The 71,525-nt window shown below is 37.0% G+C and overlaps 1 protein-coding gene and 2 non-coding genes across 3 annotated transcripts; all 3 read right to left on the bottom strand.

Moving 5' to 3' along the window:
- Positions 1–10,678: 10,678 nt before the first annotated feature.
- LOC145637617 (small nucleolar RNA R71) lies at positions 10,679–10,785 on the bottom strand. Its single transcript, XR_014114381.1, has one exon. It is a non-coding gene; the product is annotated as a small nucleolar RNA R71 (small nucleolar RNA).
- Positions 10,786–19,052: 8,267 nt separating this feature from the next.
- On the bottom strand, positions 19,053–19,159 carry LOC145637616 (small nucleolar RNA R71). The gene has a single exon (XR_014114380.1). It is a non-coding gene; the product is annotated as a small nucleolar RNA R71 (small nucleolar RNA).
- A 19,632-nt stretch (positions 19,160–38,791) lies between these two features.
- Positions 38,792–62,305, bottom strand: LOC145634879 (mitochondrial import inner membrane translocase subunit TIM50-like). Its single transcript, XM_081686214.1, has 10 exons — positions 61,956–62,305; positions 60,886–60,974; positions 60,298–60,334; positions 58,919–58,980; positions 58,704–58,817; positions 56,225–56,329; positions 56,031–56,129; positions 47,589–47,748; positions 47,388–47,490; positions 38,792–39,236 (listed from the first exon to the last, which is right to left on the bottom strand). Exons 1-10 carry the CDS (start codon positions 62,218–62,220, stop codon positions 39,191–39,193), a joined length of 1,080 nt encoding a protein of 359 aa, XP_081542340.1. The 5' UTR covers positions 62,221–62,305; the 3' UTR covers positions 38,792–39,190.
- Positions 62,306–71,525: the final 9,220 nt, after the last annotated feature.

The following is a 71,525-nucleotide window of genomic DNA, read 5'->3' as shown; positions in this document are numbered from 1 at the left end:
CCCCTCCTTTCTTTTTCTTTTTGTTTTCTTTCTTTATTCTCTTTTAATGTTTTCTTTTGTGTCTTGTCTTTACTTATAGGTTGCTTTTTGGAAGTTTGGAGCGGAATGACATTTGGTGAACTCTATTTTATGCTCCTTTATTCTTTTAAGCCAACCTCCCGATGAGACCTTTCTTATTTTTTATCTTTTACTCTTTCTTTGAGTGCTTAGTTTAGAACTAGTTTAGGAAGAAGTTGAATGGTTCGAGGATGTTTGTTTTTGGTTCTATGAATCCTGGGATCGTTGATGTTGTTATTGAATGATCACTTGTATGACGATTGGGACTTTTTTGGATTTTATGCCTCGTTTGTGAACCTTTTTTATTTCTTCCTCTTTCTTTTGTTTGGTTTTCCATTTTTTTGTGGCAAACATGACTATGGAAAGATGAAATGAATTTGTTTTGGAATTTTCTCATGCATTTGGTTTTGATTGCTTTGATAATGTGCCAAAGAATGTTTTTCTTCCTAATTGATGATAGCCTACACGGTTTAAGAGTGCTTGTGGTTGAGATAGACAAATTTTAAGCTAAGGTAGCAAGGTTAAGAACTATTGAGGACGTTTGAACCCTTAGTTCACGGGAAAGTGGTAAGATGGTGTTGCTCTCAATAGTGGATATGAAGTTCTTTAGTTAGTATTTGCTTACTTCCCATCCCTTGTGAGGTTTAAATTGTTCAAGCCTTCATCAATTTTGTTGAGCGGCGTTTAGGATCCTTGACTATGAATATCTTCATCCTTGTGTTGTCCTCTAACTCCCAAGGTCATGACCAAGCAACTCTAGGGGAGGAAAAGGGCACCCTTTTCTCATTTTTCTTTATCTTCTTTTTGTTTTGTTACTTATTTTGTTTTTATTTCGCATTTTCTCCTCTTGCTAACCCTTTGAGCCAATTCCCTTTCTTTATTATGATCCGCATTACTAGCCTTATGACCTTTTGTTTCCCTAACCCTTAGTTTGTGAAGCATTTCAATTTGAGAATTTGTTTTGTGTTGTAATGAAAATGAGAAAGTATTATGCTCTTTTTACCAAGAAAGAAAGTAAATTGTATATATTGTGTGTAATAAAGCAAATGCATCCCAGAAAAAGTTGTCCTTAGTTAAAAAAAGGCAAGGAAATCAAATAAGATTTTCAAAAAAAAAAAAAAAAGGTAGGTTTCGTTTTCTTCCCTAAGTTAAGCATTGAGGACAATGCTTCGTTCCAGCTATTAGGGGGAGCGTTACTTCGTTTTTGTTTTTATGGAGTGTTGGTGTTGAGTAAGCTTGGGGGAGATGGCATTATTGGTATTTTTGTTTGATGTTTGGTGATTTATTGAGTTTGTTTTTGAGTTTTGATCACCCTTTTGTTTTACTTAGGAAATATTACCAAAATTTTCAAATTTTTACCCCGCCTTAACCCTTCTCCTTATGTTACAACCCTAGTTAAGACCCTTAGACTTTAGAGGGGTGAGGTCAAATTCCGATGGAGGGAGATAGATTTCAACCCTATGGAGAGAGTATGCATAGTTGAGATGTCGGGATGACCCACTAATTCCACAAATTGAATCTTTTTTCCGGTTCCTTCGTGGAATCATGAGAAGCTAACTAGGGGGTTATTTGAAGCTAGTCGAGAGAACGTGGACTGTCTTGGATGGGGCTAGGGCAGAGAATGAATTCTCTAGTTCTATATGCTTAGCTTAGGTTTTTCTCTTTCAACTATGAGCATCTTGGAACGTGTTTTCCCTCTTTGAATTGAAAAAGGTGAGTATTCTTTGGTGCATGTCTCTTCTTTTTTAGTCCAAATGGAGTATTTTCCGCCTTAGAGCTTGATTGGTTTTCTTAAACCTTGTCATGTTATGTTGGTCGTGGTTGTGTTTGCTTTTTGTGTTTTCTTTTCTTTTCTTTTTGTGTTTGCCTTGGTTTTTGTCTAGAGTTGTGGGTTAAGCTCTTAGGAAACCCTCACGAGAGCACACTCATCCTCTAGGGCGATCTAGGGGTTTAAAGGGCTTGTCTTTAGTTGCTAAAATTGACCGTGATTCCTACGAAAGTGAGTTAGTGTACATTCTTATCTCCTTTAGTGTCTTAGCTTTGCTTAAATAATTCACTCCCTTTCTCTCATGTTTTGTGTTAATTTGCTCGAGGACGAGCAAAAGTTTAGCTTGGGGGAGTTTGATAAGTGACTTTTATGTCACTTTTAGGGTATTTTTATGCTTATTTTTCGGTTTAGTTTCTAATAATTTTCCTAGTTTTAGGCTTTATTTATCTCATTTTCTTATTTTACTTATTTGATCTTTATTTTGAGTATTTTTTAGTTTTTAATAGTTTTTAGTTTATTTTCGTATTTTTAGCTAATAATTTCTAGCTTCTCTCTTTTTCTTATTTATTTTAGTTTGGCATTTTATTTTATTTTGTTTTATTTTATTTTATTTCCGATTCTACCCTCGTGTTTGGTTTTGTTTGTAGGAACGTTTGGGTCGAGGGCTTGATTATATTGAAAGTCATATTCGAAAGTCCAAGGTCAAATGTTCTAATAAGCAAAGTCCAACTCCCTCACATGCTCACACACCAACACTGCTGCCCACCTCTTATCCTTCACCACACAACCACCTATCCTACACCTCACTTCCCCTTCTCCCTTACTTGCTGTCACCAGCCAACAACAATCTGCAACACAACACAACTAAACCAATCTCCCCTGCTCCCCTCAACAACACCAACAACACCAGCAGCTTCTCCCCTGCTCCTAGCTCCCCACGTAACTTCTTTCTCACCCATTACCACCAGCCAATTCCCCTGCTCCAATTCACCAAGATGCCGCCTTAATTACCACCACACACCACCAGCCACAACAACCCAACAATGACAGGAAACCACGCAAACTAGCCCTCACAAATCCCCTGTTTCAACCAGCCACCACCAATCTCCGCACCTACAGCCGCAACATCAACCACCGTGCAATCCTAGTCGTATGTCACCTCTATCCCACCGCAACCAACATAGCAACCCCTGCTTCCCTTAATCATCACTGGCCACACATTCCCACCAACTCGAAACTCACAGCCATCACAAAGCCCGAGCAGCTGCGGCATCAACAACACCAAAACCGCACCACCTCTGCTTCTGTTCTAATCCCAACAATGACAACCAAATTCACCATCAATAACAGCAGCTAACCACCACCAAAAACCGCCAGCAACACCATTTCAACCACCAATTGAATTTCGCATACCAAGAATTGCAGCCACAAAGCTTTAATTGAGCCTTAAATCGAAGACCCTTCAGAGCGGGCGCTCTTCAATACAAAGCAGCCGCTCCATTTCGTTCAATTTCTCCAATTCGAGGCAGAAGGTATGAGCGGCCGCTCCAATGGGTTGCACGGCCGCTCCTCATTTCTTAATTACCACGTGATTTTCTCGTGAGTACTTTGTGGCCTGGAGATCCAACGGCTGCGATGTGGTGATGCTTGATGATGATAATGCTAATTGCAATTGATGAACGGTGGTGATGATGGTTGATGATGCTTTGAATAGGAAGATCAGAGAATTAGAGCAGCCAAATTTCGAAGAGGAGGAAGAGGGGGTCTGATTTGTTTGTGGGTTTAGTTTTATTTTTGGTTTTTATTTTCTTTTTCTTTTAACTTCCTATTTTATTTTCATTTCATTTGCCTTTTTATTTTATTTCTTTCTTTCCTCCTTTATTTACTTCCTCCTTTTTTTTTTTTTTTTTTTTTTTTTTTTGAAGGGGATTTACTTCCTCCTTTTATTTACTTTATTTTCTTCTTTTATTTTTCTTATTTTTATTAGTTTAGTATAAATACCCATTTTCTTGGGGGGGTATTTAACAATCATCTATTATGCTATTTTCTTAATTAGTAACAAGAAGATTATTGTTCAAGTTTCTTCATTGGATTCAACTTTTGGTCTAATTCATTTCAATCAAGCAATATTTCCAAGTTTTTATCTTTAATCAAGTTCATCTTTAGTAATCTCTAATCCCTTCTTTTAGCTTTATTTATTTGCTTTATTGTTGATTATTTTCATTCATCTTTTTAGTTGAACTAGTGGGTATTGTTTTCATTGTTCTTAATCATTCTTAGTTTTGTGCTTCTTGAATTCATGTTTAGTATTGTTATTGAGCTTAATCTCCCTTCCCTAGGCTAATTTCTTAGCTAGGGGAAGGGGGTGGAAAATATGTGTTGATATTGGATGAATGATGATGATTGGATTGAACTCATGCCATAAATTGATGAAAGACATGATTTTTGATCGCTTGAGATTATTGTGGCACTTTATTTGATGTTTTCTAGTTTAAATGCATGAAAGTGATTTGAACTAGATTAAGATCATCTCTATTTTAATAATTGCATGAGAATGAGTTATTAAAGTGGAGTTTTATGGATTGTGCTTCTTTATTCTCTTGATTTGATTGTAACTAATACGATGCATGAGAATGATCCTTATAAGTATAGACCTTTGTCATTGATTTGCCTAGAATATTGCATGAGAATGAATTGTTTAGGTAGAATCTTGTGTTCTTTGGCATGTTCTTCATGATAACCATTATTGTTCCCCTCTTTCTAATCATGTTTGACACCCCCGTATCCCTAGCGTCGTTCTCTCTTGATTTTAATCAGCATTTTCTTTATTTATTTGTAGTTTTAGTGCTCTTTATTCAAAAACCAACAAAAACATTCCCCTTTTTAACTCTTGCATTAGTTAAAATTGATGTTGAATGAGTGAGCTTCCTTAGTGGTTCGACCCTTTACATACCCCTATACTTATATTAGGGTAGTTTAGGAATATAAATGATTAATTTGATTAGGGTAGTAGTTTAACGACCTATCTAACCCTCGATCAAGGGTATGTACGATCAAGATTTTGTGGCCCTCTACATTTGAGGGGAATTTTGGAGATGCCACAAGGTATGTTTCTCTTACAACAACAATTGTATGATACGGGTGTTAACTTGGGAGATATCACTCCCCCGGTTAACTACCCTTACTTTCCACCCCAACATGGTCCTATACCATCTTTTGGGGGTGATGGGGTACCTACGTACCATATTGGCAAGGACCCCCGGGGTCCAACATCGACACTCGCTCATTCCCTGATGAGCACGGTAACTATGATTATTGTGTTCCCGATGGGAACGACTATAGGGGTGATCCAAACTACCCCTATGTGCACCCCGAGCACCCATTACCGCTCGCTTTGCCCGAGCAATTTACTCCCCTTGCCCCTTGGCAGCAAGATAACTTTAGGGGGCACTATGGTTAGCTACCCGGTTATACCGGAGAATGGGATCCTTATGGTCCCCATTCGGGTTTTCCTATGATAGGGATAACCAAGATGGCTCGGGTCGAGTGGTAGTGGTAGCTAGTTCTCTTATTTTTGTGATGTTTACCTCCATCCCTTATCCTATGTGTGCTTACTTTGTATTGATGGGATGTTGAGATGTATTTATGTTAAGCTTGGGGGAACTTTACTTTTCTTAGGGGTTTGTCTCAGTGGCCAATTTGTTGTTGAGCTTACCTTATTTTCTTTTGTCTCTTTGTACGATGGTCTTTATCTTGATCTTTCTTTGATGGTGTTTGTTTTTCATGCCTATTTCTTTCATTCTTGATCTTGTTGTTGTGAGGATTTATCCTTGATGATGATGCATGTGTTGCTCCCTCAAATCCAACCCCCCTAATATCCAAATCCCATTAATCCAAACCCTTGAATCCAAATTTTGTAGTTTAGTGCTTTGTAGTTAGTTAGGTGTTTAGTTAGTTATTTAGCTCTTATTTTCTTATCTTTGCTTTTTGATAGTTTAGTTTAGTTTTGCTTCGTAGTTTCTTTTTATTTTATTTTGTTTTGAAGTTACTAACCGTTTTCTTTTGTATGTAGTTCCCTTTTCTACTTTTCTTCTCACATGGCCTTGATAATGATGCTATTGTATTTGGAGCTCAAAAAAGGTGGTTGATTTTATCGCCTAATACTCTTTATTAGCATTGCTCAGAAGCCGGTGAGATCTTTCTTATTTTTCTCTATCTCTTTTCTTTTCTTGGATGCATAGTTTAGGATTAGTTTTAGAAGAAGTTGAATGGTTTGAGGATGGAAGCTTGTAACACCTAGAGTGTTTGGGATCATTGGCGTTGTCAATTGATCATTTGTTTGTTGATTGGGAATTAGGTGTTATACTTGCATTTTCGTTCCTTTCTTTCTTTTCCTACTCTTCCTTTATCTATGTTTATCTTTTTCTCTTTTCTTTCCTTTTATTTTTCTTTCTTCTTTATTTTGGTTTGTGGTATGTTTTGAGGCTTTATTTGTCACTTTTTGTCTTTCTTTTGAATTGGAATATATACAACCAATTTTTGCTTTTGAATGAATATATTCTTAAGTGGTAATGGTATGCCTGGTTTGAGAATATGCTTGGTTGACTCTAGGATAGTTGTATGCCAAGGTAGCATGTCTAAGAACTAGGGGGATCATGAAACCGGATTCTACTTCTTTGTGGCATGTTGGTAGTTGCTCCCTATAGTCGATTTGACACCTGTAGTGAGTTTTTGCTACATCCATGTGAGGTTCATCGTTTTTCAAGCCTTCAACATTGTTTTGCATGAGCGACATGGATCCTTGTCTATTGCGGACCTAATCTTGAATCTTGACTCATAATTCTGAAACACAAGATCGAACCATCTAGGGAGGACAAAGGTATCTTTTCGGAGTGGTAATTTTTAATTTCTAGGTTAATTTTCTTTATTTTTAGTTCTTTGGGTTTACATTTTCCTTTGCTAACCATTTGAGCCTTCTCCCTTCTTTTCAAGCCACATCTTTAGAATTTTGAGCATTTTGTTTCTTTTTGTTCCATTTTTGGTTTTTGTGAAGCAAATGGTCATGTTTTTGGAGTTTGTGGTATATAAGGTTGGATATTGGTTCTATTTGTAAGCAAGCTTGTCTTTTGTATATAGTATGAATAATGGCAAATAAATGATGGAAAAGCCGTCCAAAGTTAAAAAAAAAAAAAAAGGCATAATAAATGCAAAATAAAAAAAGTCGTCCAAAGTTAAAAGAGGTGAGGACAATTGCTTTGAATATATGAATAAAAACAGGTGAAAATGAGAAAATTCAAATAATTTTGATGTGATTCTTTTCCCCTTTTCAAGCATTGAGGACAATGCTTCCTTTAAGCTTGAGGGATAAGCGTTTATGCTTTTTGTATATATGCTTGTGGCTACATCTTTAAATAAGCTTGGGGGTGTTATTTTGTTTTTGTTTGGCAATTACTTGGTTATGAGGAGAAGGTTTGATCACCCTTTGCTTCACTAATTAGGAAGAATGCCGCCAAATTTTAAAATTTTAAGCCTACCCTCACCCTTTTTTCCCTTACGTTACAACCAATGGGAAAGACCGTTCGACCTAGAGGTTGAGTCATATATCGAGGGAGGGCATTATGAGTTAAAGCCTAAAAGGAGGGGATGCAAATGTCTAGGGTAAATTTAATATCAACTATGATTAAAAGTATGATGCCTTCTATTTTCTTTCCTAATATTTATGATTGTTAGTATCATGTTAGGGCTAAATATTTTATTTTTATTGTTTAGTGACATGCTAGGGTTTGTTATTAATCTTGTTAGTATCATGCCTAGGATCTTGCTATTATTATTATGCTTTAACATGATTATTTTCATTATGATTATAATTGCTATAATTATTGTTATGATGATTATAATTATTATCATGATTATTATTATGTTGCTTGATATTTATTGTTATTGCTTGATCACACCTTTTATGCATGTTTAAAGGGAATTTGTACTTGTAATCACGCTTAATAAGATAATTAATAATCTTATTTAGGGTTAATTTGATTATAATTCAAGTGATCGCCAATAATAGTTTTGTTTGTGCATTAATATTCAACCAACATAGATAAACAAGTTTAGGGTTAATCCTATTGATTGCATGTTAGTCAGAAAGCGCACATATCAGAATAAAGTAGAGGCCTATTATTAGGGCAGGTTCAATATCTTTTAGGTTGGATTTGTACCTTCACCCCCGAACCCTATTTGGTTCAAGACCTTATGAAGTTGACGATCTCTTGGATCGTTAAGGGGTGTAACCTTCACCCTGTGAACGGTTTACAAGTTCCTAAAACTTGTTAGCGACTCTTTTGCTCTATATTCTTTCCCTTTGGAGGCCACCGTAGTTTAGTGTATTATTACAGTGGGGTTCAAGCTAGGGGATTAACGCTTGAAATATTCCCTACAATTAGTGTAGTTGATGATGATTCTATAGTAATAATTTGGCTAGGAATTGGGTGAAACTTGTATGATTGATTGATTGTGATTAATTTGGGAGTGTGTTGATTTATTGTTGAGATTAAAGTGATTAATGGAAATTGTGCATGTGTGTAATTCGATTAGGCCTTGAGAATTATGCTAGATTGCATTGTAATTGCTAATAACACGAACAATTGATTTAAGGAATTGCAATTATCGATTGGTTTAGATTGTGATTCTCTTAGCTTGTTATTTGTAGAGACATCTAGCTTAACGATTAGAGATGTGTCTATTTTATATAGTATTTTACCCCCGTCCCTTGGTCATAATTAGTAGTGTTTTTGGCTCTTTAGAGCCACTTTTATTACTAATTGGTGTTTTCTAGTGTTTTCGTAGATTTAGTTGACTTTTGCAGGGATTTATGCTTTTGGAGTATTTTCCCGAGATATTTTGGAGCAATCACGAACATTGGAGAAGCACGACCAGATTCTGTAGCCCAGGGCCGGTTAGAGCCATCGAACCGGTGATTAAGGGCTCGGTATAGGTGATACCGGGGCATTTGGACCAAGTATTCAAGACCGGAAGAGAAAACCCAGATTGGCCCGAAGTATTGGAGCCCAATCGTAGTCCAAACAGTGGCCCAAGTGAGCCGCCCGGCCAAAGAGGCTGGCGCCCGGAGGCGCGCCCGGCCGGGCGGGAGAAGCTAAGGCTGGCGCCCGGTGAAGCGCCCGGCCGGGCGCGAGATTAGTATTAGGGAGCAAAAAGGCGCGCCCGATCGGGCGGTGCCTCGCCCGATCGGGCGCGTGTATTTATTAGTTGACGATTAGCATCGTTTTAATTTGTTTTAGTTTAGGATTTTGTACGGAGTATAAATACTCCTCCGTAATACGATTTTAGTATCTCTTTTTCCTCTCTCTTTTGGCTCTTTCTTTACTCTCTTAATTGTTCTCTTAGATTTCTTTCTCTTAAACCTTTGTTCTTAATTCTACTCTTAATTCCAGATTTATTTTGGTAACGATTTCTCTTCTCTTAATCTTAGTTATTTACTTTATTCCTTTTATCATGTCTTGCTTTATTGCTTTGATTAGTTTAATTTCTACTATGTGTGAGTAGTTTTATTTCTAGGGTTTATGGGGATCCATAAATAATATGAAGGGGTAATTTGTTGTTGTTAATTATCAATGCTAGATTAATTTCCTATTGATTGAATTAATGCTCTGTGAGTAGATTAGGCCTGGTCTTTTATGCATGAGTTTGGCAATATTAATTCGAGATTCGACAGATGAGAATTAATGTTTAGGTCTAGTTTTAATAGGCAGGTCAATTTATAAATGGTTAAGTCGAGATTCGAAAGATGAGATTTAATACCGGTAAATTAATTGTGTGATTATAATACGTAGCGAAAGCCCTTTACAATCTGATTGATGTATGCATTGATGAATGATTATTATATTCTACCCTGGAATATTATTTATTGGTGAACCTATGCCCTAGATCCTTTTATATATTGTTTTCTCCTTATTCTAAATCTTAGTAGTTTAGTTTCATATTTAAATATAAATATTGGTTACTTCATAATCTAGATTATTTTAGTTAATTAGGAATAGAAAGACTTGTTTCCCTGTGGAGATCGACCCTACTTCCCTATCTGCTTTAGTTAGAGGACTTAGGAATTATTTTTTATTAGGGGATACGACTTTACCCTGTCAAAATTTGGCGCCGTTGCCAGGGAAACGGTTTTATTTTTATTTTTGATTGTTTTTATAGTCTAGATTATTTCCCTTTTTGTCTCAGAGAGCGTTTGTTCTCTGAGACAAATCTCACATTTGCTTCTAGTTTTTGTTTATTCCCAGGTGTTCCAGATCAGGTTACATCCCATTCGATCCTGAGATCGAACGTTCCTTCAATAGACAGAAAAATCTCTACAAGCAAATCCTGGCGGATTCTGGTGATAATAACAATAATCACCGCGATCCTCCGACTGGTTCTAGCGATTCAGAGGCATCATCAGACGCAGAATCAGAGATGACGGCTCCAAAGAAGCTTAGTGATTATTCACAACCAAAGCTTACGGATTTTCCACATCTCACCCCTACTCCGGCTCTTGATGGGGTTCGATTTGAAATTAAACCTCAATTTATAACGATGATAGAGAGGAAGCAATTCAGTGGAGCCAAGGGTGAAGACCCGAATCTTCACATTGCTGACTATTGTCAATATTGCAACACCATCATGCAAGCCGGGGTCACTCAAGACCAAATCAGGGAGATTCTCTTTCCCTTCTCTTTAACTGGAAAAGCTAAATTGTGGTTTAATGGTTTAAATAGAACTATACTTTGTATAACTGACTGGGAAACTCTTGTTTTGAATTTCTATAACAAGTATTATCCTGCAGAGAGAACAGTCGTACTACGGAGTGCGATCCAGAACTTTGCCAAAGAAGCCAATGAATCTTTATATGAGGCTTGGGAGAGGTTCAAGGATTTACAAAGAGATTGCCCCCACCATAATTTAGCACAATGGCAGTTAATCCAAGCCTTTTATAATGGCCTTGGAAATTCTTCTCGAATAATTTTAGACTCTGCAGCTAGTGGGAGGTTTATGAATCTTGATGTTGAAGATGCAGTTCAGGTTATTGAAGACATGGCGATACACAATTCCCAATATGGGAACCCTAGAGGATTTGCTAACAAGGGGAAGCATAGTGTCGACTCTGTATCCTTTTTGCAAGCTCAACTAACCTTTATTTGCCAAAAATTAGATAATCTGAGCACTGCTATTGTAGCTAATGTTTCTGCGATTAATAATAATTCTAATGAGGCTTTCTGTGAAAATTGTGGTATTGTAGGTCATTGGGAGCAAGGTTGTAGGAGTTCCGTGGAGCAAGTTAATGCCTTCCAAGCTTATAGGCAGAATAACCCATACTCCAACACTTACAATCCTGGGTATCGGAATCATCCGTACCTTTCCTACCAGAGCACTAATGTTCAAAATCCACCACCACAAGAACCATAGGCACCACAGCAACAGCAGCAGAAATATTATCATCCTCATCCCAATGCTAGCCAGAAGAACCAACCACAACAACCCTCCTCATCTTCTGACCCTTCTTTGGTGGAAATTAGAGCAATGTTGGTTAATATGAAAAAGCACATGGAGAGCAGAGATGCGACAATTTATCAAATTCTAGCGCATAATAAAATTGTAGATAATCAAATTGCGCAATTCTCCGCTACCCTACAAGCCCGCCAATAGGGAGCTCTGCCGGCACAGCCGACTAGGCCTACGGATCAAGCATTTGCAATTACTCTAAGGAGTGGTTCAAACTATGAAGGGCCCTCTATGCCCGGAGATGATGAACCTGTTTTATTAAATAATGCTAATCTTGATTCCGTTAAACCAAACAATGTAGTTGATAGCCCTGCAGGGCTAAAGGATAATACTAACATATCTAATTCTACATTGCAGGGTACAACTCCAGAGAAGGTGGCTACTCCAGACAAGAGTAATAATGCTCCAAAGCCAATTATCAACTTCTATTCCCCAATCGTCAATTGAAGACAAACTTGGATAAGCAGTTTGGTAAGTTCCTGGAGGTGGTAAAAGATTTGAAGGTAACAGTTCCCTTTACCGAATTGATCACACAAATCCCCTCGTATGCAAAATTTATGAAAGAAATATTGATGAGAAAAAGGTCTATTAGTGAGGTAGAGACGGTAGCTTTCACTGCAGAGTGTAGTGTCGTACTTCAAAATAAGTCTCCACCTAAATTAAAAGATCCGGGTAGTTTTTCTATCCCTTGTCATATTGGCAATCTCTTGATTGATAATGCATTACGTGATTTGGGTGCTAGTGTTAGCGTCATGCCATTATCTGTGTTCTAAGTTGAATATGGGTAAATTAAAAACTACCAATATAACTCTACAAATGGCCGACCGTTCTTTCAAATACCCCTTAGGTGTTTTAGAGGATGTCCCCGTTAGAGTAGGTAAATTTTATATACCTGTAGATTTTGTTGTTCTTGATATGGCTGAGGATATGCAAACCCCAATTATTTTGGGTAGACCATTCCTTAACACTGCAGGAGCAGTCATAGATGTAAGAAGTGGTAAGTTAACATTATCAGTAGGGGATGATAAAGTTGTTTTTAATTTGAATAATGCCCCTAAAAGCTCCATGACTGAGGAGAAATGTTTCAATGTTAATGTGGTTGAAAATTATTCTAACAAGCCCCAAGCTCTTGAAAAAGATCCCTTGGAGGCGGTATCTTGTGTTGCATCCTTTTCATATGAGATAGACAAATGGCAGAAGGAAGTCGATGCAATAGAAAGAGCACTCTACAATGTTGGTCTTGGTTTCGAGGATGAACAGGTGGAACCGATCGAGTAAGTTTTGCGAATCGAGCCTACGGTAAGTGTTCCGCCAGATCGAGTTGCAAGTGTTGAACGCAATGACAATTTGAAGCAACCTTCGATCGAAGAAATATTTCTAGTGCGTAGCATTCAAGATCCCCCAATCCAAGTCAAGGAGGATCCACCAGATAAGGTGATTTGGCGTCCCACAGGGTATGTCAGGAGGCCGCATCACAGCCTGAACACCGCTAGACCGGGTGAGAAACCACCCGATCAAGCGTTAGGCCAAGGGTCCTAGATATTGTACTTGGTAAGAAGGTCGTGCGGGACCTAGATAAACCAGCGCTTTGCGGGAGACAACCCGTACTTTTAATGCTTTTTAGACTAGTTTTTCTTTCCTTTTTCTTATGAGAGGAGAGATGAGGGAATTTAATGAGTTTTATGAGTGTTTGTACAGGTTTGAAGGAAAAGAGTTAGCCAAATTTTGGAGAAAAGAAGAAAAATAATTTTTCGCCGAATTAGTCTCGGGCCCGATCGGGCGCGAGAGCAAGGGTCCAAAAATACGTTTTTTCGCCCGACCGGGCGCAAAATATGTCGTTTACGGACTAAATTGTCCGCCCGATTGGGCAAGCCTCGCCCGACCGGGCGCGAGAAGGGCGAAATTTTAGAGCTACAGATCACCCGACCGGGCGCGAGACCATGAGAAAATCTGAACATTAGATCGCCCGACCGGGCGATGGGCGCCCGACCGGGCGCGAGAGTTGGGCAAATTTTGCAATTTAGATCGTCCGACCGGGCGATGGGCGCCCGACCGGGCGCGAGAGTTGGGCAAATTTTGCAATTTAGATCGCCCGACCGGGCGACCCACCGCCCGACCGGGCGCGAGTGGCGTCCGCGTCATTTTCTTCTTCCCTTCCTTCTTTCTTCCTTCATTTCTTCTTACCTTCATAACTTTCTCTCTCTAAAACTCAAATTCTCTCTACCTTTTCTCTAAGATTTCTCCTTCATTCCTTAACCAAATTCAAATCTTTTTACATATTTGGGATCCTCTCTTCATCCTCTACACTTTCATATAAATTTTTTTTAAATTTAATTCAATAATTTTTCAAACCCATTTCCTAACATGGCTTCAAAGAGGGCTAGGTCCATTTTCGGTAGGAGCTCCAGTTCGAGGGAGGAATACGACCCAGACTTGCAACTTCCGTACTGGCCGACGATCCGGATTGCGAGCCGAGAGCAAAAGGAGCGGCTAGAGCACTTAATCGGCCGCGAGGTAATTCCTTCTCGGAGGCTACACCGCCCTACCCTAGAATCATTTGGTTTGTATGATTTTGTAAAACGATTTTTGAATGACATTGGCATGAGAAAATTTGTTGATATGCACTATCCTACTTTCCGAGAACTTACTTATGAATTCCTGTCCACTTTCCATGTTGTTAGCAGTAGAAATGGGCCAAATTTATTTTTCAGGTTAAACAATAGAAATATTAGTTTAACTTTTGTAGAATTTTGTAAAATATTTGAATTAAATTCTGAATTATCACCAATGGCATGCGGACTATAAAATGGGTGACATATATTATGCTTTGACTGGTTTGCCTACCCCCGACCCCCAACATGCTAGTACCAAACCTATTCACCACCTTGTCCCAAAAATCTGGCAAAGATTTTGCGGGTTTGTGTTTTTTAGGTAGGGCCGAGCCCCATAATGCCCAATCTAATGAACTAGCTGTCATAGGACACTATGTGTACGGGTACGGGAAATTGAACATAGGTAGGTTTATAGTTCACCATTTGAGTAGGCATGCCACGGCCAGCACCACTTCCAAGACCCCTATCCGTTTAGGTGGCCTTATCACTCGAATAGCAGTGAAAAAGGCCGGTTTTGTAGTGGACGGACCCCACCAGCTGACCAACTGTGGATCAGATACCTATATGACTGCTAGGTATTTTGAGGAGTTGGGGTGGGTTAGACCGGATAGCGAGCAGACACCCTTTTGGTGTATTCGGACTGGGAGCGAGCAACCTTTGCCCATTTTTCCCCTACCCAGTCCTGACTTGACCGCTTTTCCCCCAGGGCAACCTTCTTACACTTATGATGTTTTAGTTGCCAACGCTAGGGGGCAGGCACCACCACCACCAGTTCCACCACCCCAGCCTCAGCCCGAGGTGGCTTTCTCTCCACCTCGTATGTCCCGCTCCGTCCCTCATGTTGACTCTGACCCAGTTTGGGATCTTTAGAGTATAGGTCAGGCCTTAGGACGTATCAAGCATTCCCATACTGACCTTAGGAGGATGGTAGGCTCCTTAGACCAGAGGTTAGGGTACCTAGAAAGGAACCAGGGTAGAGCTCTCTACCCTATGTACGATGATTATGCTCGTCGGGGCAACATTCCCGACGACGTTATTCACCCTGACTGGTTTCAGCCTCCACCCCAGGGATACGATAGGGATCCCACTGCCCGTGGTATTTACACTGACTATTCTTCTTTCTTCGGGTACGGCCAGGAAATTCCTTTCGGGGGATCGGCGGGGGGGAGTTTTCACGCTGATTATTTTGGTGGTAGCTCTTCTGGTGCAGGTGGTGCAGGTGGCAGTGGAGGTGCGGGTTTCGGCTCGATGGATGAGGATGATCAGGACTAGCTATGTTGGGCTAGTTCCCGAGCCAATGAGGACATTGTCTGATTCTGGCTTGGGGGAGATTTTGATTTGGTATATTTCTTTTTCTCTTTTCTTTTATTTTTGGTGTGTTTTCTTAGGTTAGATTTCTTGCTTTCTAGGTTAGTTTTATTGCTTTCTTATATATATAAAAATATAAAAAAAATTCAAAAATAAAAAATTCAAAAGTACGTTCCAATGAATTGTAAATTATGCTTCCCTGTGCCCTTTATTTGAGAAAATTGTTTTGATTCCTGGTATTTGATGATAAGCATTGTGGATTAGTTGATCATGATTTGGTGTTTGATTGCCTTGAAACCTTAGCATGCGTCAATTTGTCCAACTACTTGTGAATATAGTGCTTGACTAGTTGATTTGTTAAGGAATGTGTGATAGTTCCATAGTTCCTGGTATGTCAATGAATTTGAGTATTGGTTTGAAACTATTAGTAATATTTATATGATTCATTATTATGCACATTGTGGAGGACGAAGGCATTTGTTCTTTTAGGTAGCCTCCAGATATTGTAGATACATTTGTTCCCTTCTTGCTACCCATGTTGTTGTCTTGACTTTTTGTTGTTTATTAGCCATATTAAAAGCTTATTTTGCCCCATTGGTTACTAGTCCCAAGCTTGGCTTGGGGGAGCCATTACTGAGTGAGGTGAGGGAGTTTGTGGTGTGCTTATTATTTGCACAACTTGGGTGGGTTTTTGAGAAGTTGTTTTGTTGTTATTCATGTTTATTTTTGATTAGTTTGAGAGTTATATTTTCTTGAAAAAATAAAGCATGATATTATGAAGAAAAAAAAAGAGAAGTTCAAGAAAAAAAAAAGTGTAAAAAAAAAAAGTGAACTTCAAAAGAAAAAAAAATGTTCAAATGTTCTAGTTGGAGGTTGATCAAAGGAAAATAATTTTGAGCCTCAATGAAAAATTCAAGTTTGGAAAATAAAGTTTGTTTATTCACTCTACTTTTTCATTATTATATCTTATGAGTGAATTTGTAAGAGTTGGGTTTATTTATTATGGTTGGAGTATATTTGGTTGATGTTAGAATTGGTTATGTAGGAGATGTATGATCATTATTTATTTTGATCATGGGTTTTATTAGGATATGGCTCCTTTAAGCATAGCTTTTCTCTCACTTATTCCCAAATTTATCCTACCCTTTACCCTAGCCTTACATTACAAGCTTTAAAGACCTTCCGACCTTTGTGCATAGAACTGTATGAATGTGAAGATTTGTTTATCAATGCAAGTTATGATTTGGCGTATTTCGAGTCGACTAGTAGGATTGAGCGTTCATTGTTTTATACACACGAGAGTGTGAGTTGGGAGGGCATTGTTCACATAAAGGGGGTTGGATGGAGAGCGATCGAGTACATCTTTTACTCGCCACATAAATGAGAGTTGAGTGTGTGAGCACTAGTCTTGAATTCTATATGCTCTTGTGGTTTGCTCTATTTGACAATTGTTAGGGAAGAAAGGTAATTGGATGGATTTGATTGGTTGACTTTGAAGCATGTTTATTTGATTTACCCTGGATCGTTTGTGCTTGATTTTTTACGTTTTGGGGTGAAGTATATTTATTAATTCATTGATGAGATCTTTGCTTATGGACAAGCAAAGGTTTGGCTTGGGGGAGTTTGATGTGTCTATTTTATATAGTATTTTACCCCCGTCCCTTGGTCATAATTAGTAGTGTTTTTGGCTCTTTAGAGCCACTTTTATTACTAATTGGTGTTTTCTAGTGTTTTCGTAGAATTGGTTGACTTTTGCAGGGATTTATGCTTTTGAAGTATTTTCCCGAGATATTTTGGAGCAATCACGAACATTGGAGAAGCACGACCAGATTCTGTAGCCCAGGGCCGGTTAGAGCCATCGAACCGGTGATTAAGGGCTCGGTATAGGTGATACCGGGGCATTTGGACCAAGTATTCAAGACCGGAAGAGAAAACCCAGATTGGCCCGAAGTATTGGAGCCCAATCGTAGTCCAAACAGTGGCCCAAGTGAGCCGCCCGGCCAAAGAGGCTGGCGCCCGAAGGCGCGCCCGGCCGGGCGGGAGAAGCTAAGGCTGGCGCCCGGTGAAGCGCCCGGCCGGGCGCGAGATTAGTATTAGGGAGCAAAAAGGCGCGCCCGATCGGGCGGTGCCTCGCCCGATCGGGCGCGTGTATTTATTAGTTGACGATTAGCGTCGTTTTAATTTGTTTTAGTTTAGGATTTTGTACGGAGTATAAATACTCCTCCGTAATACGATTTTAGTATCTCTTTTTCCTCTCTCTTTTGGCTCTTTCTTTACTCTCTTAATTGTTCTCTTAGATTTCTTTCTCTTAAACCTTTGTTCTTAATTCTACTCTTAATTCCATATTTATTTTGGTAACGATTTCTCTTCTCTTAATCTTAGTTATTTACTTTATTCCTTTTATCATGTCTTGCTTTATTGCTTTGATTAGTTTAATTTCTACTATGTGTGAGTAGTTTTATTTCTAGGGTTTATGGGGATCCATAAATAATATGAAGGGGTAATTTGTTGTTGTTAATTATCAATGCTAGATTAATTTCCTATTGATTGAATTAATGCTCTGTGAGTAGATTAGGCCTGGTCTTTTATGCATGAGTTTGGCAATATTAATTCGAGATTCGACATATGAGAATTAATGTTTAGGTCTAGTTTTAATAGGCAGGTTGATTTATAAATGGTTAAGTCGAGATTCGAAAGATGAGATTTAATACCGGTAAATTAATTGTGTGATTATAATACGTAGCGAAAGCCCTTTATAATCTGATTGATGTATGCATTGATGAATGATTATTATATTCTACCCTGGAATATTATTTATTGGTGAACCTATGCCCTAGATCCTTTTATATATTGTTTTCTCCCTATTCTAAATCTTAGTAGTTTAGTTTCATATTTAAATATAAATATTGGTTACTTCATAATCTAGATTATTTTAGTTAATTAGGAATAGAAAGACTTGTTTCCCTGTGGAGATCGACCCTACTTCCCTATCTGCTTTAGTTAGAGGACTTAGGAATTATTTTTTATTAGGGGATACGACTTTACCCTGTCAAAATTTGGCGCCGTTGCCAGGGAAACGGTTTTATTTTTATTTTTGATTGTTTTTATAGTCTAGATTATTTCCCTTTTTGTCTCAGAGAGCGTTTGTTCTCTGAGACAAATCTCACATTTGCTTCTAGTTTTTGTTTATGCCCAGGTGTTCCAGATCAGGTTACATCCCATTCGATCCTGAGATCGAACGTTCCTTCAATAGACAGAAAAATCTCTACAAGCAAATCCTGGCGGATTCTGGTGATAATAACAATAATCACCGCGATCCTCCGACTGGTTCTAGCGATTCAGAGGCATCATCAGACGCAGAATCAGAGATGACGGCTCCAAAGAAGCTTAGTGATTATTCACAACCAAAGCTTACGGATTTTCCACATCTCACCCCTACTCCGGCTCTTGATGGGGTTCGATTTGAAATTAAACCTCAATTTATAACGATGATAGAGAGGAAGCAATTCAGTGGAGCCAAGGGTGAAGACCCGAATCTTCACATTGCTGACTATTGTCAATATTGCAACACCATCATGCAAGCCGGGGTCACTCAAGACCAAATCAGGGAGATTCTCTTTCCCTTCTCTTTAACTGGAAAAGCTAAATTGTGGTTTAATGGTTTAAATAGAACTATACTTTGTATAACTGACTGGGAAACTCTTGTTTTGAATTTCTATAACAAGTATTATCCTGCAGAGAGAACAGTCGTACTACGGAGTGCGATCCAGAACTTTGCCAAAGAAGCCAATGAATCTTTATATGAGGCTTGGGAGAGGTTCAAGGATTTACAAAGAGATTGCCCCCACCATAATTTAGCACAATGGCAGTTAATCCAAGCCTTTTATAATGGCCTTGGAAATTCTTCTCGAATAATTTTAGACTCTGCAGCTAGTGGGAGGTTTATGAATCTTGATGTTGAAGATGCAGTTCAGGTTATTGAAGACATGGCGATACACAATTCCCAATATGGGAACCCTAGAGGATTTGCTAACAAGGGGAAGCATAGTGTCGACTCTGTATCCTTTTTGCAAGCTCAACTAACCTCTATTTGCCAAAAATTAGATAATCTGAGCACTGCTATTGTAGCTAATGTTTCTGCGATTAATAATAATTCTAATGAGGCTTTCTGTGAAAATTGTGGTATTGTAGGTCATTGGGAGCAAGATTGTAGGAGTTCCGTGGAGCAAGTTAATGCCTTCCAAGCTTATAGGCAGAATAACCCATACTCCAACACTTACAATCCTGGGTATCGGAATCATCCGTACCTTTCCTACCGGAGCACTAATGTTCAAAATCCACCACCACAAGAACCATAGGCACCACAGCAACAGCAGCAGAAATATTATCATCCTCATCCCAATGCTAGCCAGAAGAACCAACCACAACAACCCTCCTCATCTTCTGACCCTTCTCTGGTGGAAATTAGAGCAATGTTGGTTAATATGAAAAAGCACATGGAGAGCAGAGATGCGACAATTTATCAAATTCTAGCGCATAATAAAATTGTAGATAATCAAATTGCGCAATTCTCCGCTACCCTACAAGCCCGCCAATAGGGAGCTCTGCCGGCACAGCCGACTAGGCCTACGGATCAAGCATTTGCAATTACTCTAAGGAGTGGTTCAAACTATGAAGGGCCCTCTATGCCCGGAGATGATGAACCTGTTTTATTAAATAATGCTAATCTTGATTCCGTTAAACCAAACAATGTAGTTGATAGCCCTGCAGGGCTAAAGGATAATACTAACATATCTAATTCTACATTGCAGGGTACAACTCCAGAGAAGGTGGCTACTCCAGACAAGAGTAATAATGCTCCAAAGCCAATTATCAACTTCCATTCCCCAATCGTCAATTGAAGACAAACTTGGATAAGCAGTTTGGTAAGTTCCTAGAGGTGGTAAAAGATTTGAAGGTAACAGTTCCCTTTACCGAATTGATCACACAAATCCCCTCGTATGCAAAATTTATGAAAGAAATATTGATGAGAAAAAGGTCTATTAGTGAGGTAGAGACGGTAGCTTTCACTGCAGAGTGTAGTGTCGTACTTCAAAATAAGTCTCCACCTAAATTAAAAGATCCGGGTAGTTTTTCTATCCCTTGTCATATTGGCAATCTCTTGATTGATAATGCATTACGTGATTTGGGTGCTAGTGTTAGCGTCATGCCATTATCTGTGTTCTAAGTTGAATATGGGTAAATTAAAAACTACCAATATAACTCTACAAATGGCCGACCGTTCTTTCAAATACCCCTTAGGTGTTTTAGAGGATGTCCCCGTTAGAGTAGGTAAATTTTATATACCTGTAGATTTTGTTGTTCTTGATATGGCTGAGGATATGCAAACCCCAATTATTTTGGGTAGACCATTCCTTAACACTGCAGGAGCAGTCATAGATGTAAGAAGTGGTAAGTTAACATTATCAGTAGGGGATGATAAAGTTGTTTTTAATTTGAATAATGCCCCTAAAAGCTCCATGACTGAGGAGAAATGTTTCAGTGTTAATGTGGTTGAAAATTATTCTAACAAGCCCCAAGCTCTTGAAAAAGATCCCTTGGAGGCGGTATCTTGTGTTGCATCCTTTTCATATGAGATAGACAAATGGCAGAAGGAAGTCGATGCAATAGAAAGAGCACTCTACAATGTTGGTCTTGGTTTCGAGGATGAACAGGTGGAACCGATCGAGCAAGTTTTGCGAATCGAGCCTACGGTAAGTGTTCCGCCAGATCGAGTTGCAAGTGTTGAACGCAATGACAATTTGAAGCAACCTTCGATCGAAGAAATATTTCTAGTGCGTAGCATTCAAGATCCCCCAATCCAAGTCAAGGAGGATCCACCAGATAAGGTGATTTGGCGTCCCACAGGGTATGTCAGGAGGCCGCATCACAGCCTGAACACCGCTAGACCGGGTGAGAAACCACCCGATCAAGCGTTAGGCCAAGGGTCCTAGATATTGTACTTGGTAAGAAGGTCGTGCGGGACCTAGATAAACCAGCGCTTTGCGGGAGACAACCCGTACTTTTAATGCTTTTTAGACTAGTTTTTCTTTCCTTTTTCTTATGAGAGGAGAGATGAGGGAATTTAATGAGTTTTATGAGTGTTTGTACAGGTTTGAAGGAAAAGAGTTAGCCAAATTTTGGAGAAAAGAAGAAAAATAATTTTTCGCCGAATTAGTCTCGGGCCCGATCGGGCGCGAGAGCAAGGGTCCAAAAATACGTTTTTTCGCCCGACCGGGCGCAAAATATGTCGTTTACGGACTAAATTGTCCGCCCGATTGGGCAAGCCTCGCCCGACCGGGCACGAGAAGGGCGAAATTTTAGAGCTACAGATCACCCGACCGGGCGAAGGGCGCCCGACCGGGCGCGAGACCATGAGAAAATCTGAACATTAGATCGCCCGACCGGGCGCGAGAGTTGGGCAAATTTTGCAATTTAGATCGCCCGACCGGGCGATGGGCGCCCGACCAGGCGCGAGAGTTGGGCAAATTTTGCAATTTAGATCGCCCGACCGGGCGCGAGTGGCGTCCGCGTCATTTTCTTCTTCCCTTCCTTCTTTCTTCCTTCATTTCTTCTTACCTTCATAACTTTCTCTCTCTAAAACTCAAATTCTCTCTACCTTTTCTCTAAGATTTCTCCTTCATTCCTTAACCAAATTCAAATCTTTTTACATATTTGGGATCCTCTCTTCATCCTCTACACTTTCATATAAATTTTTTTTAAATTTAATTCAATAATTTTTCAAACCCATTTCCTAACATGGCTTCAAAGAGGGCTAGGTCCATTTTCGGTAGGAGCTCCAGTTCGAGGGAGGAATACGACCCAGACTTGCAACTTCCGTACTGGCCGACGATCCGGATTGCGAGCCGAGAGCAAAAGGAGCGGCTAGAGCACTTAATCGGCCGCGAGGTAATTCCTTCTCGGAGGCTACACCGCCCTACCCTAGAATCATTTGGTTTGTATGATTTTGTAAAACGATTTTTGAATGACATTGGCATGAGAAAATTTGTTGATATGCACTATCCTACTTTCCGAGAACTTACTTATGAATTCCTGTCCACTTTCCATGTTGTTAGCAGTAGAAATGGGCCAAATTTATTTTTCAGGTTAAACAATAGAAATATTAGTTTAACTTTTGTAGAATTTTGTAAAATATTTGAATTAAATTCTGAATTATCACCAATGGCATGCGGACTATAAAATGGGTGACATATATTATGCTTTGACTGGTTTGCCTACCCCCGACCCCCAACATGCTAGTACCAAACCTATTCACCACCTTGTCCCAAAAATCTGGCAAAGATTTTGCGGGTTTGTGTTTTTTAGGTAGGGCCGAGCCCCATAATGCCCAATCTAATGAACTAGCTGTCATAGGACACTATGTGTACGGGTACGGGAAATTGAACATAGGTAGGTTTATAGTTCACCATTTGAGTAGGCATGCCACGGCCAGCACCACTTCCAAGACCCCTATCCGTTTAGGTGGCCTTATCACTCGAATAGCAGTGAAAAAGGCCGGTTTTGTAGTGGACGGACCCCACCAGCTGACCAACTGTGGATCAGATACCTATATGACTGCTAGGTATTTTGAGGAGTTGGGGTGGGTTAGACCGGATAGCGAGCAGACACCCTTTTGGTGTATTCGGACTGGGAGCGAGCAACCTTTGCCCATTTTTCCCCTACCCAGTCCTGACTTGACCGCTTTTCCCCCAGGGCAACCTTCTTACACTTATGATGTTTTAGTTGCCAACGCTAGGGGGCAGGCACCACCACCACCAGTTCCACCACCCCAGCCTCAGCCCGAGGTGGCTTTCTCTCCACCTCGTATGTCCCACTCCGTCCCTCATGTTGACTCTGACCCAGTTTGGGATCTTTAGAGTATAGGTCAGGCCTTAGGACGTATCAAGCATTCCCATACTGACCTTAGGAGGATGGTAGGCTCCTTAGACCAGAGGTTAGGGTACCTAGAAAGGAACCAGGGTAGAGCTCTCTACCCTATGTACGATGATTATGCTCGTCGGGGCAACATTCCCGACGACGTTATTCACCCTGACTGGTTTCAGCCTCCACCCCAGGGATACGATAGGGATCCCACTGCCCGTGGTATTTACACTGATTATTCTTCTTTCTTCGGGTACGGCCAGGAAATTCCTTTCGGGGTATCGGCGGGGGGGAGTTTTCACGCTGATTATTTTGGTGGTAGCTCTTCTGGTGCAGGTGGTGCAGGTGGCAGTGGAGGTGCGGGTTTCGGCTCGATGGATGAGGATGATCAGGGCTAGCTATGTTGGGCTAGTTCCCGAGCCAATGAGGACATTGTCTGATTCTGGCTTGGGGGAGATTTTGATTTGGTATATTTCTTTTTCTCTTTTCTTTTATTTTTGGTGTGTTTTCTTAGGTTAGATTTCTTGCTTTCTAGGTTAGTTTTATTGCTTTCTTATATATATAAAAATATAAAAAAAATTCAAAAATAAAAAATTCAAAAGTACGTTCCAATGAATTGTAAATTATGCTTCCCTGTGCCCTTTATTTGAGAAAATTGTTTTGATTCCTGGTATTTGATGATAAGCATTGTGGATTAGTTGATCATGATTTGGTGTTTGATTGCCTTGAAACCTTAGCATGCGTCAATTTGTCCAACTACTTGTGAATATAGTGCTTGACTAGTTGATTTGTTAAGGAATGTGTGATAGTTCCATAGTTCCTGGTATGTCAATGAATTTGAGTATTGGTTTGCAACTATTAGTAATATTTATATGATTCATTATTATGCACATTGTGGAGGACGAAGGCATTTGTTCTTTTAGGTAGCCTCCAGATATTGTAGATACATTTGTTCCCTTCTTGCTACCCATGTTGTTGTCTTGACTTTTTGTTGTTTATTAGCCACATTAAAAGCTTATTTTGCCCCATTGGTTACTAGTCCCAAGCTTGGCTTGGGGGAGCCATTACTGAGTGAGGTGAGGGAGTTTGTGGTGTGCTTATTATTTGCACAACTTGGGTGGGTTTTTGAGAAGTTGTTTTGTTGTTATTCATGTTTATTTTTGATTAGTTTGAGAGTTATATTTTCTTGAAAAAATAAAGCATGATATTATGAAGAAAAAAAAAGAGAAGTTCAAGAAAAAAAAAAGTGTAAAAAAAAAAGTGAACTTCAAAAGAAAAAAAAATGTTCAAATGTTCTAGTTGGAGGTTGATCAAAGGAAAATAATTTTGAGCCTCAATGAAAAATTCAAGTTTGGAAAATAAAGTTTGTTTATTCACTCTACTTTTTCATTATTATATCTTATGAGTGAATTTGTAAGAGTTGGGTTTATTTATTATGGTTGGAGTATATTTGGTTGATGTTAGAATTGGTTATGTAGGAGATGTATGATCATTATTTATTTTGATCATGGGTTTTATTAGGATATGGCTCCTTTAAGCATAGCTTTTCTCTCACTTATTCCCAAATTTATCCTACCCTTTACCCTAGCCTTACATTACAAGCTTTAAAGACCTTCCGACCTTTGTGCATAGAACTGTATGAATGTGAAGATTTGTTTATCAATGCAAGTTATGATTTGGCGTATTTCGAGTCGACTAGTAGGATTGAGCGTTCATTGTTTTATACACACGAGAGTGTGAGTTGGGAGGGCATTGTTCACATAAAGGGGGTTGGATGGAGAGCGATCGAGTACATCTTTTACTCGCCACATAAATGAGAGTTGAGTGTGTGAGCACTAGTCTTGAATTCTATATGCTCTTGTGGTTTGCTCTATTTGACAATTGTTAGGGAAGAAAGGTAATTGGATGGATTTGATTGGTTGACTTTGAAGCATGTTTATTTGATTTACCCTGGATCGTTTGTGCTTGATTTTTTACGTTTTGGGGTGAAGTATATTTATTAATTCATTGATGAGATCTTTGCTTATGGACAAGCAAAGGTTTGGCTTGGGGGAGTTTGATGTGTCTATTTTATATAGTATTTTACCCCCGTCCCTTGGTCATAATTAGTAGTGTTTTTGGCTCTTTAGAGCCACTTTTATTACTAATTGGTGTTTTCTAGTGTTTTCGTAGAATTGGTTGACTTTTGCAGGGATTTATGCTTTTGAAGTATTTTCCCGAGATATTTTGGAGCAATCACGAACATTGGAGAAGCACGACCAGATTCTGTAGCCCAGGGCCGGTTAGAGCCATCGAACCGGTGATTAAGGGCTCGGTATAGGTGATACCGGGGCATTTGGACCAAGTATTCAAGACCGGAAGAGAAAACCCAGATTGGCCCGAAGTATTGGAGCCCAATCGTAGTCCAAACAGTGGCCCAAGTGAGCCGCCCGGCCAAAGAGGCTGGCGCCCGAAGGCGCGCCCGGCCGGGCGGGAGAAGCTAAGGCTGGCGCCCGGTGAAGCGCCCGGCCGGGCGCGAGATTAGTATTAGGGAGCAAAAAGGCGCGCCCGATCGGGCGGTGCCTCGCCCGATCGGGCGCGTGTATTTATTAGTTGACGATTAGCGTCGTTTTAATTTGTTTTAGTTTAGGATTTTGTACGGAGTATAAATACTCCTCCGTAATACGATTTTAGTATCTCTTTTTCCTCTCTCTTTTGGCTCTTTCTTTACTCTCTTAATTGTTCTCTTAGATTTCTTTCTCTTAAACCTTTGTTCTTAATTCTACTCTTAATTCCATATTTATTTTGGTAACGATTTCTCTTCTCTTAATCTTAGTTATTTACTTTATTCCTTTTATCATGTCTTGCTTTATTGCTTTGATTAGTTTAATTTCTACTATGTGTGAGTAGTTTTATTTCTAGGGTTTATGGGGATCCATAAATAATATGAAGGGGTAATTTGTTGTTGTTAATTATCAATGCTAGATTAATTTCCTATTGATTGAATTAATGCTCTGTGAGTAGATTAGGCCTGGTCTTTTATGCATGAGTTTGGCAATATTAATTCGAGATTCGACAGATGAGAATTAATGTTTAGGTCTAGTTTTAATAGGCAGGTCAATTTATAAATGGTTAAGTCGAGATTCGAAAGATGAGATTTAATACCGGTAAATTAATTGTGTGATTATAATACGTAGCGAAAGCCCTTTACAATCTGATTGATGTATGCATTGATGAATGATTATTATATTCTACCCTGGAATATTATTTATTGGTGAACCTATGCCCTAGATCCTTTTATATATTGTTTTCTCCCTATTCTAAATCTTAGTAGTTTAGTTTCATATTTAAATATAAATATTGGTTACTTCATAATCTAGATTATTTTAGTTAATTAGGAATAGAAAGACTTGTTTCCCTGTGGAGATCGACCCTACTTCCCTATCTGCTTTAGTTAGAGGACTTAGGAATTATTTTTTATTAGGGGATACGACTTTACCCTGTCAATTAGGAGATAGATTTTTGGTTCCAATTGATTTCTCTTATCATTAGTCTTTACAACCTTTGATTGGAATGCTTGTCCCAAGTCGTTGCAATTGTCATGATTACTTGTTGATCCCAGTTCCTAGTGTTTTATTTCCTTGGTTGTTTGTTTTGTTAGTTGTTAGTGTTAACTTTACCTTCGTCTTCGACCTAGCTTAGGCGTATAATTGAGAGTGTTTGAACATTACAGTTCCTTTGGGTTCGACCCTTGACTTTCCTCTATTTAGGTTGGTTAAGTATTTATAAATTTATTTTGACTGAGGGAGGATTAGTTTCAACAACCTAGTTCACCCCTCGTCAAAATGGCGTCATTGCCGGGGAACGGTGTCTATGTTTGAGTGTTTTTTATTGCTTAAGTCTAGGTCTTTGTATATACTTTTCTTTTATTTGATTTTTGTTTGTTTTGCAAAAAAAAAATGGCATGTCTCTAATTTCCTTAATATGACAATAAGCCTTTTTACGAATATTTCAATAGACTTGAGGGATTTTTATATTATAATCGTTGTAGTCTTTGGGAGGCTTTTGAGATTTGTTACTTTGGTTTGAATGAACAAACTAGGAATGAAGTTGAATGCATGCATAATGGTGAATTTAGAGCATTGTCAATTGATGATGCTTGGGATTTCTATGTTTGGTTTGCTAGGGTTGTCTATAATAGGGGTAATCATGTTTCTAATATTGATGTGCAATGTCTTGTTTCTTTTGATATTAGCATGATTTTCCATGATTTGTCACATGATCGCATTAGTGAACCTAGAACAAATGTTTTCAACTCTATTTCCCTTTTTGTTCATGATGATGAAGTGCATGCTCAAGTTGATGCTAATGGTGTGTTTCAATTTTCTCCATTATTTACCATGCCTTCTTGTGATGTGTTTTGTTCACTCAATGATGAATCATCATCCATTATTTGTCACATGATGATGATTTTGAGCAACCAAGAGGGGGTGAGGATCCCTTTTGTGAGCATTTGAGTGATGGTGAAGGAGTTGAGAATGAAGAGAGTGTTAATTTCGAAAACCCTAACCCTCCTTCCCATCTTGATGAGTCTCTTTGTGCATAATTGTGATTCTTCTATCCATGAGTATTTAGACTCTTTTGAGGTTATGTCCAATAATTTCATTTTAAGGAGAGTTTTCCTTATTCTTCTTTTTCTTTTTCTTCTTCCTCTTCTTCTTTTTATTATTTTGTTGAATTTGCTTTTGATTTTTCTTCCTTTTCTTGGCATCTCTCTCCTCATGGGTGTGCACTAAGCTTGTTACACATCCTCTTCCCGTCATTTGCCTACCTTCTATCTTATGAAATGTGTAGTAGTGCATTTGACAAGCTCTTGCGTTCGTTGCAATATTATTTTCTAGAGCGGACAAGCTTGGACCTTAAGCAAGCCTTTATCGGGAAGTAACCCATGTTTTATTGCTTTCATTTTCTTTTCTTTTTAGAATAGATTTTCTCTCATGGAAATGTTTGTGTGCCTTTTTCTAGGGACATGACTTAATATACTTTGGTGCATTGGCTTGGATTAAGAATCAAGGAAGATTGACTCCTATTTTGCTAGCATTTGGAAAACAAGACTCAATTCTAGATGAACTTGGCTTTGAAAGGTCAAATTGGGTCATTTGCGGTATTTACATCCACCTAACATCCGGTAATATCTTTCCTTTCTCTTTATCTAATGGTTTATGCCTTGTTGGACATGTGTTGGTATTGTTGGTTTTATTTTTTTTTTCTTTTCCCCTTCCATGGGTTCTTTGATTTATGTTTGAGCATGTTGTCTCATTCAAGCTTGGGGGAGGGTATTCTATCATGTTTGGTGGGATGTTGATTCATATATGTCATGCACATTTGTATATGAATTTCCATGTTCTTTATCTTGAAAATTTCCAAAAAGATTTTTGTTTCTATCAAGGCAAATTTGCAATATGTTTTGTTTTGTTCTTGCTTTGGACATAATAATTTTGGACTTGAATAGTTGAATGCTTTTATTCTTAAATGGTAACGGTGTGCACGGTTTGAGTGCATGTTTGGTTAATTCTTGGATAGAGTATGCTAAGGTAGTCGTTTAGAAATTTTGGGACCTTGAAGACGGATTCTATTGTTTTTGAAAAAAATTTGCAATTGCTCCCTTTTGGTGAATTTGAAGCTAATAGTGAGTTTTTGCTACAATCATGTGAGGTTTCATTGTTTTCAATCCTTCTACATATCTTGCATGAGCGACAGAGATCCTTGACTATTGCGGACCTAATCTTCAATCTTGACTCATAATTCTCAAACACGAGACCGAACCATCTAGGGAGGACAAAGGCACCTTTTTGGGGTGGTAATTTTTTCTTTTTTTTAGGATAATCTTCTTTATTTTTAGTTCTTGGGTTTCCATTTGCCTACTTGCTAACCATTTGATCCTTTTCCCTTCTTTTCAAGCCACATCTTTAGAACTTTGTGCCTTTTGTTTCTTTTTGTTCCATTTTTTTTGTTTTTGTGAAGAAAATGATCATGCTATTGGAGATTGTGGTATATGAGTTTGGATATTGGTTCTTATTTGTAAGCAAGTTTGTGTTTTGTTTATCTTGTGAATAATGGCAAGTGAATAAATGAAAAAGCTATCCAAAGTTTAAAAAAAAAAGGCAAGGACATTCAAATGCAAAGTTGAAAACGCCGTCTATAGTTAAAAAGTAAAAAATGAAAAAATTGAAAAAATGAAAAAATGAAAAAAAAAAAAAAAAAAAAAAAAAAAAGCAAAGCAAATTCAAAAAGCTTTGGCAAAAATTGAAAAAAGTGAAAAATGAAAAAGTTCAAAAACATTTTGATGTAAGTGTCTTTCTCCCTATTTTAAGCATTGAGGACAATGCTTTGTTCAAGCTTGGGGGGAAGCGTTCTTATGTTTTTTGTATATATGATTGTGGTTATAGTTTTAAATAAGCTTGGGGGTGTTAGTTTGTTTTTGTTTGGTGATTACTGGTTATGAGGAGAAGGTTTGATCACCCTTTTGCTTCACTAATTAATTAGGAATACCACCAAATTCTAAATTTTAAGCCTACCCTCACCCTTTTGCTCTTACGTTACAACGTTTGGGAAAGCCCTTTTGACCTAGAGGTTGAGTCACATATCGGGGGAGGGCATTATGAGTTAAAGCCTAAGGAGAGGGTATGCAAAGTCAAGATGTCGAGAAACCTAAAATATATTTGTTTTTCCGGTTCCTTCGAGGAACTATAGAGACACTCACTAAAAAGTATATTTGAAGCTAAGTGGGAGAATGTGCTAAAATGTTTTTGAGATGAAAGTGAATCGTGTTCCATTAGTTCTCTATGCTTAGCATATCCTATGTTTCAATCAACCTTAAATATCTTAGAAGGTGCACTCCCTTACCTTTTTAGAAAGATTTGCATTCATTTATGCTTGTACATTTGCAAAAAGTTGATAAGTGACTTTTATGTCACTTTTAGGGTGTTTATTGAGTCGTTTTCCGGCTTATTTTTCCAATAATTTAACCCTTTTTATCCTTTATTTCTTTTATTTGCTTATTCGCGTCGTTTATCTTTATTTTGAGTATTTTAGTAGTTTTTAATAGTTTTTAGCTTATTTTCTTAATTTATTTAAATTATCTTATTTTCTATGTTTATATTTTAAGTTTTTAGTTCTTGTTATTTAATAAGTTCCTAGTTTCTCTCATTTTCTTATTTTATTTTATTTTCATATTTGTTTTCTTTATTTTATTTAATTTCTTTTGATTTTATTTTTAAGTTATTTTTATTTTATTTTATCTTTATCTTTATTTTATTTTATTTTATTTGTCTCGGTTTCACCCTCGGGTTTGTTTCTGTGTAGGCTCGAGTTCAAGGTCCAAGCCGAGGCTTTTCAATTGCCACACAACATCAAGCCCCTGCTGCCTCCTATCCGTCACCCCACCTTTCTTATCCTCCACCACACCAAAACAAACCAAAACCCCCTGCTCCAATTCACTGAGCTGCTGCGCCCCCCTCACAACACCACTCACCTCCAATACACCAAGCAGCAGCACCACTGCTCTCACCACCTCACACGACCACAACCAGACCCCCACACCTAGCAGTCGCAACAGCGCACACCAACAGCAACTCATCACCTTACCTCCGTATCCACCACCAGCCGCACCACAATTCTCAATCACCAACAGTCACACCACTCATCACCCTCTTGCTGCTGCCACCATACTAACCACAACAGCTACACCAGCATAGCAGCCGCACCAGTCACCGCTCGCCACCACAACCAAAGCAGCAGCATCTCCATTCATCACCTCCAACTCACCTCAAATTCATCTCCATTCACCACCTCCAACCAAACCCACGCAAACACCACCCACAGCGCCTTAGCTCACCTCACACCAAGAACAACCTCCGTCAGCCACCAATCAACCACCAACCTCAATTCACCAAACCACCTGAACTACCAACCCAGCCGCACCTGAACCACCATCACCACAAACCAACCTCACCTGCTGCGCCTCCCATTTCGCCACCAATCCTAACCAACTCGCAATCCGTCAGCCGCCAAAACCACCGCAACAGTAGCAGCCAACAAATCGCAACAATTCACTTCAATCAAGCGCCCAAAATCAGAGAAAATAGCAATTAATCAAGTTCGAGCAAACCAAAGGAGTTCGGTCGAAGTTCGAGTCAGAAACTTTTGAGGTTTTGTAATTTGAAGAGGTGTGGTCGAACACACCCATGGTTCGACCAAACCAACCCCGTAGTTCGGCCGCACCAACCCATGGTTCAACCGAACCATTTCACGAGCTTCGCGCGTGACTTTTAATGAAAATCGAACGGCTGCGATGTGATGATGCTTGATGATGATTTTCGATGAAGGGTGAAGATGATGAGTGATGGTGATGAAATTTTAGAGCAGCCACGAGAAAGGGGGAGTTTGGGGGCTGATGTTTCGTGGGTTTGGGTGGGAATTTTGGGGGTTTTTGAGTTTATTTTTCCATTTCATTTTCTTTTATTTTATTTTATTTTAAGTTTTGTTTTTTTTGGTTTTTAGTTTAGTATTTTAATTGTTTTAGTTTAGTTTTATTTCTTTTTAATTTCTTTTATATTATTTTAGCTTGTATTATAAATACCCTCTTTGGGTTATTTTCTAAAAATTTTTAATCAACATTTTTTAGATAGATTAGATTAGTTTAGCCTAATTTTATTTTCTCTCTCTTAGGGTTAGTTTAGGAGTAGTGTAGAGAGAGAAAGCTTGGATTTCCATGGAGTTTTTGAGAGGTTGAAGAAGCAACTTTGTGGAACTTCTTCTCATCTATTCAATGAGCATTTTCTAACTTTCTCTCATCTTTATTTCTTGCTTAATTCTTAGTTTTTGCTTTTTGTTCATTGATTTGAGTAGATTAATTATTTTATTTGTTTAATCTTGTTTTTATTCTTATTTTACCTTGTTTTCCATGTCTTTCTTCATTATGTTAGCTTAGATTTTGTTCTAGGGAAATGGATGAAGGTTATGTTAATAAATTGAATGATTGATTGTGATTAGTATGGAATTGTTTCTTGATTATTGTGTATGGATGATGCTTTTATGGATTAGAATCTTTCTAGCTAATTGATTCTATGTTCTTAATTGTCCTTTCAATCGATTGTGCGAGAGTGAGTTAGTTGAGAGCCCTAATTTCTTCCATACCTTTGCTAGGCTAGTTGCACGAGAGTGAATTATTTTAGTAGGATAATTAACATGCTTAATTGTGCGAGAGTGAGTTAAATATGTTGATTGTTCCTAATCAAGGTCATTTTCATCTAATTGTATGATGTTATTGAATGTATTGATGTAATTGGATTCCACTTTCCCTAGTTTTAGTTATTTGTTCTTAGTTGTGTTTAGTTGAACCTCTCTCTATCTCACAAGCTTTCCTAGTAGTGTAATTAGCACAAATTGATACACTTAGTCCTTTTGGGTTCGACCCTTTACTTGCCACTAACTAGTTTAGTGTAAGTTTAGGTATTATAAATTTCTAATTTGGTTAGGGTTAGTAGTCCCAACGACCTACTTCCACCCTCGATCAAAAGTCCATTCATGAACATTTGTTTTCTTTCCTTTTGTTTTCTTTTTGCTTCTTTTTCGTGCTTTGCCTTGTTTGTTTGGTTAATCTCTTAGGAAACCCTTACGAGATCATTACTCGTCCTCTCTGGAGATCTAGGGGTTTAAATGGCTTGTCAATTGTTGCTAAAATTGACCGTGATTCCTACGAAAGTGAGTTAGTATATATTCTTGTCACTTCTCTTTTTCTTTTGTTTGTTTGAATAAGCTCATCATTTCTCCCATGGTTTTGTTTTGCTCGAGGACGAGCAAAAGATAAGCTTGGGGACATTTGATGAGTGCCATTTATGGCACTCATTTGATGAGCTTTAGGTTGTTCTTTCTTTTCATAGCGTTCTTTCTTGATAAATGCTTAGTTTTATGCTTTTTCCCTTTATTTCCCTTTTCTCTCTTGTTTTGTGTTTTTATTGTTTTTCAATACTTTTCTCCTTTATTTCTCTTCTTTATGTGGTTGTAGGTATTGTACGAGGTTCGGGTCTCGATATTGATGATTTTCTAAGTTGGAAAATGCTTTTGGAGTAAGCTCATAGCTTTGAGAAAGCTCAAGATGCAAGGAAGTAGATGCTCCAAGTTCTAGCTCTTGTGCTCTCGAGCCGTGCTCTCATGAATAAGTGGTATCGAACCCACCAAAAGTGCTTAAACTTACTGCCTATACCATCATGCATCATTCGGAGCTCACGGGTACATTATCGACGCACGAGCGGCAAAGAAAGTCGGAAGAAACCCTGTTTGGAGAGGGCGCGCAAGCCAGGCGCGTGGGTGCACAGCCCAGCCGCGCGGGCGCACACCCTTGCAGTGCGGGCGTGCGTGGCTTGGGAGAGGGTGCGCACCTCTTCCTGCGCGGGCTCTCCTCCCTGTTTCCGGCTTCGTTCGTTTTCCTTTTCCGCACCTCTATAAATACCTTTCCTTAACCGATTTATGTAAGAAGTTTTAGACATAATTTGGATCATATTCTTATCTTAATTAAGAGCTTCTCTCTCTAGTTTTAGGGTTTGTTTAGGAGTAGATTTTAGAGAGAGAAAGTAAGGAATTTCAATGGTGATTGAGAGATTGAAGATTCAATGGTGACAATTGTGTTGAAGATTTTCTCCATTATCAATGAGCATTTCTAACTCTATCTCATCTTATTGTTTTGTTTGGATTGATTTTGATGTTTGATGCTTAATTAGTGTAGTTGATGATGATTCTTGAAACTTGTAAGATTGATTGATTGTGATTAATATGGGAGTGTGTTGATTGATTGTTGAGATTAAAGTGATTAATGGAAATTGTGCATGTGTGTAATTCGATTAGGCCTTGAGAATTATAATAGATTGCATTGTAATTGCTAATGACACGAACAATTGATTAAGGAATCGCAATTATCGATTGGTTTGGATTGTGATTCTCTTAGCTTGTTATTCGTAGAGACATCTAGCTTAACGATTAGGAGATAACTCTTTGATTCCAATTTATTGCTCTTATCATTAGTCTTCACAACCATTGATTGGCATGCTTGTCCCAAGTTGTTGCAATTGTCATGATTACTTGTTGATCCCCGTTCCTAGTGTTTTATTTCCTTGGTTGTTTGTTTTGTTAGTTGTTAGTGTTACCTTTACCTTCGTCTTCGACCTAGCTTAGGCGCATAATTGAGAGTGCTTGAACATTACCGTTCCTTTGGGTTCGATTCTTGACTTGCCTCTATACTAGTATTTAGGTTGGTTAAGTGTTTATAAATTTAGTTTGACCAAGGGAGGATTAATTTCAACAACCTAGTTCACCCCTCGTCAATCATATTTGTTCAGCCACCATTCGGGTAGGCCATGAACAAGAAAACAACCATCGTAATCGTGACGACCCGTACGATTACAATGAGCGCAATAGGAATTTGACTTGCGCTTGGGAGTAATAAAAGAAGACATAGTATTAGGGTCATTCACCATTATCGATCAATGAGAAGCTAAGAAATTCGATTTATAAGCTCAATTGCCAGAAACTCGAAGCAGTAGAACAGAAATTAGGGTCCAAAGAACACCAACACAAGGTAACCACATAAATTAAGGACCAGAAATTCGAAAAAAATAAAAAATAAAAAATCCACTTTGATGGAGGGGCGGATGAGATGGTATCGGAGTCAATCAAATTCTAAATCCCTAAATTTCTAAATTCTACTTTCTAAATTCCTAAATTCAATTTCTACAATTTTTTTTTTCTAGTTTGAATTTCTTCTACGAATTTCTTCTTCAAATTTCTGGTCCCTAATTTCTGTGGTTGCCTCGTGTTGGTGTTCTTTGGACCCTAATTTCTGTTCTACTGCTTCGAGTTTCTGGCAATTGAGTTTCTAGTTCAGATTTCTTAACTTCTCATTGATCGATAATGGTGAATGACCCTAATACTATGACTTCTTCTATTACTCCCAAGCGCAAGTCGAATCTCTATTGCACTCATTGTAATCGTACGGGTCACGATTACGATGGTTGTTTTCTTGTTCATAGCCTACCCGAAAGTTTAAAAAGTAGAATTTAGAAATTAATTCGGCTACTGTGATTCTGGGTGCCAAGCAAAAATCGACTGAATGCTCTCCATTCTATCTACTGTTAGATGATATTTGCTCTATTTCAAATTCAAAGTCTTTTTCTTCATGTTTTTTCTCTCAGATCATGTTAAAAGGGTGGGGAATACCTTAGCTCACTTGGTGGCAAGGTGGGATACTAGGGGTTGTGATAAATTTGTTTGTTGTGGACCTTTCCCGCAAAGCCTTATGACTTTGGCGGACCTTAATTTAATATAATAAATTCCCCGTCGTTTTTCCAAAAAAAAAATTATGAGGACTGAAGTGAGAAAAAAATTTGGAGAGAAAAAAATGAGGGAAAAAAGTCAAAAGACATTTTTGCTTTGAATTATATACCAAATTAAATTAGGTAATTGAAAGGTTAGGATTAATATAAAATTCAAACTTTAAAAATTAGAAATAAGATTTGAAATTCAAATAAAAAGAGGGATGACCCACATAAAAAAATTTTTAAAAAATACCTTTTCTACCAATGAGAGCTTAGTGTATAGTATTCTTTTGTACACTATGAATTCGTGCTAAGCTACATGGTTTTGGGGGTTTTCAAAGAAACGTATGAGGCGCGTTATACTTTTAGGTGGATCCTAAATTTTATACTAATCCAATTCCCAATAGTGGATTTAGCCTTCATTAATGGAATTGATTGTGAAACTTTAGAGAGTGAGGTGGGTATGGGATTCTAGGTAGATGGAGTAGAATTAGACTCCTTAGTATAAGATTTCATCATTAAAACCCCAACAAAATAATAAAATTGGTAGAATAAATTCTAACAACATGCCAAAAGATCTAACTAAACGACTTATTTGTTTCTTTTTTTATTCCACTTCCACTTAGGGTTGAGCAAAACTACCCGAAAAACCGGAAACCCGAAAACCCGTTCCGTTACCGTTCTGAAAATTAGGGTCCTCCATCTGATAACCATAATGGTTCGAGTACCCGTTTCGATAATTTGTTATCGGGTATGGTTATTGGGTATCATTTTAAAATTAGCGGTTACCCGTTCCGAACCGATAAGCAATTTTTTATTTTTTTATCCTACTTAAATCTATTTTTTCCAAAATCTAAACTCTTACTTTACTTCATAATCACTATATAATATCATTGATTAGTAATATAATTAATAATTTGGTCAAGATCATGTGGTATTGTTGTTAATTAGTGTTAAAATATATCATAATAACTAATTTATTAAGTTTAATGATCACTATTGGATATTTTATTGGGTACCCGATAACCGTTCCGAAAATCCGGGTACCCGAACTTATCAGTTCGGTTTATGGATATCACTTTTAGTGATATTGGTAATCGGGTACCCGAACCGTTAGTACTAATGGTACGGGTACCCGTCCCATGCTCACCCCTACTTCCATTATCCGTACAGTATGTACTCTTAAGTAAAACTATTTGCGTGAAAAAGATAATCATTTCATTCAGTTTTAAAACTGAAATATTTGTGATGCACGTCAGGAAATTTTGAAAGTTTTAAGAGCAGAGAAATATTTGTGAAGATGAATTTGCGGTTGGATGAACTAATCTAATCAACCTGAATGGAGTGTGAAAGAGCCTGAAATGCAGTACTACGGAGCAAGCAGGGGACAGTAATCACTGAATAAGAACAAGCTTGTCCTCAGACTTCAGTTAGAGATCATCACATAAAATTGCACTCAAATGCAACACCTTGCGAAACAAAGATGACCGAGTAACAGGCTAACAGCTTCAAGCAACCAATTGCATATACATGCTATGTTTGTCGCCAAAATGTTGCAAAAATATATCACAAGCTTTAATCAACTACTCGTAATATTTGCCCACCGTTGCCATCGTCATCGATGTGGAGGATAGTTTCAAGTTCGATATTATTTGATTATTTGTTTCAAAATTTTGGAATTTGGTGAATTGATATTATAATTTGAGCAATAAAATTTACGTTATAATCTATATATCTATATATCTATATATATATACTAAAGTAACAACCGCTGATGTCATCTCGCCTACGTGTCACTTTCTTATTTTATTTTTTCCCTTCAAAATACATGGATGATGTCATATTTTTCCTTTACAAGCTACCCTATTTAACATTGCTTTGAAAATTAAATTTCATTTGAATTTTTAAGGGCTTGTTTGGTATCGTTTTTTGTTTTCAGTTTTTTGTATTTTTGAAAACTAAAAACCAAAAACATGAAAACAGGAAAAAGGTGTTTCCATTTTTTGGTTGTCAGTTTTCAAAATTATTATGATATTAATAAGTTTAACTAATTTTTTATTCATTATATGATATATATCATATGATTTAAAGAAACAAAAAATCAAAAAACAGAAAACTACAGTGATGCCAAACGAACCCTAATTTTTGGTTTTCTATAGATATTATGTTATTTAGTTATTTATGATTTGTTAACAATAGTTAATAATATAATTTAATTGAAATTTCCTAATTAAATATGAAAATTATGCACTTTTGGGAATTGTATATTATTTAATCAAAAATTTATTAGGAAAACGAAGGAAGTAGTTATTTTATTTCAATATGTGTTAAAAGTTTAAAATTCAATTCTTATTATAAAACCGTGTATCGCACGGGATTAACCTAGTTATAAATTATTGGAGTCCAGATAAATGAGAAATTTTTCCAAAAATGGGAAATGTTTGGGTTTCAACAAAATTGGTCTGATTTGATTAATTTATACTCCCTCCATTTTTAAATACTTGCTCCATTTCTCCATGCGCGGAGTTTGGGAAGAAATTGGAGAAAGTAATAAAATATGTAGGTAGTGAGGTTGGTGGAATAATAAAAAATGGTAAAAAGCAAAAGTAGTGGAGAAATTGGAGGAGAGAGAATATGAAATTAATAAAATATGATATTTGTTGGGTTCACTAGGTGAAAGAAATAAATTAAATATTGTATAAACTTTCCAAATAAAGAAATAGAGCAAGTATTTAAAAACGACCAAAAAAGAAAAGTGGGGCAAGTATTTAAAAACGGAGGGAGTACATATCTAAAGACTTGAAAATTATAGCACCATGACTTCATGAGATTTCAAATTTGATCCCGCTTTTGTTGTTGATATCTCCAACATTAAGAAGCTGCTTACTGCTCTTGATCTTGAAAAGACCGATTACGGTTGCTGATGGTATACCCTTTGAATGTTGCATACCATAATGGTGGAGAGGAAAAAGAGGCGGGAAGATGATTTCACAAAATAATTTGTGTTTTTTATTAAATGATTTAAGTATCAAATGCGACTAGAATATTCCCTTCAGCCAGGTTTCAGTCTCCTCTTTGCAACTTTTGAAAGTTTAGTCTCCTGCGGAGTTTTTTGAGGTGGTAAAAATCAAAATTTAAATCAACTAAAACAAAAGGCCAAGTCACAACACCTTGCAAATGGTTACTGTACAGACTGTAGTCACTGTACTCTGGCAAAATAGACCAATATGTTTAACTTTGCACCTTGGTTAGCCTAGCATCCATGAAAAACTTGGTGCGCTTTCTTAAACTAAGAACCATATATTATTTTAATCTATTAGGGTACACTAAGGAGGGAGTTGATTGCTATAACATTATTTGAGCATCTCTTGTTCAACTATAAAGAAGCTAACAGGATGAAACAAAATTTTCCAGTTTTTCCTCAGAATGTACAATGACAAAAAAATATAATTGAATATGACTGGTTAACAATTGAGAGCCGAATTTGTTTCATGCTGAAGCTGTGCCAAATTATCAACTGTTTGCGAATTCGCTGTCTTGAGCTAGGTGTTCAACTATATCGGTGAAAATGGTTATGCTTGCCAATATTTAAGTAGCAGCATAAAATAAATTTGATTTCAACGTCGCCAAAAACGTCCTTGCTGTTTCTGTTCTTGCATTCGCCTGCAGCATTAAAGAATTAATTAAATTTCTCTTAAACGAACTATTAAGTTATAGCAAATAACAGAACAATTTTTCAGATTTATCCAGCAAGAAGTCCATAATACCAAAATAATTGGTCAATGAGGTTGTAAATTAAAGTAGAAACAAATTGCAGCAGGAAGAAATAAAGATAGAAAATCGACTTTTACACAGCAAGGAATAGAAATAATTACTGAAGAGGTGCCAAAAAGAAGGCAGCAGGATCCTAAACATGGGATAAATTTTTTGTTTCAAAGAAAGTATCTTCAGAAACTTGATAATGCTGTCAAAAGAAAAATAAATAAATAACTTGATAACAAACAGCTAAAAAAGCCCTGAGATCCACAACTAATTAAAAGGGGCGTCAATAAATGTCAAAAAGCATGCTCAAGGGCAACTTCAACTCTACATGAAGCCTTACCCTGCCCAGTCATGCATCCCAATGGTTAAAGACGGGAACAGCACAGTAGCTAAGCCCTATCCCCCCTCAGCTATATAAGTAGGGGTGAGCATAACAAGGTACCCTGTTTTAAAATTCCTGGAATCAGAACCAGAACCGGAACATAATGCAACAGGTTCCTCAAAATGTGAATTAGAACCAGATGGAAATTGGAAATTGGAAATTCTGACCCGGAACCAGAACCGATTAAGGGTACTTGTCTTGTAATTTACTTACTAACTTTTTGCAGATTTTTTTAACAAAAAAACTGGTTGGTCACTAATTTACAATGTTTACAACTCGCAAATAAAACAAACTAATAGTGGAGTAGTTGTTAATACATATATTTATAATTGTAATTTTGATATTTATTATTTAAAAAATAAGTTAGAATTGGTGAATAATTTGAAATTAAGTGATACTTTTATAAGGTTAGAGCGTACCCTACATGTTCTGGCTCTAAAAAATTGAGAACCGGAACCTATTGCAATAGGTTCTCCATTTTGTTACACCGAACTGGAAGTTCCTAACACGTTCCGGTTCCGATTCAGGGTACCTTGATTTTTTGCTCACCCCTATATATAACAAGGGCCAATCCATGCTACACATAGCTTTACTAGCTAAGTCACAAAGTTCAGGTAGTCACCAACTCCTACCGTCTGCTGTACCAACAGACAGATATGACACTTTTATGTATTTTGCAGTTTCAATCAGTCACTGGTCTTCTAATAAAAGTAGTGATATCGTAGCAACATCTTAAACAAATTGATCCTCTCAGTGACTCGGTCAGAAGCACGCAACATGACTCATACAGATAATGCAATTACAGATATCTTTTTGGCAGAAAATTCCAACGCTGATAGAATAATACTAGTGAAAAACTCAATTATTCGCAGCATGATTTGTCATCAATTATGTTCAACTGCCATATTCCACAGAGTTTTCAGAATAACATCTCAGAATTTTTCAAAGACAGGAAAAAAAACAGACTCACATTCATGATGCAATGGTTTACAAAATAATTTTTTTTTTTAAAAAAAAAAAGAAAGAAAGAAAGAAAGAAAAAATGACATTTGATAATAATGACTTAGCTTCAAACTCGATACGAAAATATGGTAATTATATAAAGGGAGGTATAAATAATTGAATATCATGGAACTACAAAAGTACCAAGTAAATTTTTGTCTGAAGTATTATGAAAACACAAACCATTACTCCATCAGTGTCACTTACCTCCTTCCCCTATGATATTTTGATTATTTTTCTTTTCTTTTCTTTTTTATTCCATTTTAAGTATTGTTGAGCAATTCTCATTGGTAACCTATAAGTTTGCCGATTATTATTGGTTGACAAAAACATTCAAAACATCACATAGAGCTATGTGTTTTTTTTTTTTTTTCTAATCCCTCCGTATTTTATTACTTGCTCCATTTCTCCAAACATGGAGTTTTAGGAGATATAGTATAAGATATTATTGGATTTTTCTTAGCTATGCCCCTAAGGTAGTCGAGTTTCTAAGATGTACCCATGCTTTTTCAAATTTCTAAGTTGTGCCAACTCACTACCATTAATGAATGGTATCCTCCTTGGGACTTCCACGTCACCTAAAGTTAACTATAAATTTAATAAGAAGATGATAAAAGGTAAGGAAATGATACGAAAAAGAAATCTTAACCACAACAACCCTAATAACGAAAACTAAAGCCACGAAATCACACTCTCAATTAACTTTTAAATTACTAACAAGGGTACATTTTAGTATTGATAAGAAGTTGAAGGGCACGGCTTAGAAACTTGAAAAAGCATGGGTACACCTTAGAAACTCAACTACCTTAGGGGTATAGCTTAGAAAAACCCAATATTATTTTAGGAAGGACAATGGGGTTGGTTGAAGAATGCATACGCTTTCACCTAATCTAGAACGCTCAAGAATTAATCAGAATTCTGAGTTGGAAGTTTGTTAAAATTCAGTTTTGTGGGAAGAGGGTAAAATAGTAATCTATGGAAAGTTTGTTATGAGTTTGTTATTTTGATTCTTTCTTAGCTGTTAGTTGGCTTATTTGGGTATTAATAGGTGTTTGGGGAAGGCATCAAAGAAATTAATTGAGAAGTTTGTTTTGAGAGGGCACCTTCCTCTCGAATGAAGGCCCCTAAATTATTGAATACTCCGTTTGATAATACAATCTATCCTTTGGTTGCCAATTTTCTACCTTTTTCTAGCTTGTAATCTTACTGTTTAATCTCTAGCAAATAATAAAATAAATCTAAAAAAAGTAAAAGTAAGTATAAGTAAAGAGGAGGGAGAATATGAAAAATATTACAATATGATGTGAGGGGACAACTAGAGGGGAGAAAAATAATAAAATATTGTTAAAAAAAAAAATTTAAAAAAAATATGGAGCATTTAATTAAATATATCCGCAAAGGAAAGTGGAGCAAGTAGTAAATTACAAGAGTATTAGTTATATACAGCATTAAAAATGATTTTTTTGATGATAAACAAGTTAAATAATTAACTATGGTAATATATATATATATATATATATATATATATATATATATATATATATATATATATATATATATATATATATATATATATATATATATATATATATATATACTCCCTCCGTTTTATATTACTCGCAACAATTTCCTAAAATGGTCGTTTCACATTACTCGCAACAAAATGATTTCTTTCCTTTTTTAGTAAGTTTTTTGTATGATTTTACAAAATTACCCTTACTTATTTTCTAAAACACCCTAATTAAAAAATCTGATTTTATATTATTAACTTAAACTCTTAACATTAATTAACTTAAGAATTTCCACCTAAATCAATCCTCTTCCCTCTCATAGTCTCATCAATCATCCCAGCCACCTTCATCATTCAACCACCCTCATCATTCTTTATCTTCTTCCTCATCCCCATTATTTTTCTCTCTCTTCCATCATCATCAAATTTTTTCATCTTCTTCCTTATCCCCATTAATTTTCTCTCTCCTCCTCTAACCTCATTCTCAAGGTTTTCAAGATCTTAGGGTTTTGTGGGTTCGCGGGATCGGTGGGTGCGCTAGCTTGGTGGTCTCGCGATATAGTTGGGTTCGCTAGCTAGTGGTGGTGGTGGTCGTGAATAGTTTCGTTGGGTTGATGGGTTCAAGGGTTTCTGGTTTTGTGGGTTCAAGGGTTCGTGGTTTTCTGGGTTCGATTGTGGGTTTGATTGGGGTTGTTGCCTGGGTTCGATTGCTGGTTATGGGTTTTGATTATTGAGGGTTCGTGGGTTTGGTTTTGGTTTTGGTTTTGGGGTTTTGATTGTGCTGGGTACGGTGGGATGCTGTAGGGTACGGTGGTTTTAGGGTGGTACAGTGGGATGCTTCTGGGTACGATGGGGTGCTCCGGCTAGGTAATGTTGGGTTTGTGGGTGGTGTTGGGTGCGTCGGTGGTGATGGGTTCGTTGGTGGTGGTGGTGGTGGGTGGTTTAGGAGATGCTAGGTGGTGGTGGTGGTGGTGGCGGGCGGTTTCGGTGATGCTGGGTGGTGCTTGTGGTTGGTTTCGGTGATGTTGGGTGGTGGTGGTGGTGTAATAGGTGTCGCTGCTGCTTGGTGGTGTCGGTGGTGGTGGGTTATTTGATTTAATTAAGATTGAATTTGTTTTTCCTTTTGTTTTTCGGGTTGGACCGATTAGTAGTTAAGCATATATCCTTATGTTTCAATAATCATACTTTCAATCTTTTGCCTAGGAGTCCTCAACATTGTCCTTTGTTGCGAGTAATCCGAACGGAGGGAGTATATATATATATATATATATATATATATATATATATATATATATATATATATATATATATGTATATGTATATATATATATGTATATATATATATGTATATGTATATATATATATGTATATGTATATATATATAAATAAAGAGGAGAGAACATAAAAAATATTACAATATGAAGTGAGGGGACCACTAGTGGGGAGAAAAATAATAAAATATAGTTTTCAAAAAAGGAAATAGAGCAAGTAATTAAATACATCCGAGGAAAGTGGAGCGAGTAATAAATTACGAGAGTATTAGTTATAATTAAAAATGATTTTTTTGATGATAAACAAGTTAAATAATTAACTGTGGTAAATTATACTACCTCCATTTCTTTTTAGTTGACACGTATTCCTTTTTAGGAAGTTTTTTTTTAGTTGACACGTTTTCTTTTGTGGTAACTTTTTTACCTTGCATTTACAAGCTACCCCACTTGCTTTTTCCTTCTCTCTCACTCTCTCTCCTCTCCTTAATAAATGTGCCTAAATCAAACGCGTTTACTAAATAGAAACGAAGGAAGTATAAAGTACGGCTTATGTAAAAACCCTCCTCTATATAAGAACCCAATCTTATATAAGAACCAATCTCAGCCCTTTATTAGTTTTGATCTAACCATCTATAATGATCCTTTAGTAATGGTTTTCTTAATTTTGAGGTGTTCATATTTAGAACATAGAAAAAAAAAAACTTAAGAACATAGGAAAATTTTTTGAACATAAGCTGAAAAAATTAGAACATAAGAAAATAAATTTAAAAGATAGCAAAAGTTTAAAACACAAGCAAACAAAAATTTAGAACATCAGAAATATAATTTAGAACATAAGTTGAAAAAATAAATTATAGCACAAGAAAAAAATTATAACATAAGTTGAAAAAATAATTTAGAATGTAGGAAAAAATTTAGAACATAAACTGGAAAAATAATTTAAAACATAAGTAAAAAAAAAATATAGAACATAGGAATACCTTTAGAACATAGGAAAAAGTTTAGAACATAAGCAGAAAAAAAATTTAGAACATAAGGTGTTCTTACATAAAAAAGGGTTCTCATATAAAGAGGGGTTCTTACCGGATCCTTACGAAGGGTTGATCCCTTTTTATATAAGAACCATTTCTTATGTAAAAACACATTATATTCTAAACTTTTTCCTATGTTCTAAAATTTTTTCTGCTTATGTTTTAAAGTTTTTACAATATCTTAGTGTAATTTTTTTCTACTTATGTTCCAAATTATTTCCTATGTTCTAAACTTTTTTTAGCTTATGTTCTAAATTTGTTCAAATGTTATAAATTTTTTTTTTCATCTTATGTTCTAAAATTTTTCGTATGTTCTAAATTATTTTTTCAGCTTATGTTCTAAATTTATTTCCTATGTTATAAATTATTTTTTCAACTTATGTTCTAAATTATTTTTCTTATGTTCTAAATTTTAGTTTGCTTATGTTCTAATGTTTTGCTATGTTCAAATTTTTTTTTTTTTCTTATGTTTTAAATTTTTTCTGCTTATGTTCTGAATTTTTTCCTATATTCTAAATTTTTTTCAATGTTCTAAATATGAACTCCTCAAAATTACAGAAATCTCATTACTAAAAGATCATTTTAGATGGTTAGATCAAAACTAATAAAGGGTTGAGATTGGTTCTTATACTACCTCCAGTTCAATTTACTCGCAACAAAGTACAAGTTTTCAGAAACCAAGGCAAAAGATTGAAAGTATGATTATAGAAAAATAAGGGTATATGCTTAACTATTAATCCAACCCTCCCAAAAAAAAAAAAAAAAAAAAAAAAAAAAAAAAAAACCAAATTCAACCTTAATTAAATTAAATAACCCACCACCAAGCATCACCCAAACCACCCACCACCACCACCTAGCATCACCGAAACAACCCACCACCACCATCCAGCATCACCAAAACCACCCACCACCACCACCACCACGAACCCAGCACCATCGACGCACCACCACCACCCCACACACCCAGCACCACGAACCTGTAACCCAGCACCCCTCGAACCCAACAACCTCACGAACCCAGCAACTCGCCAAACCCACCACCACCACCCCCGCACCCTACACCACGAACCCGTAACCCACGAACCCAGCACCCCACGAACCCAGCAACCCACCGAACCAACGAAACCAACCCACCAAACCAACGAAACCTACCCACAAACCCGCTGATCTGAAACCACGAATCACACCCACAACGCCACTAATCAACAACCCCTGCCGCTCATAACACCACGAAGCCACCATGAAAATGGGGTTGGAGGAGGAGAGAGAAAATTAAATGGGATGGGGGTTTAATTAATTAAGCTTGGGGTTTAATCAAGTGAAATCAGAATTAGCAGTTTAATAAGGTTATTTTTTTTTTTTAAAAAAAAAAAGGGTACATTGGTCAATTATCACCCAAAAACATACTAAAAAGAGAAAGAAACAAGTTTGTTACGAGTATATTGAACCACCCAAAAAAGGAAATTTTTGCGAGTAAATTGAACCGGAGGTAAAATAAGATTGGGTTCTTATATAGAGGAGGGTTCTTACATGAGCCTCTTTGTGTGTGTGCGCGTGCGTGTGTGTGTGTGTGTGTAACTCCCCAAACCATTGTCGCCAACCTTTCTTTATCCTCAATCTAAATTCCCTTTTCTATCTCCACAACCTCTTCCATGATGGCAAAAATCCCCACCACCATCACAAACAAAGAATACTTTGGCGTCAGATTGAGGTGTCACTACTTCGTTCATAATCAATCAAACCCATCCTCCACCATATTCTTTATATCAACATTTTTATTAATCAAGCACAATCTATTCATCATATTTTTGTTTAAGAACTTAACCTTCATATTTCTAAAAATCCAAACTGATGTATCCCTTCGTTACCCTCTTAAGCCTTAAAACATAGATCTGTCCCAAATTCATTGTACGTAGCTAATGTCGTTTCTTTTATATTTCCCCCTAACTTAATACACAAATGCTCCCCCCCCCCCCCCCCTCTCTTCTTGCCTTAAGTATTCATACCTCATAAGTAATGCACTAACACACATTATATTTCACAGGTTTTACTATCAGTAGCCTGAGCGAAACAAGCAAAAAAACCAGTTCTCTGTAACGGAGCAGAGCTACAGCGGTAATGTCAAGTACGCAATAACCAGTAATAAGTTGGCTATTGTAAGGTGTTGTACAAGTGTAAAAATAAAGAACAAATACAACACAAATTGAGGATCTATCGACAGTTTAGTCATGTTGTAGGTTCACAAAGTATTCACAAGAAATAGTTATATAATTACAGAAGAGGTAAAAGGATCATAGTCTGTAATATCTTTCTGCTATAAGTTTCAATCATGGCTTAACTAGGGTGTGAATGTCAGACTTCTGATCAGTCTGCAATTCTTAACATAGATAGTATTTGATTGACTCCATTTCAGTTTTTAAGGAATAAGGTAAGAAATAACAATCTTAAAAGAGACATGAATCTAATAAATAACAGACGAGAAAGACTAACACAAGATAACTATATCCCATTATGACTTTTAATTTGATTGGTCCCCTCAACCTCACTTCACTTTCCTCCATCAATTGTTAACATTTGGCGACAAGACAACAACTGTCATCATATTTGGAGTATTGTGGCTAAGAGACAGATCAAGGAGATAATTTTGGGTACATAGAAAGAGGAGTCCAACTTTTCTCATCACTGTGTCATGTCCCAGGTTTTGAAGAAAGCCTCAGGCATATACCAATATACGAAACCAGGTCATGTCATGACATCACATTGTCAAAGTTGAGTCCAAGCAAATGCATTACTTAATTTATGAAATATATATATCAGCAGTTAGAGTCACACATAGTTACAAGGTTCATAACAAACCTTTGGTGCTCTTTAGAGCGTTCAATAAACTCCTTCGGAATATCTTTTCCTTTATAGGATGCTAACACCTGGCGGATATCTGATGGTCCACTCCGGGCTACAACTGCAACCAAAAAAGCCAACAATTTAACAAGCTGAAAAACTGACTAGTAAGCAAAGCACACTTAAAAGATGTTTGACATAGCATAAAAGCATACTCACATTCAAGAAATGGAAGAAGATCCAACAGAGTAGTATCATCCACATCATCACTTTTCCATGGCTTGATTTGGACACAATTATCAGGCTGAAGACAGTTCTCTAGGGCATGGCCACTAATATAAATAACCCTTTTAGGATCACGGTTCAGTTTGGAAAGGTCCTGCACAATAAATAGAAAATTATAATCCTCCTATAACCTTTACAATAATGTTTACGGTACAGCCATGAAATTTATAAATCATGATAGTCAATTGGATCAGTCAAGATAAACTTCAGAGCTGATAAATGTATACGGCCTAGTGAACAGGAAGATATATTTATCTAACTGGACTTCCCCAAGAATTCCTTTTTAAGATGACATTCTACAATACATTACAAGGCCTAACTCCTCCACTATATAATTAATGGAGGCTAATTGTGGTGGAAACTCCAAAGAGATTATAAAGTCATATGTTAAACAAACAGCATTTCACATATTCACCACATAAGGAGCACAGAATTACACTTCTCAAAGTTCCACCACATATGTACTTCTCATCACAAGGTTAAGAAAGTAAAGTTATGAAGCCTACAAGAATCAGATTAACCAAAAATCATAAACAACAAAGCAGCTAGTTAATTTCATGGTATAGAATAAGAAATTAGAAAGGAGAATGTTTTAGTTCATTTTATATTTTTATTTTAAAAAGGGGGTTACAAGTATACAGACATGCTGAGTTTCAATGTACTCTTATAAACCACTCACCAGATTGGAAAATTATTAAAATTAGTTTGGAAATGGGAAAGCTATATTGGCTTAATTGAAGCACACAAAACATTACAAGAATGACCTATGATTCTTGTAAAAAAAAATGAATGACCTATGACATACTGGAAATCTGAAATTTGATCAATTGAGTTAGCTCAAAGATCTTACAGTAATTCAAGTCAAGTAATCAATCGGATGGTATTTATGAAGTATAAGTTTGGAAAAGGTCAATGAAAGGACAGAGGTAGAGGAGCAAAACGAAAAATGCAAGGTAAAAAAAAAGAATAAAAAAGAAAGAAAGAGAGAGAGAGAGAGAGAGAGAGAGAGAGAGAGAGAGGAGGAGGGTGGGGGGGTGGGGGGAGGGCGACATACAACTTATGAAATACGAAACTAAAAAATTTTCCTTGAACATGGAAGCGAGTCAAATCTTAGGGTTTTATATTTTATTTTTTTAACACTCATTCTAGAGATTATTCCATGTAAAAATGTGATGCTATAAGCCTAATCTTATTAGCATCAACCTTTTTGTTTTACTTTGGAAATTTTGATTTAATAATCTAACATTTGTGGGATCTTATTTTATTAATTTTACTTTTTTATTATTCCACAATAATATAAGCTTTGGGGGTGACCTACTACCTGTTCCTTAGATAATTTATTATTTCTTTTCATTTTCAATTATTTTAACCAAAAAAGGAATTTTTTATAAAAACCACTAACCAAGCCACCCCCGAAACCCCCTCCCCTTCTCCTGCCACCCCCCCCCCCTTCTCCTTGGCCCATCATATACTTTCTTTACCACCCCACTCTCCTGTTGCCCCTTTCCCTCCCTTTCCCTAGTTTCCGACCACCCTCGGCCTACATCTGTCCTCTACACCCCAAAGCCCTCCCCTTCCCCCATGAACCAAGCCACCGCCAAAACCCCTTTGCAACCCCGACTCACTCACCCCTGAAACTGATTAAACCCAACCCTGTTCCCCAAATCGTGGTAGCCTTAGAGGGGGTGCTAATCGTGGTGTCTTTAGGGGAAGGGTTATGGGTTTTGGATTGCCGATTTTAGGTGGGTGCGGGGGAAGAGGAGGGGGTGAGGTGGTCGGAAAAGTGAAGGGAGGAGCAGTGGGAAAAGAGAGAGGAAAGTGGTGGCGGAAAAGTGAGGGGAAGGGGGAGGAGTGGGGCGGATGGCTGGGTGCGGTGGTGGAAAGATGACGGAGAAAGAAAGAGGAAGGGGCGGGGTTGCAGAGGCCGGAAAGGGAAGTGAGGGCGGAACGGGACAATGGTCGGAAAAGGGTAATGCACCTGGAGAGGAAGAGGAGGTGGCCTAAAAGTATGGAGAGGGGAAAGGGAAGAAGAAGAAGAAGAAGAAAGGGGATAAATATGTATTTTAAAAAAGGGTTTTTCTACATGGTACCCTCTAATTATCGCGTTTTCTATGTTGTACCCTTCTAAATCCAAACTTCTACACGGTGCCCACAAATTTTATGTATTGTTTAATATTTTCCCTTTATAAGCGTTTTTGTTCATGATAATTAACTAGTAGTTAAATTAACCACCCTTCTTAGTTAATTGCTAATTTATTAAAGGACATCAATACAAAATAAAATCTCATTCTGATCAAACCCCTCAAATTCCTTCTCTCGCGCGCCCCTGTTTGATTGAAAACGACTATCTCATTGAATTCCCAATTGCTACAAACCCTAAGATTTTTACTCGAAAATTCGAAGCTAATAAGGATCGATTAATATATACAATAACATATATATCCAGAATTCTTCTTTGCTTTTTTCGATCAGAAATTTTGGTGTTCTTCGTTGAGGCAAAGGTATGATCGAGCAATTTTTTTTCATCCAAAATTGATAGTTAATTTCTTGTTATCTTATGTTTACAATAATTAAAATTGATTACATTAACCAAAAGAATTGGTAAATTTAACAATAGTAGTTCGTTGTTGGGTTGATTATCAGTGTAAACTTCTTGCATGCTTACTTTATGTTTGCTATGTTGAATGTCTAAATTTGTTTGAGTGGAGTTGTTGTGGTTTACAAGTATATATTGAATTTTATGGTTTCTTGTTAGCAATTTAAGTTGTTTGTACATGGTTTGTTTACGAATTTGATGCAGAATGGATAGGAGGGTGTTAAGAATTAATCATGATGGTAATGTTGTCGATGTTGTGGTTGATGATGTTGATCAATGTGTGCTACTTGATGTGATCAATGATATGTGTGATGAGTTCTCAAAGAAAGGTTTTGTTTTGCCCCTGTACCCAAGCCTATACTATTATGCTAGGCAAAAAAAAATTGACTTTACTGATGATAAAAGCTTATTGAAAATGTTTGAAGATATTGGGAAGAAGAGTATTGATTTGTGGGTTGGTTGTTTGACACAACCTTCTTTCATTTGGAATTTGGCAATGCAAGTGAAGGCGAACAATACACCAACTGTCCAACCTAATACCTCACAACCTAGCATTAGTAGGCAGAAAATATATGTTCAAAGGTTACCCGCAATGTTGGAGGAGTTATCAACTTCTCCACCTCATATTTTTCTTTCACAAAATCAAACAAATGTGACACTTAACACTCTTGAAACTCCTCCCCACATTAAATATGATGAAGCCATTCCTATTTCCCTTGATGAGTTTGAATCCTTATCACAAGTGAACAACTCACCACTACCCGACCCAAAAGTTACAACCACAAATCTTAATATTGTTACCCCAAAACCTAAGTCATGTAGGCCTTGTGTTTTCACTCATGGTAAGAAGATGCCCAAAACAACAGCTATCCACAAGGGATTATGGAACCCTACTAATGACAACACAGAGGTGGAAACACAAGAGGTTTCTGGTTCAAGGACTAGGTTTAGGGATAGGGAGCACACAATTGTCGGTCGGGAAATGGTTGAAGTACATGAGAACGGTAGTAGTAGTGGTAGTGAGATTGATTATGAGTATGAACCTTTAGAGTCCGATGAAGGAAGTGACCAGTTACTTGACTTTGACGCCGAGGAGAATACAACGGAACTACTTAAGGAAAATTATGTGGATGGTGGATGGGAACCTTTTAGTGTGAGAGGTGATGTATATGAAGATGACGGTGGGTATTTGTCAAGGATGTATAGAAATGGGGAGGTTTATGATGATGCTGACATTGGAAGGATAAGGTTAAGAGCATGGCAATTATTCGTGGATAAAGACCATTTTAGAGATGTCCTTAGAGACTTTTGTGTGCAAGAGGGATTCTCACTAGTGGTCAAAAAAGCTGATAATGACAGGTACACGGCAGAATGTGCTGATATGAGATGCTCTTGGAGAATTCATGCAAGTAAACTGCCAGATGAGCACACTTGGGCAATTAAAAGCATTAGAGAAGGACATAAATGTGACCCCTTGGTTAACAACCCAATGTGTAATTGTGACTGGCTGCTACAAAACTTCTTGAGGACATTAGGTCCAGCCAGATATTAAGGGAAAAGCTATGAATGCTTTGCTATGGGAGAGGTACGGAGTGACTATGGCTACCTCTACAATTTACAAGATGAAGGCCAAAGCGTTACAGCTTATTCAAGGGGGGCATGATGAATCTTACAAAAACCTTGTATTCTAGTGTGAGTTGATCAGGGATAGAAATCTAGGATCCATAGCTTTTTGTACATGGAAAGAACTTGAAGAGCCTGGGAGACCACTACAATTCAAGTCAATCTTCATAAGCTTTGCTGCACAGTTTAGGGGGTTATTGAATGGATGTCGTGTTGGGGTTGATGGATGTCACCTTAAGGGAAACTATGGCGGAATCCTTTTAAGTGTCGTGTCTCTTGATCCAAATAATGAGATATTCCCGGTTGCTGTTGCAGTGGTTGACTCCGAGAATAAGACTAGTTGGTCTTGGTTTTTTCATCACTTAAAGAACATCTTGACTAATGATGGAAGAGATGACTGGACGATAATATCAGATAGGCAAAAGGTATTGTGTGGTTTGGGCCAAGGTTCCAAGGAGATACTGTGATAGACATTTGTGCAAAAACTTTAAGAAAGATTACCCCGGAGTATTGATGCACAAACTTTTTTGGGGACTTGCAAATGCATGTTGTGTGTTCACATTTAGAAAGTCAATGGAGCAAATTCAGAAGTATGGAGGCTTAGGTGTTGTGAAGTGGCTTAAAGAGATTGGACCAATGGAAAGGTGGACTAAATGGAGGTTTGATCCTCAATTATGCTCAGATGAGAACACAAACAACTTTGTAAAGAGTTTTAATAACACTATAGGCGTTGAAAGGACTTACCCAATCCTGACACTTCTTGAAGGTAATTAATTTAACTTGACTTATTTACTTTTTTAAATGACATGTAAATCTTACATCAACTTGTGTCATCATATGTAGGTGTCAGAAGAATCGCAATGGTTAAACATGCAACTAGGCAACAATTATGTGAGGATTGGAAAGATGATGGAGTATGTCCTAATATTCTTGCTCAAGTTAGGGTCCTAACAAAGGATTCAAGGCAATGCAATGCATACCCCGCAGGAAGAGGTGAATATGAGGTGTCAGATAGGAGAAGTATGCTTCCCGTATCCTTGAACAATAAGAGTTGTGTTTGTGGTAAATGGCAGTCAGTGGAATTCCTTGTAAGCATGCTATCAAAGCTATTTTGCATGCTGGAAAGGACCCATTGGACTTTGTTAGGGAGTGGTACTATGTGGCTATGTATAAGGAGGCATACAAGGGGAATATTTTACCAATTCCTGACTGTAACCAGTGGCCTGAGCTTGCTGTCCCAAAGTTAATCCCACCTACTATGAAAAGGAGCGTAGGGAGGCCTTCACGTAATAGGAGAAGAGAAGAGGGAGAGCAGAGGACGGGAAAGAGGAGTAGCACCGTTCAATGTAGTAAGTGCAAAGAATATGGCCACAATGCTCTCACATGCAAGGGAGGAGCAACACGGAAAGAGAAACTAACGCAACAAGGAATCACATATACAAGTTCAAAAAAGGCAGCTTCAAAGGGGAAAAGTAATGTAAGAACAAGAGAATGCACAAGTAATGAAATGAACATGATTGACCTCATGATTGCAGAATCGCAAGCATCTAACCACATGACGCAACTAAGGTCAAGCCATCAGCATTTGCATCAACCAAGGTCGAACTCAACTCAACCTTCATCAAGTGCTCCTCTCCATTCTACAAGTTGTGCTGGCAAGAGACAAAAGACAAGATAGATTTGGTTTCCCTAATGTGTTGGTCTTATTCCCATGTATTTCCCTTATTCTTGTGGGTTTTGCAGTTTGTTAAACCTGGATGTTTTTAGGATTACAGTTTTAGTAGTGATAACTACTGTGTTTTTGGACTATTTTCACTGGTATAATGGATAATATGATGAACCAAACAGATTTTTATGATTTTTTTTGGATTGCTACTGTCTATAATTACAGATATGTTTTTTCTGTATTGCAGATACTCTACAGACTCTGTACTATATAAGGTTTTTGTAGTCCTGTTTTGCAACTGGTTTTATAAAATATCAAACCCGATCCTGCATAAACAAAATTGTTCTATAAATCCAGGCATTAACTGCTACCCTTTTTTGCAACTGTAACTTATGAATCATGGCTGGCATTCTAATCATAAACAATACAAAGTAATAGATAATGAGATATATGCTCTAGAAGTTCCATGTAGGATTCCATCTTAGTATATTATATATGTTCTCAGTTCTTTAATATAAAAGAATACAAAAAAATCACATCATCATCAAAAAAAGGTGCTGAATTTTTTTAGATTGCTACTGTCATGTTTTACAAATTTTTTTTGGATTACATTTCAGAGATAAAAAATCACTTCATCAAAAATGAGAGACAAACAATACAAACATAACTACTGTGTTTTTGGATTGCTACTTTCATGTTTTACAAATTTTTTTGGATTACATTTGAGTCGATTTGACATCGGAGAATGACGATACGGTGAATATGGGGCTGAATTTTAGGGGTTTGCGGGGGAATTTTTTTTGGGTTTTAACGGGGAAGGTTGCGGGTCAGAAATTGGTTGAGGTTGTTTGCTAATTCATTCTTGCATAATTCAGATTTTAATTAGGGATAAGTTGATTGAGAAAGTTTAGAGAAAAAGAGTTCATTTTGGAGAAGAAAAAGAAAGAAGCTATGGAAGATCGTGAGTTTGGGGGGAAAAACAACTAAATTTATCTTATAAAGTTATAACTAAATTATAAGGTTATATTATACTAACCTCTTTTTTTTTAAAAAAAAAAAAAGTAAAAAAAAAAATTGCTAACCATAGTTAGTAGTCTATTTAAAAGTGTTTTAACATTAACTTAATAAATGGTTAAAAGTAATTAAGTTACTTAAACTGGTGGGCACCGTGTAGAAGTTTGGATTTAAAAGGGTACAGCATAGAAAACGCGATAATTTGAGGGTACCATGTAGAAAAACCCTTTAAAAAGTTAAGTTTATAAAAAATATATATATATCGGACAAACCCTTTAATTCTTGGACAAATGAAAACGCAACACGTGGCAGACGACTTGATGTTGTTGTAGGTTAAGTGATCTGCTTGGAAATTAGAACACCCCCAAAGCTTGGATTATTTTGGAATAATTCGAAAGTGGGATTAATAAAATAAGATCGCACAAAGGTCAAATTATCCAAATCAAATTTTCCTTTTACTTTTAATTCCTCTACATTTTATCTGATAGTCTAATCCCATAGTAAAATATTATTCAGAAATTTTGGTTAAGGTAAAATGAGAATCATTTCATAATTTGAGGTATAGATCATGACGGGGTTCTAAAGTAGCAACCCCAGAATCACAACATCTTCAGCCTAATATCAGGAACAATGTGTTTCCATGTTCCCCACAATTGAGGGTGTCCCAACTAGAGTTACAGAGAGTGATGACTAAGGCATCATTCTGATCTAAGCATGTCTTCCAGAAATAAGCAAATGACAACAAACCCATAGCAACCATTGCTACAATACCTAGATTCATGATTAAGAAGATAAAATGAAAGCCAAACATCTAACAAAAAAATCCAATACAGAACAAAACATTGTTAACAAATTAATAACAGAGAAGGAAAATGGTAAGGGGGGAGTGGAGAAGGAAGACAGATGTTATTTTCAATTCGGAAATAGAAATGTATAAAAGACAACTGACATTTAGCAAGTGACGAAAGCAGAATTATACCTTTAGAACAACAAACTTGTGAGAATAAACAAATAAAGATAGATGACAACTTGACAAGGTAGTTAACCAAAACAAAATGAGGCGTACCGATTATACTTTACGTTAAAAAGAGGAAACCAGGAACCCTCTCATTAAGATGACGTCAAGGTGATGCAAGCACAAGGTATACAACATAATACTACTAAGTTACATTGTTCATGGTTGAATAGAAATTTGTTCAACCAAACCCTTTTCAACCATAAAAAATAATTAAATTTAAAGATAGCCCTAGCTGATTCAAATTGAAAAATAATTCAACCCTGTGTATAGAAAGGAGCAAAGGTAGGTAGATTTCTCTTCTTGAAAATGACATGGATATCAACTTTAAAGTTTGATGTGAACCAGAAAGGCAGAAACAAGATGGTCAATTGAATTTTATTTTACTTTTTTTCAGCAACTGATGAATTCAAAGGATGAGTGCATGATTTAAAGAACAAGTGCTAATAGAAAGAACCCTACCCTATAATGTTTCCCATCCTCATATCTTGTCGCAGCCCTAGATAACCGATGAGCTATACAGTGCTTCTCGTCTAATCTGTCAAGAACGGGGTCCACATACTGCACATGCCAGATACAAGCCAATCTCAAGAACAATTTTCGAATAAAATCAGGGAAGTAGCAGCGAAACAACAGCGTAAAAAAAAAAAAATCACCATTGACAAGTTGTCAGAATACACAACAATTTCGAAATATTGTGCTAGGTGCTCAAGAAAGGCATCAACACCTGGCCTCTTAAAAGTTCTCCAGCCCCTTTCACGCTGTAAATAATACAAAGAAAAGAGAAAAAGTTGCTTAGTTCAGGCATTATTTAGAAAGACGCAATTTTCATTTCGTTCCACCAAAGGCTAAGAATGGAGCAATGAGATTTTTCCATCTAAAATTACAAAAATACACTCATTAATAATTATTTTTTTTCAATAGAATACATAAGCTCAACTAAAATATAACATCTATACACATAACCATGGTTCGAAAACTCGGCCGTTATGTCGCGAATCGGGCGAGACGTAACGGATTTCCAAGTTGCCATTACGATATTTACCGATTCAGCACGCCGCTTTTCAAAACCCCGCAATAACGGCCGATACGGCCGTTTTTTAAAGAAACTCGGCCGCATCAAGCATTACCTGCAGAATTCGAAGAAAAAAATCCAAAATCTAATCATTTTGACTTCTATTCGGCGAGGGTTTATGCTTCTACATGAAACCGATCAGTTTCTTGGTATCCACAGTTTGAATAAAAAGGGGTTTTTTTGTAGTAAAAAAAAAAAAGCAATTCATGGGGTAGTTGGGTATGGCTTTATGACAGCTGGAAGTTACCACTTTAATTTTTACTTAGAATTTTTTACGTGACCAGATGACCCCACCATCTTTTCTATTACCCTCTTCTTTTTTTTCATATCTCACGTGACCACTAGTCCCCATTCCCCACCCCTTACTTCCACCTTTTGCCAATTAACCTTTTTTTAAAATTAACCCCCCTTTTCAATTGAGTACTAGTTGAAGTCTTAAAGAGCATACAAGTATACAAGATACAATTACGAAATAAGCATGAGTAAGATTTTTAAAAATTACGAGAAAAAAAAAATCAAAACTTAAATTTAAAAAAATTCTTGTGCGAGAACCACGATGCGGTTTGCGATAAACGCATTAATTCCGTTACAGAATTACCGCGACCGAAACTGCATTTTCAAACCAAATAATGTAAATTGGAATACAACTACCAAGAATAAAATTTCAAGTGGCCAAAAGCTAAAGCATAAATCTTACTTACACGGTAAATTGACACATTGCACCAACATACTCTTCTTTATAATTTCCTTTTATTAGCCCCAAGAAGCAACAGATGGAGAAAAAGCAGGTTAGAAAATATAACTTCCTCTGTCCCTTTTTATTTGACAAGTTTTTATTTGTGAAACTATTCACAAAGTCTACTCTGACTACCTTCGGTGATTAATAGTTATATGGGATCTTATTGGAATTATCTCAATGTATACTTTTATATTATCAACTTTCTATAATTTATAATTACTGATAATTAGAGATACAAATCGTTGAATTAGAGCATTGAAAAAAGTGATAAAAAAAGTGTGACTAAAACATAACAAAGAAAGTAGTTCCTCCGTTTTCATTTAAGTTACACTGGTTTCACTTTTGCACAATTCACACACTTTGATGCGGGTGCATGGAACTTAGTGGAGGAGGTCGAAGAAGAATCGCATGTTGTAATTCAAAGTCGTGCTAAGATAAGGTGGTCACGTCTCTAGGTTGACCATCATCATGGCTGAATGATCCTTTTATGTAGTTAAGAATAAAGTCACATGGGTTCTAAGTGTAAGCCAAGAAAGAGAGCTTAATTCAAAGAAGGTCCTCAATAGTGAGGCAAAATTCTAGCTCCCCGCTGAGTTTAGAAGGCAATAGCGAGGAGTGACTTGTTAGGTGGAGCGCTCACTCCTACTCCCTAGAGCAACCGCTCCAACACCCCTTTTCCGCATTGACTTTTGATTCCTTTGTTCCTTCATTTTACTTGTTTTTATTTTGCATATTCATCTTGTAATCCTAGGGCTGTAATATTAGAACTCTGGGTTTGTATTGATGCCCTATAAAAAGAGTTAAACGTGTTTTTAGATCTCTCTCCTTAATCTTGGTGATTATTTGTGATCTTTTTTATACTCCTTTGTTTTCTTTATTATTACCTTAATCATGGCTTTACTTGGTGTTGGTATTGATTAAGAACCCTTATTGTATAGATCTTGGTGATTGTTGAGATAAATTAATCTTGTGTTGTTGCATTGGACCTATTGTTTGATGTTGTTCCCCCTTTTATTGATTATTTCGTATCACACTCTGCTTTGACTCTCTATAATGATTTAACCTTAAGAAAAAAATACAATAATGTCAGATTTTGTTAAATTTGTCTCAATTTATAAGTAAAATATCAATTTTTTGTATTTTTTACATATTAATAACAACAAGTACAAGGGATTGACATTACGTAGTGGCAAATCTGAAATTAAAAATGTTGCAACTAATAAAAAAACAAAGTTGTTTACTAGGGTTGCCAGGAAAGCTTGACTGAACTAGCCAATAGAATTCAACTCAATTTCAGGTGTGCATCAATTTTAGGTCTTACCTTCCAATCAGAATAAACTAAAGTCTCGTTCAGATCCACAACAAGTGTAAATACATGTTGCATTCCAGGTGGCAAATCAGGAAGTAGCTTATCAGACAATGGTTCAGTGAAACCCTGTCATAAAGTAACAAACAAAAAAAATTCAACAAATATGATCAAAACAGTGTTGAACTTAAGAATGATAGGAATTATATTTAAATTTCATAGTTGCTTACTCGAACTTGATCCTCAACAGATCTCCTCCAATCTAAGTAGAGTTCAATTGCTTTGGCAGGCACTAAAATACCAAACAAGATAGAAGCTTATAATTATTATAATAATAAAAGTCTGATAAAGATCAGAAAAATTGCAAAATTGACACACATTACCTTAAATATATTTCAAAGGACACACACACACACACACAACTACCTCAAAATCAAAAGATCACTGGTCACCATATCTATAATACGCTAGAAAGTCCAATATGTGGCATCTCCTGTCCTCGATTTATAAAACACACAAAGTAATTGTGGAAACAAAAATACTTTTGACGGTATGGGCAAGATTATAGTGTGGGTCCCGTGGGATAATAAGAATCTCAAGTATATTATTTTTTTTAATATGACAACACTATAATATTACCAGTACTATATGATTTCTATTTTAAATTACAATGCAGTATTCCTGTCTCATTCTTGTGGACTTGATCATTTCTATGAAACAATTAGGGTCTGCCAAAGACAACTTTAAGGTCAAGCTTTATACATTATGAGATTTGTGACTTCCACCCTATTATCTGGTGGCATTACAGTAAAGCTTTTCAAAAAAACAGATCCACTGATATGATCACTGATTTTACCTCTTGACTCACAATAAATAGCAACTATAATAGTCACAACTGAACCAAGATAGCATATTTTATGGTTCACATCTGCCACATGAAATGGGCAAGATTTTATGGCTAGCATAGTAATGAACAAGGCTTTTTTTTCCAACTATATTATTATCCTACATCAACTAAGTGCTTGTTTGCTTGCACCAAATTTCCATGGGAACTCAAAATTCCTAGGAAATACACCTTTGCTATGTTGTTTGATTATCTAAAAAGTACATAGTGAAGGGAATTTGGATTTCCATAGGAGTTAGGCATTCTCACATAATGTAGCAATTTACTCACCTAGTCCTCCCTAGGTCATTCAAAGTTCTTAGTAACTGTCATTTCCCTAGTCTCAACCAAACACATTAGTACATTACAGCTAATTCCTAGGAAATAGATAAGGGAAGCTAATTCCCATGACTTGTACATTACCATGGGAAATTAATTCCTATTGCAACAAAACAAACACTAAGTGTGGCATGGCCCATGGGTAAGACATGGGTACGACAGAGGATTGGCAAGGTAAGTTAAGGATCCAAGTAACATAGATATTGGTTTCAATAGCTTAGAGGATAATTTATTTGACATTGCTATAAGCCCTTAATGTAGTATAAATTATCACACTCATTTGATAATATGTTATATCCAAAAAAAAAAAAAAAAACATTATTTTTTCCCTATAAAAAAAAGAAAAATCCAATAAAAAAATTGGAAAAAAGAGAGAAAGAAATATACCAACCACAGCAGCGTAATGCCCCAAAGCTTGAAATTTCTACACAAGAACACATATAGAAGTTTCATCAGACCAGCGTTTGACATCATTAACGATCATGTAACAAGTGTTATTAACAGTGACTAGAAAAGACAAAATACTGAGAGAAGATCTTAAATTTTTAATCCCATAAGGATAAAGGTCAAAACACAAAGACCAGTATCCTGTATCCCAAGTCTCCTATTTCAGACATCATTGCCTCAGTGAACCAGACATATCATCTTCCCAAAACACAATCATGTTATATTTTGGACATAACTGAAGTAATACCATGAAACTGTAAAGAATCTAAAAAGCAACCACAAGCTTGTACTTGCGTTGATAAAAGATGCAACATCTTCAATGTGATAAATTTTTAATCCCATAAGGATAAAGGTCAAAACACAAAGACCAGTATCCTGTATCCCAAGTCTCCTATTTCAGGCATCATTGCCTCAGTGAACCAGACATATTATCTTCCCAAAACATAATCATGTTATATTTTGGACATAACTGAAGTAATACCATGAAACTGTAAAGAATCTAAAAAGCAACCACAATCCTGTACTCACGTTGATAAAAGATGCATCATCTTCAATGTGATGATTCGCAGAAGCTCGAAATGCTTTTGTTTTCTCATCTACTTCTTCTAATGTGTATGCTGCAAACAAAAACTACCTTAAATTCTGTATAAATTACAGGACACTTATCTATCACACTAAAATTTACTTATGAAAATTTAATCGATAAAAAAATCCATACTTTAAACAGTGTAAGTTTCATAGTGCTTACATCCCATATGAGCTTGTTAAATGCATTTAGCCCATCACCATACACAATAAATAAACAATATTTTAAAACAAAAAAAATAAAAATAAAAAAGGTGTTCTCACTGATTTTCTTGTTTACACCTTAGATTTTCACAATCTCGTTACTCAACATTGCAATCTATGTGGAACTACTTGGCAGTGTCACGAACATAGATGAAATCAAACTAAGTATCATCGATTCATCAGCCATATGAGAGCTAGAATTTAAAATAACATATTCCGCGTTGGCGCATTCTAGCTCTATCGAACTATCATTTCCTGGTAGCAAACAGTTGTTTATACATCGACAATCAATAAAAGAATACATTGTTGAAATCAAAACTCCGCCAATTCAACAAACAAACACGACCTCAAACTACTCCAACAACGCGTAAACTAAACCAAACAGCTAAATATTGTATTCACTGGGGCAGACCCTATACCATGGCAAAACCGGGAGAGGGAGAGGGAGAGGGAGAGAGGAAGTGAGGATTAGAGACTATACAGTTATACAGCACCAGACCAACCACCCCAAAATCGCCGGACTTACTTACTTCTTCGGGTAATGCAGCCTTAATAAGTAGCAGCTGTGCATTTACCAAGCAATTCAATTTGCAAAACCACAACACCAACATAAATCAACTAAAAAGTGAACCAAAGATCAAATCAAATAATACAAGAATTACTAGCATTAAAATTATTTGACTTATCTTATATACCTCTAAGTAAAAAATACAAAAACACATTAAGGAAAACGCGTCAACTAATTTGAAAAGCGATAGAATAAAATAACAAAAGTATCATCGGAAAAAGAGCAATTGACGAGAGCGGACCGTAAGTGGCATAGCCTACAGAAGCAGCAGCACCAGTAATGGCGGCAGTAAGGCCGAATCTTAGGGCAGTGAAAAAAGCGTTGGAATTCTTCGGCGGAGAAGATGGAGGAACTTCGTTAGGTTGAGAAGAAGCAGACGATAAAGGCGGTTCCTTGGGAAGATTTGTGCAATGGAATCTTTGGGAGATAATGGTGTTAAGGTTTTTGGTATTGGTGTTAATGGCGGATGATTTTAAGAGTCGAGATCGAAGTATAGACAACGACATCGTTGCAAGTGGTGTTTGGGAAGATTTCAGAGGGGTTTTGCACTAGGGCTTTTCGGAGAGGGGGAGAATAACGTAAAATGTTGGATTTTTTTTCTATATTTTTTTGGAAAAAATGTTGGAAAAATTTATTAAACAAAAAATAAATAGAAAAATTTGACATTTGCCGCTAGGGATGTTTGTTGGGCGGGTCAAATAGGAGATCCACCCCATCCCCACCCCGATGGTGATGGGTCTAGATTTGGCAGGTGGCGGGCATGCCAGGGATGAGGATAAAAATCATACCCGTCACGGGTGATGGGGCGGGGGTGATTTTTAAGTTATACCCGCCCTACCTCGTTTGCCCCACCCCATACCCGCCCTGTCCCACCTTATACCCACCCCCATAGTTATATATAATTTTTTATAATACAATAATTTTAAAAAAATTTATACCGTATTAGCGTACTGTACCATAAAGAAGTTTCTAGTACACTAGTACTCCACTAAAACACTCAAGATATTTTCACTCATTCACTTCTCTCTCATAAAAACCCTAAAGCCCAATACTACTATAGCTGAAACAACACACAAGCAGCCGCTCCTCCATCCTTTTAGTATTCTTGGGATAAAATAATTCATAGCTTCACAGATTCTCTATTATGTATTTTAGTAGTTGTTGAAGTTTTTTTTATAAATATATGAATTTTACATTAATATATAGTTGGGCTATAGATTTATAGCAAAAAAATTTATAATGTGTGGTGGGTTTGGGCGGGGATTAGGTGGGGCTGAAACGGGGATAAATTGCAGACCTCCATGGGGATGGGGATGGAAATTTGAGGTGGGGATGGGGATGGTAATGTCAAAACCCGATCCGCCCCGTTGACATCCCTATTTGCTACAAAAGAGTATTGTGTCACATTTGCTACCTGTTTAATATTTTACTAGTTTTGTGCCCCGTGCGATATTCGGGTTATTTATTGAATTTTAAAATAAAACTTTTTATCTAAAATATATATGTTTTTTTAAAAAAAAATTACTCATGGATTAAACCGCTTGACAATTATATTGTAAAATATAAAATATAGTACTAATGCTCATAACGATATAGATATGGGTGGTTAAGTGACGCAAGTAGCATGGGTGGTTAAGTGACGCAAGTAGCATGGTTAGAGAAATTAGGAGAAATCAGCTTGGAGTTACACCTATTTACATATTTTCAGATCATATGGCTATATCGTTTATACTTGTATGTAATAACAGGTTTATTTGATTTTTCATACGGAAGAAGAATGGGATACAATTGTACCACTATTACCCTGATCCACCACTTATAATATAAAATATCGGTATGTTATTGAAAATAGAATTCCAAACAAAAATTTTTATCTTAAAAATATATCCAAAATGGTTTTTTTATCCTACAAAATGTATCTAAATCTATCCAACTTTTCTATCCTACAAAATCTAGTTTTGTGCCCGTTGTTGGGGTTTGGTGAGTCCTACTCACCGCGGAAAAAACTCGAGCCAAGGATCACGCTCGCAATAAATAATATCACTAATGCATAAAATAAACACAAAAGGGCAAAATAGGAAATATACCTTTGTCGCGTGTTTCGTCCGACTGATTGGGCTCTTATAAGATTACTTGAAAGCTTAGCCCCGAAAACACGAGAGCCTCCGACAGAGATCCACCCGCAAAAACGACTACCGACTTTTAGGTCCGTTACCTCGAGGTTAGCGAGGTCAAACCAAAACGCGGGTATTATATGAGTTTAAGAGTTTTTGCAAATGCAATGCACTATTGAACTCCTACTCAAGCATCATTCCCAAAAACCCAAGTTGGGTATTTATGGGGAATGGTGAGAGTGGGAATTTCTATCCCATCAATGTGGGACTATGAAATTCCACAATTTATTTTAAAGCTAAAATAAAATAAATAAGCAAACTAATAATAAATTTACAACTGTCGTTAATACATGCAAAGGGAAGTGAGGACCACTTGGAGAGGGGGGGGACCAAACTTGCTCCCCACTCCTTTCTCTCCTTGTGCCACATGTCCCTCACCCCTCACATGCTTCCCATATCCACGACCCTAGCTAGCCTCCGCCATGCCCAGCCACGGCCCAACCCCGCACTTGGAGATGTCGGCTGCTGCTTGCGGCTAGCAAGCCACGCACTCCAAGTGCGGGCTGCTGCTAGCATGCCGCGCATTCCAAGTGCGGGCTGCTAGTAGCTTGCTGCCCTTGGATGCCGCGACTGCTAGCAATGGTGCGCTAGCACGCACCTGTAATACCCGAATATTTTATGATTTTACATATTATATTTTTAAAAAAAAAATAGTTATTTTTTATTTATTAAATAACTTTCCTAATCTCATACTTTTATTTTAGAGTTCGGAAAGGTTTAAAACCCTATTTTAATTTAAATATGACTCTTTATTTTAAGCGTATATAAACTATTCTAACCCTTTTAAGTTTTTGATACATAAACTGCAGCCGTATAATATCATATTAGCTTCTCTCTTAGATTTTCTTTTGCGTATAAACCAAAATAAGGGATTAGTAATCCTTCACCAATTATTTCTTCCAAAATGAATTTTGCAATTCAAGCCAAGTCAACAACAATTAATAATGTTGCTCGTGAGTTTTGAGTTGTGTGCAACTAATTGATCTGACTTAATTATTTTGCTCATCATCACTCACTATACAATTTGCGTGTCATTTTACTGGAAAGGTTGGAGTAATTTCCTTCGGAAGGTAATCACACTATATTTTTGAGATGTTTGTATTTTCGTATTGCTATGTGTGATATGATTTATTATTTGTACTCTTTGTATATATGATTAATTATCATGGTATTATATGATTTTAATAGATTTGAGTATCGTATTATTTATTTTTGTTGTATATATTGATTGTACAATTATTGCTAGGGTTTTAATGTTGTTGTTATAGGGAGTATTGTTTTATCAAGGTTTTAGGGTTGTTAATGCAGAGTATTATTTTTGGGTGGAGATTTGATTATATTTGGGTTATTAGTGTTTTTTTTAAGAGTTGAGATATTATGAATCGAATTGTCATGTTATTTGGGAACTCGTGCCATTATTGAGATACTATTTATTATCAAGTTTATGATTATTTGATCGATGTATGAGATCAAAAAGGTTGAGATATTATTTTGTTATTGGTTTGAGGCTCTGCGTTATAGACCTTAGTCCTTGGCATGTTGGTAATGAGATAATAATCATGAGTTAAGAATGAGGTACAACCTTTATTATTTGTTTTTCTATGGTCCCCTACAGTGGGAATTGGCCCGTATGTGGTCTGGTTCAAGGTGTTTTTCTGGTTATTGGGAGTATTCAAGTTTTTATACTTGTTGGTTTTATTTGAATTACCCATGTCCAAGGCTAGGTATAAAACAAAGAGCATGACACATTTATGGGACAAATGAGTTAATTGAGTAAAGGTTTGTATAATTATTCGAGGTTGAGTTGATAAAGGTTAATTTCAGAGTACAATGTGTAATGTAGTTTCAAACTAAATTGTTTAATTGATCTAGTAATTTTAATTATTATATTATTCTTTGTATCCTAATATGTGATGATTACTCAACTTCTTGCTGACGTGTGTGTTATTTTTTTGTGCTACTTGTGTTTGTGACCATGTCTTTTTCTTATTGTGGCCCTGCGACGATCTATTTTGGAATTTTTCCTTAATGGTGAGCAGTCAAGTTTGTCTAAACAGGTTGATCAAGTGGTCGTAGCTAAAAGAGCTCAAGTGTTTCGATTAGTTTGTTATAACGAGTTTATAAAGTTGTATAAATAGCTCACTTAGTTTATTGGGTTGTAATTATTGGGATTTTGTAAGCCTTATCACTTGACAAGTTTTTTAGTGTGGCAGTAATACCTCCGATTTAGGAGTATGCTTCCGCAATTTTATTTAAAGGTTGTCTATTTTTCCTTTATTTATTGTTTATTATTAGCTAGTAAATCGGGGGTGTTACAGCACCAGCCACCCTTGGCTCGGCTTGGTGCGCATGCTAGCCACCATGCTTGCGCATTATGCCCCTAGCACTCGGATGCTTGGGGCATTCCAATGCTAGGGGTATTTTGGGAAATATTGTCAAATTATTATTATTTGCGCGTCTCGTCATTTACTATTTTTGACTCGACTTCCGATGCTCGGTTTCGACGCTCTAAGCTCGAATTTCCAACGTCTAAATATTTAATACTCGGGCGACTCATTAATTTCTTCCGAATTAATTCGTCGAGTCGGTTCGTTAATTGGTTGGGTGTGACCCGAAGGGTTCAGTCAAGATTAAGCTGTAATATTAATTATACATTAATATTACTGATCGGAAGCGGCCTCCACCTAGGCATTCCGATCACTTGACCTTACTGAATATATTAGATTTCTAAACCCACTATCAGAATAATACACTTGTTCGAAGGATACCATTTCGTTCAATCTCCCACTTGTCCTTCCGGACAAGTGAGCATTCAGTGTATAGCCCCTTTCCTATGTCTCTTCATGTCTCTTCATGAACTACAAGGTAAGATTATTCGTCATCCCTGTTACGTCCAGAAGTGTTTCTCGAAATCTGAGTTTGACTATCAATAAGCAGATGATTTCTAAAATTCATCTAAGCACGGCCATGCATTTTCACAGTCTCGCTCATCGAGAGGCCTTGTAAACAACAAGACATGTTCCCTATTTTTAGTAGGGGGACATTCCCAGTCTTGTACTGTAGCTAGGGCTGTACACCGGTCAAAAACCGGACCGGACCTGACCGGGACCTGAATGGACCGGGACCTGAATCCTTGATTTTTAAGGACCGGAGACCGGACCTAAATCAACAGGTCCGGTTCCGGTCCAGACCTGAAAAATCAGGTCCGGTCCGGGTTTGGACCTGAATAGACCTGATTATTTTTTTTTTTTTGATTTTTTTTAAATAATATGAAAGTGCTGACCTGTTTAGACCTGTTTGGACCTGTTTAGACCTGTTTGGACCTATTTAGACCTAATTGGACCTGTTTAGACCTATTATGGACCTGTTTATGGACCTATTTAGACTTATTAAATAAAAAAAAGTAGTTTTACCGGTTTCAGGTCCGGACCTGAAATTTCCGGGTTTTACCCAGACCGGACCTGAAACCCGGAATCCTTGAATTTCAAGGACCGGGACCGGACCTGAATCTACAGGTCCGGATCAGGTCCGGTCCCAACAGGTCCGGTTCAGGTCGGTTTTCAGGTCCGGGCCAGTTTTTGTACACCCCTAACTGTAGCTTCTCTTACTAAGAGGACCTAGCCGCCTGATAGCCGTCGTTATAATCCCCAATTACAGCAGACGTTTGACCGACATCAAAAACGGACTAGTACTCAAACAAGAGACCTCACAATACTCATGGTTAAGGAAAATAGTTCCGGTAGCAATAATGAGAAATATACTTATGACGATTTTGAATCTCTTAAAGTATTCTCATAGGTCGATCCAGTATGGTTCTAAACCAATACCTGTGCAAATGATTTATGTCCTCATAGCACAAGAAATGATGCCATAAATCCTACTACATACTAATCTCTATTGGTCATTAATATTCCACCATATAAATGACCTTGATTAGGGATAATTTTCGATTAAAATATTCAATGTTCACTTAATAGGTGTTTCTTTATCCAAGACATTGTCTTGATGCCCTATTTTAAATATTCTTTAAAATCGAATGGACTCATTATTTAATTCTAAACCACAATTAAATAGAAACGGAGTGATTTAAATTGCATGAAAGTTTAATTACTCCAAAACTGAATGGTTCATCATAGTGTTTTACATCAACATTGTCCAAAATTTAATTAAAACACTAAAATAAGGAAATCAAAGCCAGTTTCCAATGTGCTTGATTCCCATTGCCTCAACGTGTTTGTAGTGCTTCACTTGAGACAAAGGTTTAGTGAGTATATCGGCTACATTGTCATCCGTTCCAACCTTGCAAATTCTGATTTCACCTTCTGATTTCCATTCTCTAATCATGTGAAATCGTCTCTTGACATGTTTGACCTTCTGATGTTCTCGTGGCTCTCTAGCCTGAGCAATAGCCCCATTGTTGTCACAATAGAGATCTATTGGACCCTTGATGGAGGGTACAACATCAAGTTCCCCAATGAACTTGCAAATCCAAACTGCCTCCTTAGCTGCCTCAGATGCTGCCAAGTATTCGGCTTCAGATGTAGAATCTGCATTTGTGCTTTGCTTAGCACTCTTCCAACTAAACGCTCCTCCATTGATACAGAATATGTACCCAAACTATGACTTGAAGTCGTCTCTATCTGTCTGGAAGCTTGCGTCGATGTAACCCTCAACAACCAATTCATCTCTACCACCATAGACCAAGAATTTATCGTTGTTCCTTTTCAGGTACTTTAGAATATTCTTGGCCGCAATCCAATGCGCCTCTCATGGGTCTGATTGGTATCGGCTCGTAGCGTTCAAGGCATATGATACATCTGGTCTAGTACATATCATGGCATACATGATCGATCCAATAAGCGAAGCATATGGAATCTCATTCATCCTTTCCCGCTCATCAGGTGTCTTTGGACACTGATTCTTGCTTAGGGTTATGCCATGTAACATGGGTAGGTGGCCTCTCTTGGCTCCTTCCATGTTTAATAAAGTTAGTACCTTATCAATATAAGTAATTTGACTCAATCCTATCATCCTCTTTGATCTATCCCTATAGATGTTGATCCATAATATGTACTGAGCCTCTCCCAAGTCTTTTATTGAAAAACATTAAGGAAGGTGATCCCATCATAAGGGGGTCCTTCCTTAGATGCCCATGGCCATTTAAAAGCCTAGGACTTTACACTTGTTAGGGTGTATTAGGATTGGAATTCCAGCCTGTTTGGGAGACCTTGAATTAGAAATGATACTCTTATCACGCTTTTTTGTAAGAAACAAGTAGGAGTCGCCAATGAGTTTTAGGAAAACTCATAAACCTCGTTCATGCCTTTCCCTCAAGTAGAGTTCAAGGGATAATTAGCACGAATTGTAAGTTTACCCATGCCCAAATTGGTCTACATAAACCAGAAATGAGTTTGGGAGCGAGGGTACTAAGATAACGTTCCCTTTAGAGGGGAATCGCTATCTAGCCCTAGTACGGCCTCTACTAGCTCTTCTATTTTCACAATTTCATTACTAAACAATATATGCAACGTGATACCTAAATACTAAGTTAGTTGATTTTATTTACAAGCATTAATCACGTAGGAATTACATTGCCAAAGTCGTTATTCTTTGTTTAATCAATATTCGTGAAAAGAACAAAATAAACAATATTCGCCTTGTCTTAAGTGATTAAAAACAGCAATTAATTATCAAATTCTATTCTTGATTAACAACATAATACTATGTGAATTAATTAATTAAAAGTTTGCTTAAGGTGATCAAACAACACTAATTAATCAATTAAAGTTATTTAAACAATAAAAGAAAAGTGATTTATCTAAGTGCTCAGGAAACTAACCGTTCTTCCTTTATGTTAAATCTCCGTTTAATGTGTTTATGGATTTTCTTTCTTCTTTGTACCTTCAAGAGCTTTAATGGATGGATTAGGGTTGAAGAGTAGTTGGGAATAAAGAGGGAAAAGTAGTATGATAGTAAGAGAAGTTGAGAGATTAGGGTTTTGAGAATACTAGGGTTTTAATTATGAATTTTCGGTCCTCGTAATGCTGAACTAAGACCCCTATTTATAGGCTTAGGGATCTAGGTTTAGGATTTTAGAGTCGCGCCTTCAGGTGGCACACGCAACTCTCAAAGTCGCGCTGGGTGCCGTGCGCACCTCAATGGCGCGCGCAACTGATTGAGTTGCGCCTGTTTGCGGTTTGCCTTATACAAAAGCGCGTTTTTAAAACTTCCATAACTTTTAATTGCGGAGTTGGATTAAGGCGTGTGAGATATCATTGGAAAGCTCTGAATGTATAATTTCCAATTCTGTTAGAATTAGGTTAAAAGATGTTATGGATCAAAAGTTATGGCCGCTAGAGTGCAAGGGTGTTGGTTTTAGGGCCCGGTTTAGTGTTTTGATCATAACTTCTTTGTTTTGGCTCGGAATTGGGCTTATAATCTACCGTTAGAAAGATCTTTGAAAGGTCTATCCATATGTATAGGCATTGCATGGGAATTTGATGTTTGGTTTATCTGTTTGGCTCGGTTTTCAACAATGTAGGTTCCATTGGATCCAATCATTGCATTAGACGCATTTGGGTCCGTTATTAATCAAGTTTAAACATGTATGAAAACGTTTTAGGCCTAATTAGTAATCGGACAAGGCTTTAAGATAACTTGGTCTCAAATATGGGTTTTATCTTACTTCATAATACTTTTCGTAGTCCATAAACACTTCAACTTTGATCTAACATGAAGAACGGATTTTTGTAACATCATCGCACTTCCTTTCGGGACAAGAGGCCAAAAGTAGGTGTCTACAGTTAGCCCCCACTTTGATCGATTCTAGAATAGACGATGATCAAAGTAGTTAAGCAAATAAATCCGAGATTCATTCCGCGAAGTTCTCAAAGAATAGAGAATCTTTCAGAAATGTTAAGGATGTGGAAACAATACTTGGTTCGCTAAGTGTTCAAAACAAGTAGATATTAAGGCTAGGAAAAGTTTTTTCCTAGTCTTGACGCGCTAAAGAATCTAGATTGATCCTTTTCAATTGTAGAACGCTTTTACAAGTAAAGGTGTTCTAGGTGATATCAAGTCATGAGAAGATATCGGTTTTAAAATAGAATAAAAGGGGATGATTTCCTCTCAATCGTATCATCGTACGTTGGTCTAAAGTCCCTCGATATGTCATTGAAACTTTAGCCTGAATTTCACAAAGTAAAAAGATGAAAAAGGTGTTTTCGGTATTCGAGTCGAAATTGTCCTGTATTCGAGCTGGATGTCCACAAGATAGAACTACATGTCTCGGGACTGGAGGCATATATCCAAATCCAGTGAGAGGGAAGAAAGTCAACAACTCTCTCAGAAGTTTTGTCCACAAGATGAGTACACGTGTCTCAAGAATGGGGGCACGTGACTACATAGGTGCGACATCATCTCTCGCTTCTTTATACAGGGGGTGGACGGACACCCGAACTGTCCGGTAAGCAAGTAAGCTCACTAACTACCGTATTTGCTTCCAATCAAGAAGTGTCTGTTCCTGATGATTCGTGTGCCTGTCGACTCGTGAGCTAACGCCTAAAGTAATCCTCTATCTTTTACTTCCGAGAGGTAGATCTCGCAACGCTTGGGCTGAAGTGAAATTTTAAGCAACA

Source organism: Chenopodium album, chromosome 6 (genome assembly GCF_948465745.1).
Source record: "Chenopodium album chromosome 6, dcCheAlbu1.1, whole genome shotgun sequence".
Classification (NCBI taxonomy): domain Eukaryota; kingdom Viridiplantae; phylum Streptophyta; class Magnoliopsida; order Caryophyllales; family Amaranthaceae; genus Chenopodium; species Chenopodium album.
This window is presented reverse-complemented; position numbering and strand designations above follow the sequence as displayed.

Bases quoted from the DNA above. Each gene is read 5' to 3' on its own strand.
- LOC145634879 (XM_081686214.1), bottom strand. From the start codon at position 62,220: ATGTCGTTGTCTATACTTCGATCTCGACTCTTAAAATCATCCGCCATT. The intron at 47,491-47,588 runs GTGAGTATGCTT...TTTTGGTTGCAG, and splicing joins TCTTCTTCCATTTCTTGAAT to TTGTAGCCCGGAGTGGACCA. The intron at 39,237-47,387 runs GTTTGTTATGAA...TTAATGCTGCAG, and splicing joins CGCTCTAAAGAGCACCAAAG to GCGAATGCAAGAACAGAAAC.